Genomic DNA, 72,089 nt, shown 5'->3' on the forward strand with positions numbered 1-72,089 from the left:
CAGCGTTGCACTTGTCGGTATTTTTGACATGTAGCCTTAAATACGAGTGATTTTTATCCTAGTTAAAATAAGATCGGACAATAATATTTAGGAATATATACGTATTATATTTCGTTTATTGCTCGGTTCAACATTACAATACTAAATTATTCTAATTTCAACAAAAGCCCCTATTACATATTATTTCTACTACTTGTTGTTAGCATTACGTTATTAACGAAAAAATATAGCAAGTACAATCAATATGACAGACTAAATTAATCGTTTGATAAACCTACTACCAGTGCTATCACAAAAACAGTTATGACTTAAACGTTGCATTATTCACGCAATTAATTAATAATCGTCATAAGAAATTATTACATATATCTGCCGTATCATCAATTACGCATAGCTCGTGTAATCTACACAGCATGCACGTTGTCACAATGACGCGTTCATGTCATCAATTTCACGAAATTGGACGTTGTGTTGGTCACGTGTTTTCTCCAAACAACCCTGACAGCGCGACACTCGTCGCCCTCCCGAGACCACGACAGTTAATTAGTCGGGTCCCATACCGCCCAAACACAGACAATAATTCAGCTCATTATTACAAATCAAAATGTCAAAGGTTTTGAGCCCGATACTCCAAGTTTGTCTGTTGACTTTATAACGCGTGTCAAGAACGGTCCCCTATCAGTTGTTATGGAGCCGCGTTCTTTTTAAACGGAACATATTTCATCTTCACGTTTCGTTCCGATTGCATCGAACGTTATTGACGAAGAGCAAGCCAGATCCTTCATTTTAAGGTTGATTTTTGTGTTCTATATTCACTGTAATATTATAAATGTTATACGTACATACAGTGTTATTATACTAAGCATTCAAATAAAAGAAAATTCTCTAAAATTTTGTAGTTTTAAGACACAATCGAACCTCGCTGATTTGAAAAATTTAGTTTTTAAAACTAATTCTGGAATATATGTTTTTTTCGTATTGCTGTTTAAATTTGCCAGTCACTAAATATAACCGTCCGGAAAGCGAGAGTTTTTGGAACATCGGGGGCCGCTTTAAGTATTCAGTAAGAGAATATAAGAACTCAATGGCTCAGTTTTAAATACTGTAGTTATTATGTAAACTACGCTTTTATCTACTACGGGAATAAAGCATACACGAAACACAATATGTAACACTCAAGCTTTTTCAGCAAGAGACGAATATTAAAGTATCAAAGAGGGATGGATCATTCAATGTAGTGCGTGTTTCTTGTATAAATTTACAAATATTCCAATATTTACGTAAACTTTGGGGGTCTCTGGAACTCGCCTTCTTTATACATATAATAGGAGTTTATGCAAAAATCATGGCAGATAAGACCCCTCCACACACGTGTGCACCCATTATCATCCACGATCGCATGCAAATTAAAAGTACGTTTGCCATCTTTGCTAAATTATTTAAAATGAGAAAAAAGACCGGAATGTTTGATCACATTACCCTTAATGAAATATTTATAAACAATAACATTTGTTATCTTTTACATGTAAGTACAAATTTCCGGTCCATCAATCAGGAAGAAAATATAATCACATAATGGATGGGAAAATATGAAAACAATATGCCCTGAAATGAACCAGACAGTTCGCACTCTTGACATGTTGTTTTAAACAGCGTTAATTTTGAAAAATAGTTTTGTTTTAATATTTTATGATTCACCCTGGAATTCTGTTACTGCTTTATACAGTATATATAAGGCGACAGAAAAGGGCAATTAAACTCCAAGGGTGGAACAATTCACGGTTAACATTCATTATTGACATATACACTGAAGTTCTGACGACAAATATTACGCTGCGAGGTTCAGGCGCGAAACTGTAATAAAATATTAAAATGGAAACGCCGCCACAGAAGTTCCGGAACAGTACGGTTAAATGAGAGCTGTAGATTGATATCAAAGTATTCTAATGAATAATGGATACCGCGAATGAATGGTTGATGAAGGATAGCCGTGAATTACAATTCTATCCATGGAGGAAAGCGAACAAGTGCAGCGCACTGTCGTGTGTTTACGAAACATTACACAAACATTATAGGCCGTATATATATGTACGTACACTGTAGTGTTAAATATGTTCACCGCGAAGTATCGTACAATATACGGCTGGAGATGTTTTTCTTAATGAAGCCGGGCTCTGTTAATCCGGAAATCTTATTCTTGAAAACCCCCCAACAAAGCCAGATTATGATGAAAATAAATAAATAAAAAAAGTGATAATTCCTGTTTTGGTAGTAACGAAATCTCAAAATGTTTTCGGAAACAGGAGCGTCAGGACCAGCTATCTACTTCAAACTCGCCAACAATTCTCTTTCATCCTTTCATTTTCAGTGTACTCTTCAAATTCAGATGTTCTGAATAAAATTTAGTAATCGAAAAATAGATGTTCGTAATGGAAGTCTTCTGATTCGTGCGCTATCCATAACTTTTAATTATGCATAGCAACTTTCGATAGGGCAAAAAAACGTGTAAGTAGGCCCTTTCCCGTTACTATCCGTAAACGATCGTGCTTGATATAAAAGCAACCGGATTCACGATACTCCTTTACTGATGTTTCGGTTATTGACGGGTCTAGTCTCTGTGAAGTTCGTAAATGGTGTCATGCGTGTGTGCTTCGTGATGAGGCCAACGACAGCGAAATGGGGCTAACCAAATGAAGAAGTAGCGTTCCAGTCAGCCTTTAATCTGAAGTCTTGTCTTGAGGGGATCAAGCAGACTGACCAATTAGACCGGCACGTGCACGGACACGGTGATCGGTCAGGACATACGTAGACAAGTCGCGTCAATGCATCGTCTATCATCCAATTGCAGTAATGCCGCAAATCTAAATCCGCATGTTGGTCCAATACTTATCATGCCTCTATCGTAACTTTGACACTAGCAAGAAACATGGTCATTCAGGGTCGATAACGCCCTTCCTGACAGCACGAGTCCTAGACAGTCGAACAAGATATCGGCATGTCAGTGGACTGGTTACAGATCCGGAAAAAACGGTCCGGTTATCAGAAGGTGATTAGTATAACCCGCGAGCCCTGTCGGTTTCTGACCTGACAGGGCGGTATGAGGCTCGAAAATCGATTTAATTAGGAAAGTACCACTGGTTTAGTGATAGCGAGAGTCCAGTTTCCCATTTTCAGTATTGGTCTCAATATTTTGATTATTTCAGTAGTTTATGTCCTCATTCGTTCTGTCAGCGTGTTGAGTGACCTGGACTGAACAAACCTTTACACGTGATATATATATATATATAAATTGTGTAAACATGACCCTTTATGATTCAATATCCTGTTAATTCAATTAGATATCTATCAAAACCGACCCTGTGTAAGAGGTAAACCCTGTCTAATCCAAATGATATGTTTTATACAATTATGGACCTCAGGTGAGGAGTATCCACGAACCGCAGTGAAAATCGGAATTCACTCCAGGTTTGTAAATCATGGATATACCCAAACTAGGCTCCACAATTGAATTATTACAGCATTTGTCATTTTACATTTAAACTACTCATTACTCGTTACGTTTGAATCACTCTAAATAAAAAAATGACATATTTCATTTTAGTCTGTAACAACACATATTTCTAATCGCTGTAAGAGATTTGTATAGACTTATCACATGACAGCTCTCCGCCAATCAGATGTGTGAATTTATAGCAGGCATCACCTGTTCTTACAATAACCTGTAAACAATTTAGAAACTTTGTAAGTAGAAACACCCTAACTTATTTTTATTAACAGTCTATAATAATTTTGTATATTACAGTATATTAGAATGGGATCTGTAACTTAACTTTCCCAAAGAAATATAGATATCGTATATAAATATTAGATTCTTTTACTTCTAGATTTTTTTTTTATCGAAGTCAGTAAAAAACAAAACTTCGGAGAAGTATGTCGTATTATTTTCGTTTTGTCAAATTAAAAAGTGAGTGAATTAGAAATAGGAATTGATGTGAAGTTTTTTGGATAACCGTCGGTGTATGGAACGTGAATTTTCCGAATAGGTCTTAATAAAAAAAAAAGGGGCCAAATTAGTGAACTGTATCATTCTTAATACAAACGCAGCGCTTTCAAAACCGAGTACAAAAACTTCTGTACATTTCTGGATCTCCCCACCCCCCCCTCAAATTTAGTAAAAACGATTTGAAAAGCGTTGATATACAAATATTGCTTTCCATCAAACCGGAAGTGTTTATAAGATAACAAAACCGGATTTGAAATCCGGATGTTGCCCCTTTATTTATCATATTCTTCACAGTGCAATGCATCAATTGAAGTATAACAATCGTTTGAATTTCATTGAAAACTATATTTTATTTAAAAATTTACGAGTAACAGCGATGGCAAGATAAAGTATACCACTATAAACTCAGACTGGTCAAAGGTGCAAAAAACATCCTTATTCAGAAAATTGGAATAGAAGAGGTATTCATTACCTCACGTATATCAGAAATAGATGAGTAAATGTGAATGTACAGTATCCACATATCTGCCAGTGACTCCGCCTACGACAGTTACAATAACTATATCGAGGGCCACTATATCGTACTGTTACATACTCTACCTCGCCTTTGGCCTTAGTGTACTTTGAACGAACGAAGGGACCCCGCAAATGACACTGGTATACATTTCATCAAAATACAATAAGAACGTTGATAAATTCCGTCCGCACCACTAAGTTTTAGAATCATGTTATTTTTCATCATGTCGGAACGACACTAATTATTACGCGAATTTCTATGAAAAATATAACTTTCAGTAATAAATATGCTTCCAGCAACTATTACTGAATTTATATTTCATAAGATTGTCTTCAGAATACGTTATGATATGGAATCTTTTCTTCTCAGAAACATATGATTGTAAATTTGTATCCTGATGTTGTGTGATGAAGGGTTGTTTACGTTGATTCCATGTTCATTTTTTTTTATAAAACAAACCGGTATTTCGATAATGAGCTCCTTTGAGAATTTTACTTTCATATTTATATATTAACATTCCCGCTGTAAGTTCTTTTATAAATACTACAAGAAAAAATGTGTCCATAGGGCTTTGAACGAAATCTGATCAGTATCATTTTGAAGCTTTTCTCCCTGTCTCGAAAAACGTGAGAACATCGTAAGAAGCAAGCATTTAGGTGACGTTAGGCTGTTCCTGGAATATCGTTTGCACTTATGATACAGACATCTCAATACCGCTTGAATGAGCAGAATTATATAATTAGATCACTGATAACTACATGTATAAAATTAAAATGTTATTACATATATAAGTATTAAACACAAAACGAATTAACCTTCATGCCGGTATTTTGCAAATCGGTTACGTCCATATTAACATATAATATCACAGTAAATGACGATGTGCAATGCTTTGCCGATGATATTCCTGTCTCATATTCACGAAACTGTTCTCGTGCTCAAGCATGGACCCTGTGCTCAAACACACTTTGTTGAAACTGGATTAAAATCATGTGACCCGGTCAAAACGTCAAGTTTAAACATCATAAATTCAAAATTCTTCCAGATCATTCACAAAATGTGAGTTTTCATTAATATATCACTGGAATAAAAAAAAAATGGGTTTGAGCACAAAATCTGAGTTTGAGCATGAGAACGGTTTCTTGAATACAGGCCCCGGTTTTGGGAAATACAGAAAGCTTCATTATTGACCGCCGTCCATTTTGTCTGAGAGTAAGTTTATTTCTTTTGTCAACAGATTGTTAATCACAAAAAAGGTTCACAGACAAAGGGTTTACTCTGTACAAGGTGATTTTCTTTTTCCTTTTCTTTTTGTTTTTGTTTTGAATCTTATGACTGTTTTGAGCTCATCGGCCTTTAGGAGTATTTTCACTGTGAAAATGCTAGATGAGCAACAATAGAAAAAAACGAACGAATTTGTACTGCTCTGGGGCATTCCCCTGTATCAAACTGTGATGTATTCATCGTTGCGTCAGGCATTGACCTAGACATTACGACGTAAGTACAAGTAAGATAAATGTTGTACATATGTAGTAATTACACATGATAAACACGTACACGAGTATTACAGCACATATGACAATGATACACATGTGTTACCACACTCCCGCCAAAATTAGACGAACATTACGGTATGTCGGACAAATAAGTATGCATGTTGTAAATATAGTACAAGTGATGTATGATATCAATTTCACCTGAATGCGAAGGACAGAGTGTCTTTTCGAACACGCCCGACGGCCATTTGTAAGTCATAAACAACACATCCCAATTATTACCGTAATCGCTTGTCACTGCGCATGCGTCACTGAATTATGACGATCACGACCGGTCAAGCAGACATGTTATAGGTCCATCAACACCCTCGTGACATAACACACGTGTTACTCCGGACATTTACTGGACATTACCTCATTCTCACTTGACCAGGGAAGGTCTTACCTGTCCAGCTAGAAAAATTATACCTCCCCGATAAAAGAGTTCTAACACATTGTAAAATAGCCATAGTCTAGCTTTGTGCTTGTTCCCATGGAAGGGAAATCTCGCCTGGAATCGGAGTGTCTGCAATGGGTGGACAGGACAATGTTCAGAATATATGTCCAAAATCGTTATCGTGGTCGGTCGAGTCGAAAGATATAATCTTAATGCTCTGAATTTAAAATCTATTGAATCAATCGAAAATTAGAAAGATAACATTCCTATGAAATATCCAACCAATTAATGAAAATAATATCATTTCCCTAGATCGTTTTAAAAAGAAATTAAATGATATACCTATATAAACATACAGGTGATATTACTGTTAGAACTGTGTGCATTGATAATCTTTCAATGGAAAAGACCGTGACAAAATACAGAATTATTGAAGCATCCTACATAGCTACGAAATGTTATAACAAAAGGTTAGATGTTTATTTAATTGTTCTCTGTCGGCGTTTCGTTCTGTAAGGTCGGGCCTAAACTTTCCACTCTCAGATTTATAGTCCCAAATTTTTATGTTCATAAAAAACAATCACTGATGGCAGACAACCGATTCTGATTTTCAAAAATGATAACGAATGCGTGAAGATAAACATTTAAAATTCTATGTGTAAATTTACGTTTTGATACTGGGCATGAGAAATATTAAATACTTAATCAATCCAGAAAATACTAAAGATTAAATATTAATAACTTTGGTGAACGTCTGGATTAAAGAAACGCGTTTTAACTCTGAGGCGGCAGCTGTGGTATGGAGACGTTAGGAATAAAGCGTGATACTCATCAGTAATTTTAATAGAAACTGCCATGGGAATTGAAGGTATAAGAATTTGATAACCCGGCTATGAAAGGACGAAATTTAGCTTAACAATAAGTATTTATTTGATAAAAGAGCGAGAATGCATTAAAACATTCCGGGAAATTAATGTAAAGAATTTGAAACATTGTCTTATGTTGTTTCTAAACAAACGTGAGACTATTTGGTAGACGTTGCAGTAATGTTAATTAAGTAGAATGTTGTTACACTTCAGTCCAGACTCTAGATTGAAAAAAATACATATCCAGGCGAACAAGGTCCCATTGTACACTCACACGATAGTGTTAAAACAAAGGAAATCAACGGTTTAGAGAAACGGACTCTTTAATCGTTCTGTTCATGTTTCTGTTGAAGTTTTAAAAAATCGAAAATCAAACCAAACTAAACTGTAACAATTTGTTTTAGTTTTAATACAGTAACGAAATGTAGGTGTGTACACCCTTGCAATGTAATAACTCTGGGGGAAATGGTGTTTCTATTCCAGATTTTTTACTATCATGACTGTTACAGAACCGTTTACAAATCTCAATGTTCCCTCTATAAGAATGGCGATGACCTTCGTGACCAACAAATCTGCCGAAATAGTGCCATGCGAGGTTACACGGAGAAGAGTGGTCTTTCCACAAGAAAAATCGGCGCGCCCGCCGTGTCTCCTCTGGTAGGAACGTACACGGTCGTTATATCAAGATAAATACCATAGCCCGAGAAGTCATTTATAGTGTAGAAGGTTGCAGACATTTCCTATGTTAGGGCTTTTGAGCTCCATGTTCCCCTAGCTGCCATTTCGTGAGAGACTAGTATTAACAGCACCACTCTGAGTGACGTCTCAGACAGTCGCGATTGGAACTGGAAGCCAGCGTTATACATGGAGACTCGCCTTCCATAGCGAGGCGGAACCGGTACATTTAGTTCCTGATCACTCCAGCTGGTAACATTCATCTAAGTTAAAGTTAGTTTCCATTACAGGAGCCGATAGAGCTCATCTGCAATGGACTCAAAAATTAAGTCATAGTACTATTTATAATATAAAATTTAAGTTCATTGCTAATTACATTTGCTCGACATTTATAATAAAGTTTTTCATTCTGCCAAATTTTGTCTATTCTGTTCTTAAAAGTGTTGATACTTGGAGCGGATACAACGTTCTCCGGAAGATTGTTCCATGTTTTAACTGTACGAAATATAAAATATAGTTTCACATTCGATGCAGAGATTGTTTTAACGTTCTTAAAATGTTTATGAATTTTGAGTTTCTAATTCAGGTGAGAAATCAATGCGTTTTGATCGAGTTTTGTATGAATGAAACAAGACATATTATTAAAAAGGACAGTCAACACTGTTTTATCTTTGGTGAAATTAATTAAATTTCGTCTTAATATTGTGCTGTGGTAAAAGTTATGCCGTATTCCGATGAAACTAAATGATTCCAAATATATTTTATGACAGGCTTCAGTAAATATCTTGTTCAATTTTCTTTCATGCTCGATCCGTCTGAAGCATATTTAGTCACGTATATAGATATATATTACAACTGATTTTTTTGACCAATCAGAATAGTACATCGATTCTATGCTTCCCTTGACGATGACGATGCAAAAAGCAAGGAATAAATGACTAAACCGTTCCACAAATATTTTAAGTGGAAAAGGCATTTATTTTCACATTCCTTCAACCTCATTTTCATCGTTTTACGCGTGTGTTATTCAGGAACATGAAATATGTGTTGTCAAGGAAACGTGTGGCTGATTTAAAAGCAGTTGTCACAATAGCTTCGCCTCTCTATTGGTTGGCTCGCTGCTGTTGTTCCATCCTTTATGGAGTCTGCAGTTGAAATCAGGTGCCTTGTCGACCTAGACAAATCATTGTATCGATTGATCGATCTGAGAGATGAATCAATCTTTACAGAGGAAATAATTAATAGTAAACAGAATTTCAAAGTTAATATTTGAATTGAACGTACGAGTTTTTTTGGTCTAGCGATCTGCTATATACTGGCCGTGCTCGTTTTGAGTACCTTTCCGTCCTACAGACATTGATATTGGCGGTACATATAAAGATGAAATAGATATAATTGGAAGTAAATGAAATGACAATATTAGACTTCATGTCTCGAGTAGGAAAGCATACAAAAAGATGTATTAATAACTATTTTTTTTTTAAATACCTTGTAGTTTAGTTTTAAAGGTTGAAACTGTGTAGAAATTGCGTGCTTTTCCGGACAATCAAAACCATAATTTATCATAATCTATAAAAAGCCATGTTCCAAAAACTGGGTTCCGGGTACAGGTACAGTGTACAAAATACGGTTAAAACATCTCCCCTTTAATTGGAATAACAAAACCGGACTGTTTTTGTTTTTAATCAGAACGTGGGTCTGTTTAAGGTGTATGGGATCAATTTCGACAAAAGTTTGGAACAAATGAATATAGATGTGTGATATACAATTGATGTAGCTAATGATCGAAACATGGCGATATATGATCTTTCATAAATAGTTATTAATTGGTAAACAATTAATTACAAATAACGTTTTACAAAGAAGCTATCCGGAGCATCCTCCTCCAACGAATTTGTACTCAAGTAAGTGACTAAACAGTTTTACGTTCAACCATGTACATTCAAGTTTCCATGAAATCGGCTTAACGAAAATAAGGTATCACCTATATATGACATTTAGAGGTTAATCGTAATCCTGTTTCTTATTAAATACACTTCCAGATTGCTTTACGGGCGAAACAGACTTCAGAATCGTATCACCGAACACGTAGAACTGGGATCTGTCATCGACAAGCGCACGTGCGGGCCATGTCGAATTAGCACACTTTCAAATTTACGCATTCGCACCGTTAATTCGCAAGATAGAGGTTATCAAATAAGCCACCATGTTTTGTGTTTCGCTAACGGCGTCAATCCGGAAGCTGCCCAACGAGAGTTCTCGTCAAGTCTCGCAGCTCGCGCTCTGGATCGCCTCATTGTCAATCTTATCACCATGGTGATGGCATGACGGAAAGCACGTGCGCACAGCGTGAGCTTCGAGCTATGATAATAACTAACCTTGATTTCAAACGTTCCGCTCTCTCCTCACACCCACCTACACTTTATGACGGATTCTAGGACAGAGGGTTGGAACAATTAGTGAGAATCTTCAGCAAGACATCTGGGAGACGTTGTGTTGTATTCTATTGTAAGGCCAAATCGGGGACAATGCCATTAATCTAACTATATTTACACACTATAGGTTAAAAACTGTGCAATTAAGACTCGCAGTTCAATATTAAGTCTCTTAGGATCAATATGAGTAGATGTTTTGTATTTATCATTTTGTACCGTTGGTAGAAGCACAACGTACGAAAGAAGACACTTTTGAGCCGTACCCTACTTTGGCCTCGAACTAACGATCTGCAGCACTTAATCAACTTACTACGCCCAGTTGCAATGTTGCAATTTTTGGTAAACCCTGAGCATGGGAAATATAAAAATAACAGCTGCTTTTGCATGTTTGCATGTATGCTTGTATGTTTTTTCTTTATTAAATTGATAATGAAATACACATGATTGTGTATTTATTATTCTGTATATTTTATTGGTTTGTCTTTTATTGGGACAGGTGCGCAAATTACATCGATTTGATGACGTCTCGTTCACGTCATATCAATCAAGATCGTGGTTAAAGGCACCATATTATAATACCAATAGTGAAATGGTTCATGGTAGAAAGTTCATTGCTTTCAACAGGGCATTAACGCAGCAAGCTAAGATGAGCAGTCAATTTCGAAACCTATTTTGAGCTGTTTGAACCACACTAACTTAAAGATTGAATTGCTTTCCAGTATTTTTTAAATATTATTTTATTGATTGTCTTGTCATATGAATTTTAAAAACATACAAACAGTACTTCCATGCAATTTTATTCCATTTTGTTACTCTTCAAAATGAAATTCAATGTACGAGGTCCATACAGTTTCTTTGTGTAGATTAAATACGCTGTATGGATCGTGTGACATGTAATTTATATCAGCAAATAAAACACACGTATTGTCTTTATTAATTACTGCTATTTAATTAATAAATAATCCAAAGACAATCTTCATGTAATTAAGTCTACGTGAAATTCAAAATTTATATCTTACCTGGACATAAATCAGAAGCTTTGTTCGTATTTCTGACGTTCATAAGGGTTTAAATAGATAGAAATATACAGCACAAATAATTACAAGCAAACATTAATATGGCAATATAATTGATAACAACATATGTCGGTGCCATTACATTTCTGATAGGTTTTACATAATTTGTAGTTTATTTTAATTTGCTAAATTAGAGAAGAATTAATATGTTCATTTTCAGAAGTCTTGATTATATTCATCTATTAATTTTGACATCGATGACGCTAGAAGTAATCTGGAACATCGCCATGTAGGGTTGTTAATGTCTAAACGAGGTGCCTATAGCCCGCGTCAATAAGTGCCTCAGTCTGGGTAATTATTAATTATCAACGGTTATTTAATTGAAATAATTACAGATGAACACGGCTTAATAAAATAATAACAGTAATTAAGAATTAAATAAATGGCATATTTCATATATTGCAAACTATTTGTCGGAGCGAAATTGTGTAATACATAATGGAAAAATAAATTTTATTAGAAATTATCAAATCACATAGATACAGGAACCCGCATGGACTGTCAAGGGTAATATGTGTTTATGTTACCTTCGCATTCGTTTTAAAGTTAATTACATGCGGAAACTTTAGTTAAATTATACATTAATGGTAATGTCGGAATTCCTGGTATACATACTAAAATAGGTTCCGACAAAGATCCGGATTGTTTTTTCTTTCACCAGACATATAGTTGGGACGCGTACAATGATTTGAACTCTTGCCATGTATTTACCATGCATTGTATTTTTATAATGACAATAATAAATATTTTATGATGTTGTATGTTTGCCATCTTTAAATATAATAAAATGTTTTAGATTCATTTGTTAATGGTTTTGCGTATTTACAAAAGTCAGGGTCATATGACGACAGTGTCCAAGGTTTATGGGTTCAATGAAAGGCCATTTTATAGTGTCATCTCAAAGAACTACGTAATCTGGACACGACAACATGACACCCTTTTTTCGTACAACGGGTTGTTCCCAGAAACGTACGCGTTTTTGCATGAAGCGAATGACACTATCCCCCTAGGAGAGTTTTGTTGTTGTTGTTGCAGTGCAGTCTCTGATCATGCGCAAGGCATATATGCATACGACTCAGTCTTGGTTTTTTTTTACATTACTCACCAAATACACTCGCTAGTTGGCTACCGGAAGCAGGTGGTTGACAATAATAAGCTATTCCTGTAGTATTTGTCCTTTTGATGGTCAGACCAAGCCAAATACAAATATGAAATGTTGAAATCTACAAATATGGCGACGTCAAACGTGGCTAGATGACAGATCATGATATCGTCCTTTTCATCAGCACTATCATCGGATGACATTTCATTAACACGATATCGTTAATCGTTGTGTCTATTATACCTCCCATTGTTTTAAAACGACATTGAGAACTGATCCACGGTGATGGACACAACCCTTAATTATCGACTTAAGGCTTCCGATAACAGTGTTTTAGCGTGTTTGGAAACTTTGAAGTCTTTGTGAGGTTTGCTTTGCATGTTTGAAAACCTATAAATATTCTTGTCTTCAATCGTCCCAACAATGAAATAGAGCGAGAACAAATTATAACGATAGAACATCGTTGTTTTTGTCGCTGTTTTGACTTCTACACCGTAAAAAATCCTATACAGAAACTCATAAACCTGGATTGTAATGGAAGAATCTGGTTTCTTCTAAATTCAAAGACAAGCGTACCTGATATACGGAACTGAAATTAATTTGCCATGCGCACAACTACAGTACACGTCTTTAATACGTTGCATACTTAAAACAGCGGCGATCGTCTCATGGTCTTTCATCTGTCCCCAGATCTAGCTAATCTTTGATTAATCTCAATTCGATACGCTTCTGGGAACTCCGTATCTCTTTGTAGTTAAAAGGATTTTACTGTTTTGTCCGCTTTGCCGTTGTTTCTTGACCAAATTGAATTTATTAAGATTTTTTCCTTTTTTCATATTTTGTCAACGACACTTAGTCTACAGCAAGTACAATTCAATTTGTGTCAAATATATTGGTCCATGTGAGAACGCTACTGTTTGTCCTTAAATGTTTATTCTTTATACTTTAGTTGTTTCATCTAATTTCTACGTTTTCTACGTATATGGTTTTGTATTGATGTTTAAGTAAAATGTGGTGATATCGATTAAATACCATTATCAAAAATCTGGGTGTTGGAAAGACGAATGAGCCGTTACCTCTTTTGTTCCGACACTAACTAATTCCGAATACTCTTTTCCGGACAAAGTAGCCGGACTAACCATATTTCACCGTATACAGAGAAACAAAACCGAATAGGAAAATACCCTATCGATCCAAAGACAGAGTAAACGTCTGAGATGTGTCACGATCTTGTATTGAATTTGATCCCTGGTAGTTGCAATTTAGTTTCATGACCTAAAACTCGTTATTGTCCGGAATACAATGGTTCTGATACAGATTGAGCCACTTTGAAATCTAAATCTTAATAGAATTCAAAGAGAAATGAATTGAAGCTGTACACAAATTTGTGCTGTTTATAAGAGTCGAAGTATCTATAATCTGATTCGGTTAGTTTTCCTCTCCCACGTTTGTATATATACTAATGTCAAATTTCTATATCTGTTCATAAAATACATATCTTGCAGTCGTTGTGACTGCATATTATTTACGAATGGTAGGACCTATTTGGATTGTGTTTTATGATTGATCTTACATGTTAAATAGAAAATCTAAAACCGTGTGTTTAACTTCTTAGGCTAAGATTAAAATACGCTCAGATTATTCAGTGTGAATAATTTGTGTCAATAATTCCTGTACGAAATCTTTGCGTTTTTTATCGATACTTGATATTTTCATTCATCATGAATTCTTATATGGTATATATTTTCGTTCGACTGAAGTTCTCCTGAGGTTTAATAATGAGAGATTATAACGCAATATAATAGCAAATCTTTCTTTATTATTTTACTGTTCACATGCCAAACGCTTCAGGCGGAACCTGTCGTGTTGGTTCTGTATGTTATAGTCTACAATGGCGGACCGTTTGGTCTAAACACCTGTGTTTCTTTAAGGAATCAGTTTCCTTAAATCGTACCGTCAGACACTATTGTCGAGTATCTCTACCAGCGAACAAAAAGACTCAGCGAGGCTTAATCCGAAACTCGCACAAATTCCAATGGTTGTAAGGTCTTACACGGCTTTGTATTGAATAAGATCTTGTACGGACATTTGTCCCTTTTTAAATAGAACAGAAAATAAAACAAACTGGAGGAAAATCATCTGTACTTCACTTTCAACATATAGGCCAACATGAAGAATACTTCAGTTTGAAGAAGTGACTACTTCGATTGAATTTTGGCTCGAAGCCATAATCACATAATCAGACTTGATTTCTGTCGCAATACTAGTAGTTTCGATACTTATGATATTATTCATGTGATACACTCAACGAAAATGAAAAAAAATGAACATTGAAAAAGTAGAATTTATTAAATAAAACAAAGAAGCGTACTTGGATAGATCAAGACATCCAGTTGCAAATAATTGTTACAATAAAACTTTCACAAAATTCAGTCTTGCAGGTATAGGTTTTATCCTTACAACGAAGGTATTTCAAGGTCATTATTATGACTTGATTTCTCAGCTTTTACCAAGATGAAGGAATTTGTTTACTATATCTAAGAGCGGTGGTGACCCACTCATCATGATGGATGCCACAACAGGTGCAGACAATGCTTACACTTCCGGTGACCTTCTTCTTTGGTTTATGGTGCTTTCCCTTTGCTTTTGGTGTTACTTCATTTTCTTTTATTGTCATCCACCATCATTCGAGTTTGGATTTTGCCATTGTGTTTTGACCATGTGTTACATTTTACTGTACAGCCACGTTTTGATCAAAACAAAATTATCATTTTTACATTCAACGTCTTGTTTCTTTTTAACAAAATAATATAATTATTCATTTAAATGATAATACAAAGCAGACATACTATAAGCTGTTGAACATAATGAATACAGGAAAGATAACATCTTTGCATTACGTAAAATAAATGCTTAATCAATTGTATTTTTATATGTTATATATGGCTAAACGTCGTCTATAAAATCTATAAAAAATAATATAGTGTCGATGACCTTTATGGAAACAAATCTATTTCAGTCCTACATTGAATTTACTGTCCAATTCCATTATAACCTCTCAGGTTAAGTCAAATGTCAGTGCCATAAGACCTGCTGGAATGTCATGTTACCGTGCCCAGCCGATGATAATTCACCAAGGTCTCACTTTAAAGTGACTGATGTTTGACTCAATCATCTATACACCCCGTTTACACGTGACCTTAGGCTACTGCGAGGGTGCAATACCATGACAAACAAACGGAAGAAGGTCTAGTAAGTGTACAGAACGTGTGCCGAATCCCTCCGATTGTTATTAAGCAAACAAACAAAACTCTCACAGGTTTTGGGAAAGAATAATTTAGTCCATTGTATCACTAGAAGCAAATAATGGTGGTTCGTCTGCAGGCTCTTTGCTGTGTCCTCTTCTTTGTTGACATCGGGAAGACAAAGGTTGATCTGTTTAAATGTGCTTCAATATAACGATCGAGCGATACATGCAATTCGCAAAACGATGGAAACAAATGTCTTTTTGATGTTCGAATGTTTTTGTATACACAATCGGGAGATATTAGAATCTTTGCATTTCCTTTCCTTTGGTAAACAACTAGATTTCAAAACAGACAGCTGAGTGGTTCGCGGTATATGATTTTTTGACGTATCTAATCTCCTGTTCACTATATAGTTCGTTTGAGCAAATTGTCAAAATGAAGACCCTGTGATTGAACTCAAATCGGGTAAAATAGTCCCTCGGATAAACTCAAAAATGTTGGTTAGCCTGTGTCTCAATTCGGGTAAAATAGTTCTTCGGATAACCTCAAAAATGTTGGTTAGCCTGTGTCTCAATTCGGGTAGAATTGTCCCTAATAAATGTATTAAAAAATTAACAAAATATTGGAATTATATTCACAAGAACGAAATCAGCATCATTTGCATACAAAAAATAGAATATCTACATATATTATACATGTGCTTTGAAATGGCATCTGCGTCTTGAGAGACGTTGAATAATTACACTAAGGGACACCGCCTGCAGTGTGTCAAACAAGGCAGACAATATTAGCATGTAATTGATATTCTGTTTATTGCACAATATGGATATCTTTATTTTGTCTTGATTCTCTCATAAAATATTTGTATATGTATTGTTTTGTGTCACGTTTGCGACTGTTTTCGTTATCGAAATCTAAAGCAATGTCCTGATAACCATCACATTGAGCAAAGTTATTAGCAATAACGTCGATGATTGACATGTGTCAAGAGTATCTGTGAATGCAGGCTCCGTATAACATCTAGACTTGTGCTATTTGCAAGTATTTTATGATTGCTATATTTACATATCATGTTCAAAAATCTAGTAAAACCGCCTTCTCGTAATGGAACGACAAGTGAAGAATAGAAAAAGATATGTAGATAGAGCGTCAAAAAGATACAGATTATATCTTTATGATGAATCTTGCTCCAGGTCGTTAAGATGCTTGAAATTGATAAGGTCATTGCAAGGAACAACACATCTTCCCTAAGAATTTGTCCGAATCAAATACAGTGTATTTCTATTTTTCACCCTTATTTTACCCCGAAGGCAAAATTATTGTAATAAATATTTGCAATAAATTTCCCTTATAGGTTTTTCACATAAAAGACCTAGATGTTGATAAAAAGAAGTAGTTACTTTTTTCGGGTTGAAATGATCACAACTTTATGGGGTGTTTATGGATAGGTGCTTGAGATGTTAGACAAAGCGTAACAGTAGTGATAATGAATTACTTCAGAATGGGATCGTCGCCCTGCCTGCTACCGCTAAAGGGAGAACAAAGATGTACGATATCAAAACACATGCCACCGAAGTGTCAGGTCACAGAAACGACGGGAACGAAATCAAAATGGCGACAGGTAGACGTAACACGTTTGGATGTTTCTTGACACCTGCAGATAAAATAAAACACTTTCCTGTTTTGGATTCTCGTCGATTTCTGTAGAATTTAATTAGAATCGTTTTGATTCCTCGATATAATTTACACGTTAAAGAGTAGACAGGAAACATCAATGTGTATTTGTACATGGGTAGAGCATTTTGCTAAGACATGAGAACAGCGGTAGCCTTCCGAATTTACGGCCTTAACGGCTCCTTATTAATTTTATTTCATATATAAACATATGACTCCGAATCTGACGCGGACAATAGACATTTCACCGAGTGCTTTCCTAAATAAACGAACAGTGTATGTATACCGGGGATGGAACCCGCGCTTACAACTGCACGTGGTTCAAATGCAGCTATTAACGTGACGGCAGACCGGGGTTTATAATGTGTAGTGTTTATTATGTGCTAGTTATGAAGGATGCATTTGCTCAGGAAATGTACAATATGTAAATAGATAAACAAACAAATAAAGGTTTCACGCTTTGATTATGGGAACTTCACTTTGTTCTCGAGATGCATATTTGTTCATATTTGTTATGTTAATTTGCGAGGAAGCGCCATCGCGAACTTAACGACATATGTTACCTTTTTATTTTTGAAAATACAAATCATCCCGAAATCTCGCGCGGACCACAGTTCGCTTAAAATAATAATAAACACATTTTGTATGAATTAACGTTGACATACACTATAAAACCCGTTTTCTTGCGCTTTGACCTCGGATAAGTCGCCTTCGAGATAACAATGTCCTTCTGTATGTTACCTCAAAACAGATGTTTGAAGAAGACATTGCTTTAAGACATATTTCAAGGTTTGCAGCTCTTCATATTCTTTTCTGATCCTTTTCTCAAAAAAAGAAAAAAGAAAAAAAAAAAAGAAATTGTAACAAAAGGGTTGGAATAAAGACAATTTACAAGTTGTAAAAACAATGTCATATCAATTTCTAACAACGACAACTAAGCATCTTCTAGCACTCTCAGATAACCATGCTAGAATTTTCTTTATACAGTCGGAGAAGGAAATTAGACACTTGTTTAGTTCACGACTGTCTATTTGTATATCTATGCAGCGTCATCTATAAAGATTTAACAATATTAAAGCACGGATATGATCTATATCTAGATACCTAGTCAACGGCTGACTAGAATAGTTACATACCTCTGTAGGGGGTCTACATCGGTATATACTATGTAAGTATAGAGATAAGTGTGTCACCATCTTACTCATAAGCTCCAGCCTAACTCGTACGTAAAACGGATCTATCCAAATCACTTCGGAAAGTTATAATAACGAACTATTATTAGCTATGGGAGGGATACAGTTGTTTTTATTAAGAATGGAAATAATTTCGTCAATATCTTAGTTCTTAATCAATATTTTATGATTTACAGGACAATCGTGACTTAATTTATACCAATGTCAACTTCAGTTATGAAGACGTACTAGCCCGTCTTGAATTAGAGAAATAATCTATACATTAGACCGCAAACAAATATATATATACCCTGTGCTAACATCACCATAAAAAACATTTAATGCACTGGTCTCAACTAACAAGGAAAAGAGGCGACTCCAAACCAAAAGGAAATACATCGTACAGTATTCACAGCTCCTGGGCATCTTTAGGAGGGACAGTGCAGCATGGAGCCCAAGATTTCTCGTGGCATCAATAATTTAAATCGATATAATTAAATAATGCTTAATCCAAACATTTAAAAATCGCACATTTCTGCTGTTTTCCCATATATTCGCTGCATTGTTATGGTGAATTGATCAATCAGTACGAAAATTAGAAAATGAGAGCACTTATCGACACTAAAAACCTAGAAGTTTAGAAATCGCAAATTTAGTACTGCCCGAATTACTAATAGCAGGATTTACATCAGAACCATAATTCATGTATCACTGCGTAAGAACCAAAACTATAATTGAATATGAAATGCTTCAAAATGTGATTTGAGAACAATGAGAAGTTATCCCTGCAAATGGGGAACGTTTGTACCTCTTGGAATTTCGATAATGATATTTAAACATTACAAAACACCTTTCAGAAATCATCTAATAAACGTACTTCAACACTCTTGTGTTGATACTCTGGTAGATGTTATACAGTGCAAACCTGTACTTAATTTATTAATAGAAGATTAATATTCCATTCTCTTTAACAGGCAAACATTCTTAAAAGGAACGATTCAGGTCTAATTTCTTTTTAGGTATACCACATGGATCAAATGGGTCTTTGTAATGCTAATGCGTGAAGATATAATGATATGAAACGATTTTCTGCAGCATTATTAAGATGTATTCGATTTCCACAATTTTCAACACAAAAAGTTGAACGGCTGGATATAAAATATGCTTCGTGCATTTCTCTCCATCAAGTTTTTACTTTAACATCTAAACTCAAATTCATTTACTAGAGTTATCTCAGGAGTAGTAATACTTTTGTATAAATGTGGCTATACATAGTTTTGTATAAATGTGGTAGAAAAGTTTCATATCAATGTGGTTTAAATAGTTTCATATAAATATGGTTGAAATAATTTAATATAAAAGTGCATGCTTGAAATAGTTTCAAATAAATGAAGTAGATATTTATTTCATAAATGTTTTAGTATTAGTTTCATATAAATGTATTGATGAGAATGGGTTGTCTGTGATCTTTCATTTAAGAGGCATTCTTTTCTGATAGAAATATTCTTAAAGTTTAAAACACTTGGGAGTTTAGTTTCATGTGATCGATTGTTCATTTTAGTACGACTTCTCTACGCAGTCACTGGACAGTATTACATAATTTCAAATCGAAAGTAAACATTGAAATCAAACCAATCGATTGTAAACTGATGGAATTATGCAGAGCAAAAAAGCAAACATTTGAATTATTTTAATCGATGATATATATCATGTAATTGATATTTATGTGGTCGTGTAATGCACGTGTTTAAACAGAACTCTCTTTGTTCTGATGTATGGCGCGGGTCCGTACTTCTTACTTGATGTATGCTTGAGGTAAGTCAATGTTTAAAATGTCAGAATTTGTTCCGTAAACTTTTTCAGGTGTGTCTATATAATTGACACATTTTAATCAATATTGGCTCAATCGCATTTGTACAGGACTATGTACACAAGATTTCGCCAAACTGAGATCTGTGTGCAAATTTTCATGTCAACATTTGCTAGCAGAAGTCGAAGATCTAGCCATGTCGGTCTGTCGATAGCCTTGGATTATTTCCAACTGGTCCGCGGTATGTGTACACAGGTACAGGTACCGTATCGTCCATGACGTCTACAGCTTCATAACGCCACATCTAGTGTATAACATGAAGCAGAACATTTGCAATATACATATATCGTTCTAGAACTAGTGACTAATAATAATTTAATGTAGTTGATCTTTTTTACAATTTTTTTGAAACGATCTTTTGGAGAAACTGAGGATGTTTTTTTTTTTACAAAATAGTCATAATTTCTCCCTAGTACATTATTTCATGTTTGGCATCAACATTTGGAGACTTCGAATTCGAATAGCTAAATCGATATGATGATAAAATGAGACACATACTTATATATTTAGCTCTTTTATCCTTTGAATAGACATCTGCATGTAAGAAATTAAAATCATTAATTGTTTAATTTCATACAACTATATCAATGCAAATCACAAATTAATGTTTCTACCAATGAGATATGAACTCTGACCGAGATAAAATTTGATCACACGATTTCCTGGAAATTAATACCCGCTGTAGTCACTACTCAAACAAACAGTCCATGTTGATGTCAAATATGGGACACTCCTACTCGGGTATATTTTGAAATTCGATAATTGTGTTATTGTTGACAAAAACTGCTCAAAAGAATTCCTTAGATCAAATTAAAGGACTTATTACATAAAGAGTTTGGACAATAAAACCCGACGTGGTTCTCCTCCCACGCTTTATGATAATATATCTATATCTAATCTTTAGTTACGGATCATTCTGATCTTATGTCTGCATCGTTACTATTTTGACTCCGTTTCTACTGTCAAATGTGACGTCACGCAATTGTCTTCATTTTGTCGCCACAATAAGAAACACTACATGAAGTAGTATTGTAAATCACTTAGATTAATGAGATATTCATTTTTACCTCTACACTAAAGCCTATTAGATCATGAATTTAAATAAATTTTGAATAACTCTTCTGAAAAATAGAGTATTTGCATTTTTTGGATCACTTTGCGAATTAAGATTTAAGCGCATGAGACTTTTGAATTATGGATGTGAAATTGAGTAAAGTACAATAAGAAAATATTAACAGTACCCAAACTATGAGACGGGTTAAAGGCTTAGTCCTTTGATCAATTAGAATGCGCCGTAAATACACTCATGTTAAAGAGACGTTACAGTTTGTATAAGTTCCTTGTGATTATCATGAAACCTGTAAAATCTTAAACTTGTTTACTCAAGATTTACACTGACTATATATCTTCACAAACATTTTCCTTAACTATGAATCCTGCAAATTTAATCTGTCGAAAGCGATAAGAACGAACCGTAACATATTTTTGAGAGTTATATTATAAATCAGTTTGTATAGAAAGAATTTCCTACATGTCTTATTTAAATTGTTGTCGAACTATTCAGTGTCCGGTTAAGACAGGTTTTTTTCTGAGTATATAAGACCGGAACACCGACATGTCGATACATCGATTACAGATTGACACTTTTACTGTCAGTCCGTTGTTAAAATTACCATTGTTCTGATACCACCTGTATTCTATATAAGTATTTACTTCGTTTTGGCACGTATAGAATTGAGTCGTTTCCTTACACTTCCGGAACCACACACTCGTTTTCAAAGCACTTCCGGTTGTTGACACTATTGTGTGCTCAAGTTAGGGGTTAACGAGTTGAAATGGTTCTCTCCCTTTTCAAGCCTCTTTTGTCTCGAGGTAGAAATCGATGGACGTAGGAGAGCAGACATTGCCATATCTGAGATGCCTTCTGTGTTAGGAATAAAATTCAATACCGTAACAATGATGAAATCTCATTTGTACAAACAGTCAATTATTAAGTTATTGAATGATTGATTTTTCCCTTTGACAGAAGATTCCATACAAACTGACCTGTCAATACCGCGTCACAGTTCTGTTATTAAACACATAGTAGCTCAGCTTCAATCATTGCTGTAACTCTTTGTTAAGTGAAAACTATACAGAACTTTTAAGCATTATATTGACTCCTCAACTGTCAAAACCTCGATCGGGGATACAAGTCGAATACATCCTTTTTGGTATGTGAACACAGCTTATGATGACGTCATTTTTCTATTACGTCCTTGATTAAGTCTAACACTATATTAACATGAATATAATATAGTGAGGACCTCGTCATCAACATGGAAGATTGTTGCAAAGTATGTGTTATATGTAAACCAATTTCAAAACATAAAAGGGATAGTATATACTGTTATGTTAAGCCATTTAATTTTTACAAATTTGAAATTTTCGCGATTGTTTGTGACAATATTTGTGTGGGTTAAAATTTGCAAAAGCAACGATGAAGGCTTTACGCATTCATCTTTAACAAGTATGTAATAACATAGGTGATGTTTTTGGTTTTCAATAGCTGAAAATGAATATTTCAAAAATGAAATAATTGACAGTTTACATCTATAACAATGGCTCATAGTTTCAATACTTGATAAAATATCGAAAAAGGAAAAGTCTCGTCTTATATATGATCGACATTATTAAATGAAGAACAAAAAAATCATGGTTAGATATATATAGAACAGAACCTTGTTACTTGTTATTATTTTCTTTTTCCCTTCCTTTATATCCATCTCCTATATATTGATATTTCAAACGAACAGGTGTTGCAGTAACCACATACCCCCTTGTACGTGTAAGAGAAGGTGCGATCACAGAATTCACCACTTCCTTAAATCATACTTAAACGCACATTGTGTGACCTTGACAACTTACAACAAACACGCTGATAATCTATTCCAGTAAGAGTAACTCTGACCTCGACCAAATAACCGTCGCATTAGGCATTTAATCATAATCATATAACGTGTGTGTTTGTCGTTTTTGTTAAATTCCAAATGTTCTGTGTAGCTATAACGGGAGTAAGTGGGTGCCTTTCTTTTTTTCTGATGTCATATTGTGCTTCAAAAGAGTTTATTCTTAAGAGCTTATGCTTGGTTATGTTTTCCCCTATTTTACAGTCAAACCTGTCTTAAACAACCTTTAAAGGGCCACAGGAACAAAAGGGCCACATAAGGACAAATGATTGTCAACAATATTATTCTTCAAAGAAACTTCACATACATTAAGAATTACTTTATATAAAACATATTTACTATTAATAAAAAATGTAAAGTTATATATTCGAATGTCAAAAGACAAGGACTGTCTGAGCACCATGTGTCTTAATTTTACATAGAGCGAACGAATTCCACATGTCCTCCGAGGTTCGTTGTAAAGTATTTTACTGTAGAGAGATTTTTTTCCTACTAGGGTTCGCAATATTGTGTCTCAGAGTAAAATTTCTCAGGTGCACTTGGGTTCGTTACAACACATTTTACAGTAGAGAGAAAATATATTCAGGCCCTTTGAATTCGTGTTATTAGATGAGAAAAATTACCCAGTAGTCTGGAGTTTCTTATATTTTTTTTTGCTATTGAGAGGAAAATCGTGGTCCACAAGGGTACGTTATATTGTGTTTTACAGCAGAGAGAAAAATGTTCAGGTCTTCTAGGTTTCGCTTTAAATTGTCTTTTTTTTTGTGAGGAGAAATATATCCTATGTCCTCTGGGTTTATCATAACATGTATTTTACTGCACCGTTATCAAGATTAAAAGTCCAGAATGTTTTAATCGAATCAAGTAGAGACTCAATAGGAGAGTTGTACAAATGTAATTTATCCTTGTATGCATTTTTACGTTACTGAACGTGTTTAATCTGAGTGCAAACATATTTATCCGAATGTTGTTCAGATAAGATTTTAAAGGACATAATTTGATCGTTGTAATGATATCATCGGAATCATGATGAACACTGCGTCAAATTATAATACACGTGTACGGTTCAGCATATACTGGCACCTTGGGGTGCTGTTGTAAGCATTTATGTTTAATCTTTCTACATTGCAGATATCTTTACGTAATGCAGTAACTAAATCTTTATTTATGGAAATCTGTAATATATAAATATATTTATATAAGAATGCATTTGATGGTTTGAGTCAGCGCGAAGACCTAGCACCGGAAACTAGCACAGCTATTGGCCTGCTGTTATCGATTTGACAGAGACTCACGCCAAGCGCTGCATATATGTATGAAGCTTATGTTAGGCCAATGGTAGTATGTACATACAGGCTTTCGATATACATTGAGTGGATGTCTGGTAGCAAAAGCAAATAACTTATGTTAAATTGCCAAAAGCAATCTATTAATATTCAATGGTAACTATAATATCTCATTTTGTGTGTGATAAGTGTATGTATTATATATTTATATATGTCATTTTCTAGTGATGAGAATATTCTGTTACCAAGATTTCCCCGTTCCAAATTCAGTCAGTCTGAAATTTAACATTATTTACTGGTAGGTTGTTGTAGTGTGACTTTGACTGTGCAGTGGATTTTAATCAGCAGGGTTTGCTATTGGTGTAATGGGCTATACATTTCAAAGTGTATCTAAAGAGTTTACTCATTAAAAATAAAATGATTTTTCGATGATAATTTCCATCATATCAATTGAATATCAATGAAGGTATGCTATATGATCGTACCACCATGGCTGTGTTTGTGTTGCGGTTTCTGGTCTCTTCAATCATAGATTCAACAGGACCATCGAACCACATATTAGGCCTATGTGTAGTAAGTATTTACCATCAGGATGTGATTGACCGCCCCGCGACTTACGTTTAACCTAGAACTTAACGCTGGTTGTCTACAAAATATCTGGCTGTCATAAATATAAACAGTAGTCAAATATCCAAAAATGGTAATTATATTTTATTCTATACGTATATTGGTTCGATATGATATTTGGGAGAGAAACGAGGAACATTTGTACACTCAGATTATACAGTTAAAATATTTATTTCATTGGACAACTGGGAGATACACTGACATAAACACCTGAACCAAAATAATCCAGGTATGAATGACAGCGATCAAGGTAAATATATTTAAAGAATAAATACAAAAATATAGATTTTTTCTTGGAATAATAAATGTTTCAAGTTATTTGTTTGAAAAAAAAAGTATTTGCTTCATACTTTGTCAAGCTGTAACGTTCTTTTCTGAATTTGTTTTCAAGAGTGAATTAAATTTATTTTGTGTAATGGTAATACACTTTGTGGGAGAAAATAAATGACACTATTGTGCATTAAATGTCAAGATTAAAGATTTACATATTAACGCTTTAAATGATATTGACAGTTAAGCTGACCATGCTTTTTACACGAGATACACGAGATGTCTGATAATCGTCGGCTATTTCCGGCATGGAATGACACCAATGTATGACATGGCCTGGACATTCTGTTTCTTTATTTTTTATTAGGTGGAACATTTAATTCTTACTTACAGCAATCTACAAAAAAAGAATATGTCGTTGTATGGTGGGTTATATTTCTGTCCATGTTATCATTTGCTGTCAAGCAAAGCTGCAATACTACTTCGCAATGTCTTCAGAGGTAGTGTGGGTTAATTTACTATATGCATGAGTAAGTCCGTTTGTTTACCTTCATGAATTTTGTAGCAACGTCGGCCTTGCTCTGCTTTATTTGCCATTGAAAGAATTTATTGTTGAAGGAATATATCAGTCAAAATATAGTTTGTACATTTCCTATCCGTCTGTATGTGTTATAACATCATGTTTGTCATTTTGTAACACAATCACATCTTAAACAATATACACAAATAAGCTATACATATAATCAAAAAGGTTTCAGTTCCAAAAATGAGATTGGAACTGTAATTCATGTTTCACCCATTTCGGATTCGTCATCTTGAAATTAATAATAAAAAGGGTAAATGAATAAAATGTATTTCGCAGAATTGATTAAGTGACAGTGAACCTAAATCATCAGAATTATCGATTTTCATATTTGTACCTAGCTTGGCAAATACTATGGTCAGTTTTTAAAGGACTATCGGAGAGCAAAGTTATCTCCTTCAAAGTCACCATTTAGTAATCTTTGCATGATGCATGCCGACTTCCACGCCATTAGATGTAGGATCTGCTTCAGGAAACAAATCATATTATCCTAGTTAAACAGTGTATTTCAATACCAAGTGGGTCAAAGCATTTAGATATCTATAAAAGTTATGAGATCAACTATATATATCAAACAGTTGCACTAAGTAATAGCATCGTCAGGATAACGATTTTTCAGTATTGATTACAGTTGTGTTGTTCAGTATTGATTACAGTTGTTCTGTTCAGTGCACACTCTTCATGAAATAGTATTGTATGGAGAAGAATGATTGAAGAATACGTCCTTATAATTAGTTAAACAGAGTCGGTTATGGAATCATAAAGTACAAATGTACCAAGTGTCAATTGCTGTTATTTACCTAATTTAACCGTTAGCGTTACGATTTTGATCGAACAAGTTTATATATTTAATTGGTATGATTAATTGTTGTAGGTGCTTGATAATATGTTAGCCTTATGTTCGTTTGTGTACATTTAAGGCTATATGTCTTAAAACAAATCGATTCCAATTAACAATGTCAACACAATGTCCTTCTCAAATTGTCTGAGTATATGATTGTACACGTCTTCAAATGTTACGTAATGTTTTATTTGAATATCATAAAACATTTTAAACTCTGTGGCATGTGTACTTCATTCATTATATAATTAATTATCGTTCTCTTCGTATCAATTAATTTCTAGAAAGTCGATGAAGTAGAAACACACATGAAGGTTATAGCTCTAGCAAAGGTATTGCCATCGTGGTACGAAATATATGATTATTGTCATTCAGTTTGAATGAATAGAAATGATCTTTTCTACCAAAATAAAACAAAGCTAGGATGATGATTTCCGTATGACGTATGATATCATGGAGAATTGATATACTTTTTTGTAGAATGTTGTTAAACTTCTGAATCAAACTGTATGAAGGCTTGTTATTAATGACATTTTCAATTTAATTTCTTCGTGTCATTGTAGTTGGTGATTATTTTGAAAATTCCATGACGTTCAATTGTTTTCAGTTTCATATTTAAGATTCAAGTGTTTCCTTAAAGTGCTACATTCAACTGAACCATGAACATAATTTTTGAGAACAAAGCGAAATGCGATATAGCAAATCAATAAAACTTCCTATATAAAGGTCAGTACAATTGCAGTTCTGTCTTGGATAACTCATAAAACTGTACAAACGTGTTTTAGTAAAATTTCTGATTTATAGATATATTATGATTAATTGTTTTCTGATAGGTGTTTCTTTTATATCTGCAGACACGTGTGACACAGACCCAGGCGTACATCTTATTAAATCACTGTGCATGAAAACTACATCGAAAGGTACTTTTGACTTATTGATTCCGCGAGTTCAGTCCTCTTTGTGACTGACTCGATAAAGGTTGTGGTATCACGAAAGAACTTCATAGGGCATATAGCGTCTGTCTAGGGCGTCCTGAATAATCGTTTTATATAATGATAAAATATATGTGTATTTATATCCGCTGTATAACAGTGCAAGACATCTTCATTGATGATCTTAAGTATCTCGAAGAATGCACTGAAGGATGTTATCACTTATTTCATTTCGTGATGATTATTGTATATACAATTTCTACGTTACAGTGTACACTACGGTATGCGATATTACAATGATATAACTATGATATACGTGATTACGATGGTTTAAGTGATAACAATGGTTTAAGTGATAAATATGATAGACGTGATAACAATAATATAAGTGATAAATATGATATAGTTGATAAATATGATATAAGTGATAACTATGGTAGACGTGATAAATATGATTTACGTGAAAACTTTGGTATACGTGATATCTATAATATAAGTGATAACTATGATAGACGTGATTACTATGGTATACGTGATAAGTATGGTATAAGTGATAACTATGATATAAGTGACAACTCTGATATAAGTGATAACTTTGGTATACGTGATTACTATGGTATACGTGATAAATATGACTTACGTGATAACTATGGTAGACGTGATTACTATGATATAAGTAAGAACTATGAGTGATAATTATGGTATACGTGATCGCTATGGTACACGCTATAACTGTAGTTTATAAGATTACTAATACACAGGATAACTACCGTATACTTGTATAACCATTGTACTCACGATAACTGGCCTACAAATATACCTGATAAATCAGTTATCATTGATAACGAAACTTCAAGAGATTAATTCAAGAGAAATTAAGACGTCATTTTAAAAATTAAATGATATTGTTGTAGTTCAGCAAAAGAAATAATGAGAACATTTTGAGCACATGGATAAAGATAGCAGCACAAAATTAGCATATTAGTGTTTGTATATATTTACATAATTAACGCTTCATGAATAACGATCTTGAGAAATTCTAAATATCTTTTCTTTGAGTTGATTTATTGGTATTCACAGGAGGCTTTTGAATAATTAGAATATATTGTCCATTTAAGGTGTTTTTATAATGATATCTTTTTTTATTATATAGCAGTTTTAATACAACCAATTTCGACTGTTTTTTGCTTGATGACTTGGCTCATTCTCTGCCTGATATACAGTTGAAGGACATCAAATAGATAAACAAAAAGACACGTATTTGTTTCACATTTACGTTTTATTAATAAATAATAATAAATAGATTTAAATCCTTTTAATATATAGTAAATTTGCGATTCACGAAAAAAATCCGTGATGTATATTACATAAGTTCTCAAACAACAGATGAGAACAAAATTCTGTTTGAAAGATTTCACCACTAAAATTCCTGTGTGTAAAATGTTACCACACATAATTCAGTGTGTGTATCTCACGAAATTACGTTTGCGAGAATATACTACACATAATCCTGTGTATAAGACATTGCATTACACAAAACTCAGTGATGTATTACTACTAAAAACTCGTAAAAGTTTCTACTTGGCTTTAACCGATACATTCGGAAACCTCTATCACTGTGATTCGGAAGCACTTCCCACCGTCTGTCTGGAAGAAAGCATTGGCTAATTTCTAAATATTTTGTGGATATAAAAATTACTCCGTTCGAAGGTAAAAATCGTCTCACAAATGAAAGTTGCAACGAATACATTTTCAACCACAGTGACAATATATTTTTTTTCCGCAGAAGTACCGGTCATGTTCTGTTTAACAAAGTATTTTTTTTCTAAAATGGTAAGGTGTGCTGTGCATAAAGAGAAAATAAATAATCCTATATTGAAAAGTCAACTAAACATTCCATGAATACATAAAACGTTGAAATGGACGTAAATAAGATGAATTTGATTCAAATGTTTCTGTATAATCCCACAGGGTCCGATCTTTATGGATCTTATTATATGCAATAATATCTCAATTGTATACAATTAGCATATTATATACATTCTGTTCAGATTTCACACCCACATGTCATCAATTTGTGAGGAAAACTCTTTGTAAATTATCCTTGTGTCTTCTATACGTCCTGTAAACTGTTGGCTTTCCTAGAAAAAGTGTTGTGTCTTTCCCTATCATCGGGACTTTTTCCACGAAAGAAAATTAAATTTGTAGAATGTCTCTGAACCTGACACACCGATCATTATGTATGTACAGCATTCATTCATGTGAAATTCAGCTATAGACAAAACGACAGTAAATTTCACAGTCACGTGACAATCACAACATTTACATATAAACCAGGATCATTTCTGCGTTTGTAAAAACACAAAGTATAACCATGAGAGATCAAGCGTTTATTTGAGTGTCTTTTCTCTCTCTCGTAATCAAAGTTCAATACATACCATTCACATACAATTTGGTCCAAATAAACCACCATTTGAAATATTAGTCCCTGATTTGAGAATCGAACCTCCCAAGTTTGAATTAAAGTTCCAAAATGTTTCCCGCATCGAAGAAAGAGGAACACATCCTGTGCTATTGGCTTAGTGGGCTAGACATTTCCGACGGTGTCTCAGGGAATTCAGAATCGGAGTACTGATCAATGTGATCCATATGGTCAGGTAGCTGGTCGTGGTGAATCCACTCGTTTCCATAGCCTTCGTGATACGTATGATTATCCTCCATGTCAAAGGAATTCATCTGAAATAGGAGAAACTTAATGTTAATTTATTTTGTTTTAAATTGGAATTAACTGAATCCAACTTACTGCAGAAATATGTATTTTTGTAGAAACCGATTAAAAATATGCAAAAAAAAAGTGTTTTGAGGATAAAAATACACTGTACAAAGAACACAGATATCATAATACATGTAATGAATGTAACAGTATTGACTATGTATATGTTTGGTGTTAAATGGGAACCGAATCCTAAGTCAATATCGTCCTTGAATCTGTTTCAAAATTATCAAGATCATATTTTGTTCTCTATTTTTTAAGAAGCACCCGTTGCCGTCAACACATTTTTTTTTATAAGACCTTATCACTTTTAAAACTTTTCAACACTTAAATAGTTAGGACAATCTATATCACTGTCTTGCGCATTTATCATATAGTTGTTATATTTGTAATGTTGTTCCCTTAAGATCAAAATGCACGTGTGTCTTTATTCCCTATTACACACGTTGTAAGGATCTTAGTTAAAACAAAACAAAATAATTTAAAGTTCAGATGGAATCAACGTGGTAGTTCATATACTGCTTTCGTTGATCGAACATTTTCCTCTAGGTTTTCTTTTGATTTGTTAATAATTTACCAAACACTTGATATAGAAAACGTTTCTATAATTATTAGTTTATCTTAAAATTCATTTATATAATATTAACTATGGCAATATAACATACGTGTTTTGATATTATCAAGGAATATTGCATAACGCAAGCTGGCGTTGTATCAAGGAATATTGCATAACGCAAGCTGGCGTTGTATTGCAGTTGTTGTCGTTCATTTTATTTTGAAATGCCGTTTGCTCCGCTTAATAAATTATTCGACTATTTATATAAACAACTATAACCGAGACGAACCGTAGCATTACATATTGATACGGCTGGATGGTGTGCATAACGTATACGTAACTCTTAAATATTAAACGAAATTAAATATACATATATAATTATTGCACCTTACTGCAATAAAAATATGAGCTTGACGATATCTTTGTAAACATATATGAGCTTGACTATATCTTTGTAAACATATATGAATGTTGATGAGGTCTGGTAACATGGAGTTGATTGAGGAGTGAAACTTTCTTCGAGGAGAAATAAACAGTTCTGACATTGATATGTTTACACTATTAAATCTTTGTTTACAATTTATGATATAGGGAGATACAGCACCAGACAAAATATCTAACAGTTCAAACCTTATGATATTTCATCGTGATCAAAGTATTAAATTTGTATATACCACGCGCTGAATTTGATAAAACGAATGCTTGAATATTGTAACGATGGTGCAGTCATACAAGTGTTAATTTTGTTCTATAAGTGTTTTACGTAGAAACAAGAAATGGAAGAAATTGTTTGCCAGATGATGTCTGTTTAGTGGTTTAGGGTGACGTCACAGTTCGGGTGGATTGATTAGGTTCACTCAGATGTTGTAACAGTTACGTATTGAAGATTTTTGTTGACTGGTTTGAACAATTTTGAATTGACTCTTTGAGATAGTCATGTTTATGCCGACTTATACTCTTTTCTCTCCTTTGGAAATCATTGCAACATTGAAGCAAATCGAAAGGGAAACATACAGATCCTCCCTCCCATCGTGTTGTAAAAATAAGTAAAGTTAAAAGTAAGATTCTTGTATATTTTAAGCAGTGTTGCTTGATTGCTCTTACGAATGAGATTAATTGAAGACAAAATATCAAAGAAAACCGGCGACATTCTTTGCTGAGCTTGCGAATGAAGTCATAACGAATACAATATCAACTGTGTCAATACCACATTGCACCTTCGGCTCACTATTGCTATAACATGGTAGAAGATTAGTATATGATTTGTCCGTATTGAATATTATAAGTAAAATCAATATAAAGGTGTCATATCGAAAGTATGCCAATATTGACGGCCTGAATAAACAGGAATCTGTGACAGTTTTGTTTCTGATTTTGTAACCCTAGGTTGTATTGGTTCTTGTGTATAACGGTCAGGGGTCCTATTTATACAGCGGTATCAATATTGTACCTACTCAAAGATTATTTACCAAGCATCAGGGAAATATGTATCGGTGAATATGCCAAATTCAGGCCAAAAGTAGTCTGACACAATAATAAATTGTTAATCAATGTGTTTTTAAACCACAGATTAACGTTTATACTAGTAACAATTCACCATGTGTTTAAACCACAGATTAACGTTTATACTAGTTACAATTCACCATGTGTTTAAACCACAGATTAACGTTTATATTAGTTACAATTTACCATGTGTTTAAACCACAGATTAACGTTTATACTAGTAACAATTCACCATGTGTTAAACCACAGACTTTTATACTAGTAACAATTCACTAACAAAGAAGAAGTCCATATTTTAAGAATGGTTGGTGATATACATGATGCTTATATTTTACAATTGTGGTTCTCACCAGAAGTCTTTCAATAATTTGTACTGTTTTTAAATTCTTTGAAAGAGCGTCAAAAATAATTTGCTTGAATCTTGACCACACCATTTAAGTATGATACAGCCTAGGCGGTCAAACAATTGGCATTCATTCAATTTAAGCGCGAAAACAATCTGGTACGAATCAGAAATGCAATGAGTTTTGAAAGTATTTTAAGCTTATGGAAGTTGGGAAAGAACAACGAAAATATATTTTCAAATAAAAGTCTTTTTGGAGAAATAGAAGTGCCTTGATATGTAGATGTTCTATGTTTTATAATGAGGTGAGATGACCACGTGAATTTCTCGTGGAAATGTATCTTGCCATATCATAGCTTTATCTGACCTAGCCTCGATGCGCGTACTGGATTATATCGATAGATAACTGCAGAATGCCGCTAAAGGAGATTATGTATTATTCATAAAATGCATTAACAACATCTGATAAATACTGGACACTTTTGAATATATGGCGGTTGATGAAATAGAGCTTGCGTGTTTTTCACTTTTTTTCCTTTTTTTTTCTAACCAAAATTAGGGATACATTATTAAGTAAACTACTCCTTGTGTAAATGTTCGCGTAAGTAAATTAGGGTATGTGTATTAGGGTATGTAAATATGCATTGGTATTCATCGTTGTGTATTAACAATTTACATTGTTGTATTGAGGTTGTTCTGAGTTAGCACACAAATTGCCACATTCAACATTTATCCAACATATTCTTCAAGTTAAATACTGAAAATATACATCCACGGAGAGTGACACTTCGTCATTACAGACAACCAGCTAGAGGATAGTGTTAGTGACGATGTTATTTTACAGAACATATTTTCCATATCATGAAACATTTATCCTTCACAAATTTACATTCGCGATTTTATTTTCTTGAAATCGTTGTTTACTAATTTCACTGTAATATGTTCGTTTAATTTTCATAATGTAAGATACACCGGTCAAATTTGACAAATGTAGTCATTGCGAAATCTGTCACAAGAAATACAAATAGTGCATTGTAACTCATCTATACTTCGCAAAATCTTTTTTTCTTCGATTTTTTCAATAATCAGAAAGAAGAAAGAGGTTTTCGTGAATTGAAATATCAATGGAAAACATTAAGACTATGCAGTATGTTGAAATACTAGAAGTGCATTGTAACTCATCTATACTTCGCAAATTATTATTTTAATTGAAATATCAATGGAAAACATTTAGACACAAAGTGAATATTATTGAAAATTTCCAGAATTCAAATCATCGAGAATACGTTGTTGAAATAGCGAAAATAGATATTTGCGAAAATTAAATGACTTACAATATTCAACAATATCAATGAAATCAAAACTCATGCTGAAACTAAAATTCAAAAATCATATGATCTAATACTGAACATATTACTCACTACTAGGCAGAAATAAAACAATCATGCAAAGCTTTTTAATTTCAACTCTTACAAACTTGCTATGCAGTTCCGTTATATATCAACAGCTTTCCTTTTCACTTATCATTTTTTTTTCTCATAGATGTTATATTTTTGTTGAGTTTTTCCCAAATCATTCATGAATATTATAGTGCAACTGTATTGTACTTGGTTTATTTGGTCAAAATGCAACAAAAATGGCTATACACATTCAAAGAAATTTAAAAATCATATAACAGAGGCGGTAACAACAAACTATAGCTACATAAGCAGAGTGAGGATCACGCATGTGGGGAAGGCGCTTTTACTGTCATGGCTTATGACTGGTTAAATTAGTATTTATATCCGTAATTCCGCAGATGACTGCCAAGAATTATTTTCTTATTGTCAAAATTTTCGATTAAAGGCATTTTCTGATTTTCCCCCCGTTTTTTCTTGATTTTGTTCTTCATCTTTGCCAATTTCGTGATTTATAAATAAAAAAAAATACTGAGTAAGAATCTGAAACATTTGGTTTTATATTTTACACAAACAGCTGATATATGTGTGTATATATATACATGCGTTGTTTCCATTGGTCTAATAATGATAACAGAAACTGCATAGCATGAGGGCAGGAGTAAAATTAAATAGCGTTTACCGTAAGTACTCTGCCGAGAGTGATGTAATTCCGGTCAGCACTGATCATAGCACACGACATGATCATCGTCATCGTCATCGTGTGTGACGTCACAAACAAACGTGCTCACCAGTTGTTGGAATGGCGGATGTTCAAGTTCGCTTTGCATGGCAAAATCACTGAGAGCCTTCCATGGTGGTTGGTAACTTTGCACTTCGACCGCATTAGCTTGCATGGGACTCTCGTGTCGAACGGGACTTGAAGCGACCATCGGAACTCCTTGGAGTGGGCCGTGCAACCGTCCGCCATTCTGAAATTAAAAAAATAATCAAGTGTTGAAATATTTTGTTTTATATAAGCATTTGTATTGAATAATCATGGTTATAATTTGCTGAAAAAAAATCAATATCTGTTAAAATATCGAAACACAAACTTAACACTAATAAATAACCCAGTTTGGGAATGTGTTTAGCCTTTTATCAAGACACTTTTGTTGTTTATAGCCGAGCGTTGTATAAAACGATTTCTTAGCAACTCTTCCGCAGCATCAGATAGTGAATACTGTTTATTTTTAACTGCCAAGTATCTCCTGTACACATGTACACATGTATTCAGTGCATTTCGAAAAATTGTAAAACAAATGACTACTTCTTTATCAAAGATTTTGATATTTTTAAAAGGCAGATTTTTATCCAAATTCTAATGTTGTTTCCTTTCAATTTATCTACCAAGGAAGGATTACATAACGGGGGAAAACGACTATGCACCACTATATACGATAGTTATATTGGCGGACTTGGATCAATTAATAGCAACGTTTGGAGTCTTTTTCATCGAGATACAATGAAGCGTACATACGTTACGTTCAGTTGACTTGCCTGTTTGCTGTCTGGCATGATATCGACAGAAAGATGACAGTGTTCTACCCGGAATCAATATCATAATGAGAAAAATCTCTTTCCCTTTTATTCTAAAATAGCTCGTTTGAAACTTTCCGTCGATAATAAAACACCAAACACATTGGCCATCAGGTCAGAAATCGTTAGATACGGGCTTTAGAATGGCTGGCGTTGTATAAATAATATAATTCTATCATCCCTCACATAATTCCATATTAGAATTTTACAACGTAAATTTCCGAATGTGTAAACGGTTGAACAAATACAAAGTAAAGAATGGGTATCACATTGAATAATTCCGCCTGTACTCTACGTGTTGTATTGAATTTAATGAAAAGGATAAAACTCCGATCGAATCATAGCATAACAGTTTTCATAGCAGCCTGTGCCCTCCCCTCATCACGATCTCTGAGGAAATCTATCACCATAATCATTTAATGTCAACCAAATACATGTTTGGTGGGAAATAGAAGAGTTTAAAATTTTAAAATTTTAAAATTATATAAAAGCAATTTAAACAATACTATTTCGATTTCATATCAATAACTCGGTACCCGTTCTTTGTTCAACCGAATTTATTAGCAATCGATTAGTGTTAACTCTTTGTAATGAGAATGAATACAATTTTGTTGGTATCTAATTATCCGTTAAAAGTGCTCGCCCTAGATTAAAACCGTATTAATATTTTATTTATATATTTATTTTACTGTATCGTTATGTAATTACTCATCGCGGATCACTTGTCCCAATGTTTTGATTAGCATTAAATATGACACCCAAAAAAATGTCCATATCATTTTTCTTTTGGTTGGATGGATTGTTTGTTTCGGTAAAATGGATAATGAAATTATTATTATTGCACTATCGGGACTCTAGAAGGCATGTAATACTATATGAAAATGATCGAACGCTCATAATGTGTAGCACGATCATTACAATAGATTAAATCAATCGAATAAAAACAGAATAAATATCGTATGTCTGGAGGTTTTAATCATTATTTTGGGCTGGAAAACTGTCCAATTAATCAGCATATTATATTTTATAGAATATCATAAATATTACCGATCAGTGTTTATTGCTTAAAAACCAACGAAAGTATTAAGAGTTCATTAAATATTTATTTTCTGGAGATGTAAATTCTGTTTATAGTCTGGCAGTAGAACGGTGTGTGGAGTTTTTCGAGATGCTGTACACAGTCAGAACAGATGCCCTCTGATTATCAACACAAGCATGCTTTTAATTAGCTTTACAATCAACAGACCTTCTGCTAAGCGCTATGTTTGCACAATATAATGTAATCCTATATCACGCAAACCCCGAAGTCCTGGTTCTGTTCAGGACTTTTTCTCCTATAGTTTACTCCCAGTAAGCCCACTACATCACGTGAGGTGGTGCTGACTGGTGGCGCAGGGATAGGTTTTGGCGAGAAACTCTTCTCACTCTCACAGTGTCGGGGTTCAAATCAGGATAGACGACCAGCACGTTTAATGTGTAGGGTGTGAGATTTATTGTAATAAATATATACTTAACATTTCATTCTCGATTTCATTTATTCATGTATGTCACTTTACGTCAGGATACCAGTGTGCCGATGATACACAGTACCACGGTGTGAAAAAGTATAACATGCTAGAAACATATTTTCAGCACACAGGCGAAAAAACATGTAAATGCTATTTCTGTGCTATGTAAGGCATGTGGCCACAATCGGAAGTGCAAAATGCATTCTTTTGGAATAACGTTAGCTAGATTTGTAATACCCACATATCACTCATACTGCTATTTTTGTATTTTCATATTTAATCTTTACAAAGACCTACAAAACACGTAGAGGCTAAAAACGCTACAGGTCACAAAAGCAACGGGAAAACATATTCCATCACTCCATCACGGAGGCTGTTTACCCCCTAACTAGGGGGTACAAACAATGCGATTTGATCATAATAATCGCGTGGAAAAGGTATAATCTAATTGCGGAATTTCTTAATTTCCGGAGGGACCGGAATAAGTAGAAATTCATATTATAAAAAGCTGTTTGAATTGGAGGAAATTAAATGACTGCATGCGCTAATCATCAGAGAAATTTACACGAAATTAGCTCTGTGTGAAAGCGCGACCTCTCTGAGAAGAGCCGAGAGGCTATTATTAAATTCTAATATCACTTGTGTATGCCAGTGCATACGGCTTATACGGAATTTCCAATAACCAGATGATGACCAACTAGGGGTAACAAATAAATAGACAATGATTACAGTGAAAATTGCCTCTCCCCTTCATCGTTGTATAATCATTGCTAAATCACTTTTAGCTGCCAGGCGGACATCGACATTCCTGGAAAGGTTTGCAAGTTCTGTAGGCAACGGATAAGGAAAAAATATGGACGGGCCATCACCACAAAAAAATATATACTATTAGCACACAACATTTTGTCGGTGTGGTAACTATTTAGTCAAAAAATGTCTATGCACTTCATAGAAATATGAAGTTGTATTAATCATTTGAACTCCGGGCCATGATTCTATTTGACATAAAAATACCAAAATTTCAGTGAGTCAAATAATTTATTTTTCTATGTTGATTTACTTATCTACATATTCAGAAGATTAAAATAGCTCTTCTCAAAGGCATATTTTCTTTTCCAAATATCTGTCCTCGTAAAACTATTTTAAGCGTTCTTAATGAAAATTGTATTACTGAAGTAATCATACATAAAATAATCATTCAAATACATGTTTACTGTTTTAATGAATAGCAAGATGTATTTGATAAAACCACCAGCTTGACTTTCAGCTTTGGATCTGTAGTTTTTTATTGTAACTGTTATAATAACATAATTGCCTAATCAATAAGTGTAACAGCTCCATGTAAGACTATGTTTTTTTTGTAAGAGCAGCTGTAACAGTACAAACTGAGTACTGCTACCAACAAGAAAAATTGTGAGTAAATAAGTAGCACTATCGCCTCGATGAGGACTATACATAGCCATTGGCTGTCGATCTAGAGTAAAAACGTACAGTAACGATTGTCAGTGTTATCTGTTTTAGTTAATTCCTACATCTAGAGCAGTGACTCCATCACTCGCTATTTCAAAGATCACATTTATCGGTTATTTTAGTGATTGTTATCATCAGCTAGAGCAGTGACTCCATCACTCGCTATTTCAAAGATCACATTTATCGGTTATTTCAGAGAGTGTTATCATCAGCTATAGCAGTGAACAGTATCATCAGTGATAAAGCTAGTTATAGCAGAGTGTACTATTGGTACCTACTAGTCCATCCCCTATACTTGTACAGCAGTGAGTACCACCATCATAATTATATAGCAATGAGTACAGAACTGGCTCTTTTATAAAGCAGTGCCATAAATGTATAATCACTTTTTATAGTTATATAGCGGTAACAATCACCTTCATAACTATTTAGTGCTTTATTAACTATTTTAGTGATGAATCTCTCCGTTATAGCATTTTCACCTATCAGCTAAAGCAAGCGTCGCCATTATATAGAGTAGTGAGCACAATAGTGGTTAGGTTCGTTATACCACTACTTGTCTGTCTCAGTAACCAAACATGCACTAAAAGACCTTGAAAAAATATCATCAATTGTTATCTCCAGTTCATCTTCGTCGGCTCTCGTAATGTCGAAACCATATACTTCGCAAGGTATTGAAGAGAGGCTGACTGTCGCAGCCTAGCCACCCTGCGGTTTTAAGTCTCCATTCAACAAAAGAGATACTTTCTGACAAAAATAAATCAATGAATTAGTATACCGACTTATGTCAGATCGTTAATATTTGTCCTTTGTAAGTTATTAAAATATTTATCCCTTTTCCGTTATTTTCAGTTGTGTTATCTTTTTGTCTCATCATTACACGGCTTGCCTGTTCATGTAGAGGCTTTGTTGGTACCGTTTGTGGATACCTCAATCAAGTATGGATTTAAACCCCGATATGTAAACGACAACAGAATGGAGATAACAGTGAACGGGTGAAGAAAGACAAAAGACTGTTTCAGAAAATAATGACAATGCAGAGTAAAATGTGGTTATGGAATAAACCACTGAAAACGAAACTCATCTCAGCTTTAAACTAAGAACGTTGAATAGTTACACTGAAACCTACACCGACATTAAATGGGATTGGATTTTTTTGACGGATATGACAGTTTGTCGATTTAACCAGTGTTCAAAATAGAGAAACCCATTTTTTAACCATACAATTGTTATCACAGGAGGGTAATCCTTGATGTCACTTTTCACTGCACTCACTTTGTGGTATCAGCATGTACGACTTTTGATAGTGTTATTTTAGACAGGGCTATGATTTGATAACTGACATGGATTTACAAATATTATAAATTTTTGACCTACTTAAAAATTATGATCCAGACATTACATGTTTAGTGGTAACATCTCGCATTCAGGACGTAGAATAAACTTATTACTAAAATAATGTAGTTAGTTACAAATTCAATAACTCCACCTGGTATTCAGGGTAAACCATTATGATTTTGGTTTCAGGATGACATATTTTGTTATAGAAATAAGGAAAAAAATATTCTCTACAACGATTAAGATTTGACCGACTGGTCTTTGTCCAAGCGTGTCTGTAGAGAATGTGCCGTTCAGGTCCGGTCCTAGTTAGCTTAGTTGTAGGTAATCCAGTTTAGATTTCTACACGATTTGCTACGCCGCGGGAACCTTGTCAGCATAATCATTGTCAAACAAATGCCCTCGAATTTTGCTCCTTTTCTCCTGTGATTTTTCAAATTAAGTTAGCATAATGCTTGAAGGGGAAATAATGGTGAAAATAAGAGGAAAGCGGTAGGGGGTGTCCACAGCGCCTCCGGTTCTCTCAATTATTGCCTGGCTTCCGTGAGGGATGCTGCAGTATTGTCATGGGGGTTATTACAACCACAGCAAAGTAAATTTTCTTTGGTTTACAAATAATGTTCTTGAATTATCTGCAAGAAAAGGTGTTGTTTATAGTTATCAGCGCCCATATTCAGGCGTTAAATACCCCGTGGGATTCAATAAGAGACTTAATTCAATGTATTTCCAATTAGGCACCACGGCATTTACTTCTGCACGCGACTAGCCTCCTTGGTTCTCTCAAATACACATCGTTCAAGAAATGGTACAGACGAAACATGTAAAATTGCCAATGCAGTACAATTTAGAACTTTCAATAGAATATATTCTTCCTTTTGCTATTTTGAAAAAAAATTCATTTAATTCATTATGCATTTAGGTTTGTGTCTGCTGATTATTAATAGTTTGCCTCAAATATGGAGCGTTTTACAGAAAATCTTTCGAGGTCTGCTGCTGCGCCATTGATGCTGAGGCCGTAAAATCATATAATTGTCTATAATTAGGGGGAATTAAAAGATAATTTCTAGTCATGCAAAGTCGCAAATACAACAAGACAAGTGATCGGGAGACAACTTGGTCGTCTCCACGTCAAGTGTGGAGGTCTAATTTACAACTGTACTCCTGCCACCGTCAATACTTAGTCCCGTTCAGGAAATTGAAACTGCAAATAATTTGCTTTCTGATGAATCGGGGGAAAAAAGTTTTTTTTATCGAAAAGCACGCTAATTGAATCAAATCAGGATATTAGAATTTCCACTTGACATTGTAGGTATAATAATAAAATTACAATTAGACAACTTTACTTGGAATTATATTGATTGCGCGCTCTAATATCTTAATCGCTTTCTACTGAATTATTCATGCTCGGAAACAGAGACAAAGTATCACACGCTATCATGTTGTTGCTAAAACACCTTATCTTAAATTTAATTTGACAAAATGTTCATTGTACCAGCTGTGTACCAGTATGTTATTATGTACAACAGAGATGGTGTTTAAATGCTGGTCTTACTTTTATGAGTGCAACATGTGTGCACCGAAACCCGATGGCACATATGTATTCATGTCTTTAATGCAATATCCTATACAGTTTTATTTTATTAACATATCAGAAACAGTATTCTGTAATAATACAGATCACTTTCACTTTATATAATACAATAAAATATTTTAATACTGCACTGATATTTTATCACCTTTATTATAGAGTTGGTAGTAAAATTGTTACATTATTTATGATTTGTTATATTTTATTTGTTTTGTTTCATATATAAACAGTTTAGAATACCCATTAATTCTTTGTCGATCCAATGTAATAAACGTTTTGTCGATACGGATTGCTGTCATGACAATACTTTACAACTGATGTCCTAACACCCGTGATATAACCCAGAAATCAAACATGAGTACAAATCTTAGATTTTCGCTGAAAATTATCAACCCGACAGTTTCGGTATGATTTTAAAATATGCACAGAGGTATATGACCAAGATCGCTCCTGTTACATAGTTTAACATACGGTTAATCGTCTCCATTTTCTCTGCATATTTTTATCTATCTCAGTGTCTTCCTAAACAGTGAAATCCGGCTAGACGATTTTTGTGTGTCTTGGCAGTGGTAGCTAAGCCGTTCTGTCCATGTTGTAAAGAGAACTGCAAATATTAGAATCCCTTAGATAAACACAAATGTGAACTCGATGGGTTGGGTCGATCCTTGGAATATGCCTATGTTTGTCAAGTTCAAACCGTTTTTGTCGAGAGCGATTTGTCCTCAAGAACGTCCACTATTGGTACGAGGGTCGATTTTTTATGAATGAAATTTTATTTTCCAATTCAAACTAAAAAGTATGATTTACATGGTATTTGAGCTCGCATCAAAATTCGGTTTGTTTACGTTCGGGTTATCGTTGATCTTAGATAGTTATATTATTTATCTTCTACAATGCTGCTCTACAGCATTTTTTTTATATTTTCCCCAGATTAGATTTGAATAAATCTCAAACAACATTATGAAGAACAAAGTATGACAACTTGAAAGTATAATCAGAAATATTTGTGTAAGCTCGAACCTATGGCGGCAAGACATTTACCTTCAGAAAAAAATTCAGAGATGTTTTTTATACTTTTTTTTTTCTTATATTTGCACACGTTCCCTTTAACTAATCAAAATATCCCTATGATTAAAATATCTTTTTTGTATGACACTAAATAAATATACGGAAAACTTATATATACATAAAATAATGTACAACATTTTGGTTCATATGAATAACTCAAAAATATCCCTATTGTATAAAATAAATACTATATCGCATACAGAACATTTATATATACACACAACATGATACAGCCCTGATTTAACTTAACGATCAACAGATTGTATTGTAGTTCATATCAGTGCTACACACAGCAATTCAGGTACAAATATATTCCGCAAAGATGTTTATTCTGTAGTATTTTGCGGTAACTTCCATACACGTAAACAAACAGAGCGACAATTAACTTCGACTAAAGAGTCATATAGCAAAGCTTTTACCAATATCTGAATATTTCAATATTCCTGAAATACCACTAGTGAAATTAATTACTCACAATCCATAAACGATCAACATAAACCGTGTTAATTGCATAAAAAATAAAAGAAAATGTGTAATAAATTATTTATATGTATTCATGATTTTTGCTTAAGTTTATTGCGATATCAAATACTTACCACTTAAACAGCTATATATGTATATATGTTTTAAAAGGTTTAAAAAAAGGTTCACTTACTATGAATTTACTCACTTTTTCTTGCTGTTGGTGCTGTAATTGTTTCATCAGTATACTCCTCTTTTTGTCTTTACAGCGTTTGTTTTGAAACCACACCCGGATCACTCGAGGACTCAGGTTTGTCATTTCGGTAAGTTGTTCTTTCATTAAAGCGTCCGGTCTCGGATTTGCATTATAACACGTTCTCAGAGTATGTAGTTGTTTTTCGTTGAGCACTGTCCTTATTCTAGTAGGCTTTTGTTCTGACTTGTGAACATGTGATCTTGTACCATTCGTCTTTGTATTTGACACTTGTTCCGCCCGGCCAGCTGAAATGAAATTGAAAAAAATACAGTCATAAAGTTTTTACTAGCTTAATGATGTTTTTGACTTATTATTTGTATCATAGTTTAATACAATGTAAACAATATAATATCAAGCTAACTCTAATTTTGTTTAACGTTTATTTTTTAAACGAAATAGTTTGCTTTTGCCAAAAAGAATTTATTAACTACATGTGAAATCATTGATAAAGTGTATACAACACATTCAATTTTATTTCAAATACATTTGAGATCCTTCAAATTTTTACATGAAATGAAATTACGAACTTTCACAATTAAAATTATGAACATGTCTTACTCATAATAAATGATAATAGTTGCAGCAATATTTGAATTGTTTTATATCAAATAATGTTCTGAAATTTCAATTAACAAATGATAAATACTGGAGTGGTTAAAAAACAACCAGACGAATATCTACAATTGAGTGGATATCAATGTAGAAAAATATCGAAAATTGACCATGATTAAAGCAAGAAAATACTAATATTGAAATACAAAAAACAAGTTGACTTGCACAGCATTCCATTTGTATAGGAAATTCATTATCGATGAATCAGTGCAAGCGGTGTATATATTGCTATATATATATAAATAATCATGTATATCTACCTACATATTACTATAAAACTCTACAATCACAAACTCAATCATCTCTTTATTATATATATAGCATGAAGGCAAACCAGCTGCTATATTATTTATTACAGAAAAGAAAACAAAGCTCTGATGGACCCGCATTGGTCTACTGACGGCGCCTCGTCAACACAGGTGAATAATTTACAATGCATGTTTGCCGGTCGACAGGTATGCTGGAATTATCGGCAGTTCCACGACAGCTACAATTACTACCGTTTTAGTCCCTACTATCACACAACTCCTGGTGTAATCATTTTCAATTACAGTTGTTACCAATAGCAAGGACATGTGTTGTTTTCTATTTTTAACGGTATTACCATTAAGAGAATTATTAATGAGTGTACACATTTTTTCTCATTGTTTACCTGTCGCATTATGCCTTTGTTAATGTCAATATTAAATATCATAAATAATAAACATATTCATTTACTTGTATCTATCAACTTGTCTCAATGGAGGAAAATAATACCTATATGTCATATTAAAGCGATCAAAATATACATTATCAAATTTCCACCGCAATTGTTATCATGTATTATCTACAACAATAATTCGTTCAACAAAATAAACAATAACAGTTTCCATAGTGTGTATTAGTCAATATTGTGTCAGACATATCGCTGCACTTAACCCTGATTTAAAAATACAACACTATAGTGTTTAATATACAAGTAAATGTTGACGTGCTATTACAAATGTATTAATGAACGAACTAAGAAGGCTATAATAAAACCAATACAAGACATTGAAATAAATGAAAAAAATCGACTTCGAATAAAGTGTAAAACCTCGACACTCTCATAAAAATTCCTGTCCTTCAAAAATAGCATCGTATATGATAAATAGGCCATACCTCAAAGTGAAATGGTATACATAATCTTGTATGTGATTTGTTTACGTATGTCGATTTCACTGATAACATATAATTTGAAAAAGAACCGCAAGGGAGGCGTTTGAAAGTGAACAATTTACCTCTAAGCTGCAAAACAATGGTAATACCATGCGTTTGTCAGGCGCAAAGATGACTTTATCTACAAAGGACCGCGAGCAATAACGGAACTCGAGGCTTATCGGCGTGGAATTTACGTTTCGGTTTGTTCCTTCGGCTATATTATGCATATTGTAAGGATATTTTACCCCGGCTATCTATCGCTAGTTTGAAGGTTATGAATAAATAATTGATAATTGATTCGGCCATATTTAGATGAATTATTTAGCAATGAGATCCTGATACAATATTTACCTCGTTTGGCTGATAACGACCTATTGTATCTAATCTTGCTGTAATGAACACAGAAATTCGGTGTTTGAATGTTCCGATTAGGAAGAATTATAGCTATTATTTTCCTGCTTTTGACGAGGCTTATCAGGCGAGGTACAAAGTCAGGTAGCAAACTGAATGAACTTATCAAGTAATTAGTATCGAAGTTGTCACACTTAGAGAAGAACCGCCTCCCCCGTTGTCGTGTTGCTGTAGGTGACTAACCGAACTATGGTTTAGGAATTAAGAAACTCGACGATTGAAACAAATTATTATTATAATATTTCAATTCTCTACTTTCAAATCAGCTAGACAATTCCACAATGTTTACAATTTGATTATATTTTTGCGTGTTTTCTCAACACGTTAAAATATTTTCATAGCAAAATCTAAAAATACATTCGGCTATGGATATTTCAACAGTGTCACAAATGTCGCTTGCACGCTCATTATGTTGACTATATATATATATTTCTGTCATAATTAGCCTTGGAACTTCTGTACCTTTTGTTCGATTTATGTCTTATGAAGAGAACAGGTATCTCGTTCAAGGTTTTAAACCTAACCAATATTAGCAGTATAAAATATTAATACGACAGTGTCAGGAAGCGTCTGCGGGGAATCCGTGTTCACTAAGCAAGAAACTGTATTAGTAGTTGTTAGTGTATTTTTCGCGTTGTGGGGTCTAATTGATAACCATTTGGTACAGGTATTCACTCCAAGACAATACGTATTTCCACGTTTAATTCATGCACAATTTCAAATACAACACTTATTTAACTGACACAATAAGCGGGGTGTGTTCGTTTTGATTGTGGCTCGATCGCTAGTAAATCTCACTCATTATGGGGCGACTACAAGCACCCTTACAACGACACTGCTCTCACAGACAACATTATGCGAGCAAGTCTTTGACAAAAACGTTTATGTTGACAACTGGTATCAATTATACCGCTATAGGGGCGGTAAAATCTGTCAGTGTACAGGCTGAGGTAGATATTTAGAACTTAATTCGGTAAATTGTTAAATAAATCAATTCCGTTCAGCGTTAATATTAGGGGGCGTTCTACAACAGGTGATTTGTGCGACCCTACAGCTCTATCTAAATGTTACCCAAGTACCGTACAGGCTAGTAAGGGTCTACTCCTAACCTTGTAAAGGGCAGAGCACTTGTACTATAGCTATACCGACGGTGAGAAAACTGACATGTTCATTTCTAAAGGACAAAGTAAAAATGTCATTACCCCCAGGTATGCTTCATTTATAATAGTTCACGCTCACGTAGGCAAATCTGCCACTGTTTTAAAACAGTTTCAGTGTTAAAGGATAACAGGCTTAAAATAGATCAACCGTGTTTTCTTTAAACATACTACACTTTGGTAAATAGTAAATATAAAATAATACGAATGTAGCTTTTATCTATATTGTGTGATATTGTGACATATATTCAAGCCTGTAACCTCTCTATCATTTCTTACTTTAACGTTATTTACTTAAATGAAAAAAATATACATTAAATTAAATGACGATGAAATACAAAACGGGTTTCATTTCTTTTTTACAATAATTAAAAGCATTCTATATCTGTTTCCCATATTGTTATAATTTAACAGGTTCTTAATAAAGCGCCAGTTTTAGGTGGATGTCTCCCTCCATTGAAACGTTACCGGGCTATCCTCTGAAGGAAGAAAAGGTTACGCTGACATTTGGTCCGGTTCATATTTCATATTTACACCGATAAACGATCATTGGGACGACACACTCGGTAATAAAGCTCATAATAAGCCCGTCGTCCATAAGATGACCAATAAATAAACTGTCGTCTATGCGCGAGACACAGATTACATCCCGTTCCAGACGAGACTTGGAAGATGTATATCGGGATCATAATTGTTGTCATTTCCCATGCAGTTGTCAGTTTCTTCCGTGTTCATTTCGGGGTCAAAGGACACCGCTGAATACTCGCCGACATTTCATGAGTGACACAGCCGGATGTAGTAATAAAGCTATGTGTTTCTTTAATTTTCCCTGTGCACGGTACGAAAAGTTTCGCCCGCGTTGTAATAAACTCAATATTTATTTGTATTTTCCTACCAATTTCGACATCGGAAGGTAGTTATGTGGGTTTTATACGTTATTTAGGTACTGTTAGTGTTGTTTGATGTGCAGTTTATATAGAGTTTAATTGTTTATCTACTTTTCTAACACAACAACCGTTCTTGTCGGTAAATTGAACAACTCTTGAAGCGTACAAAGGAGTGGAATATTGTTCTCTCGTTTGACCGCATGCCTCCCTAACCATGCGTGCCATCAACTGTTACTGTGTTGTTGGTATTTTATAATTATGTACAAGTTTTTTTGGTGGTTTCACCTAGCATACGTACTTGTTGTATTTGTTTACAACCGACACCTACTATTTGTACACTCGATTTTTAGAACTGGATTGTCAAGTCATGTGTATCTTTGAGCACATTAAACATGCGAGAAATAAGTTGATATTGATATTGAAGTTCGGGCTAATTACCTAATATTGACATTACGTTCAAATAAAGTCAATGTACAATTGTTTTTATTTGATTCGTAAACATGTTCAAATGTACATAAACCGTAAGGTGTGGGAGTAATACATAAGTGTATATTTCAGAGAAATTGTATGAATGAGTGAATATTGTATGTTTGTTTTTTATGTATTTTTGGGATATGTTAAAAAAATAAAACATATTTAAACCGATCGATTATAAATATATACTGTATGTGTGTACTAGGTTCTTCAATAGAAAACGACGACACAGGAAAATGCATATTCATGATGTCAATTTCTCGACAGAGGTTTGTTGACATTCGTGTGAAGAAGAGAAAAACTCGAGAAGATTTCGAGGTTCGTGGGAGTGAGTTAAGGGGTCAGGTTGTCTGGGGAAAATTGTCTAAATCCCTAGTCCAACAGTGACATGGTGGGGACGTAGGTGAGAGTGTAATTCTCTAATCTAGTATCGTAAATACTCCGGCCCACCACGTACAAACAAGAATATCTACTGATAAGTGAATTATAATCCAAATTAACACGTGTGATAGGGGAGATATCACAGTGGCACTAGATCTAGGAGTTGACCCTGACACGTATCGGATGGTCCCCCCTACAGCGAGGCACGACGGGACCCTCCCGGCCGTGTAAACTAAGTCGCTGGTCCCGACACAGCCTTCTGATATACCAAAAGCACGTTCGTACGCACGTGCGAAAGGGTAGTATTTTAGCGGCCATAGTAAGTCGACTCCGAATACACAAACCATATGAATGGACGGTACACATGAAATGAGATTTGTTTTATATGACTGATAACATATGTAATAAAGTTTGTCATTAAGACTGATTCATAATGATACTGTCATCTTAGCGACCACGAACAGATACACGTGTAAATGTAGGTGGTCTAAAAACGGTATAGCCGAACAATCATCATGTACATTTTCTTGTGTAACGGTATGATATAGCTTTGTGCTGCCTTGATGAGAAATTGGACGGAAAATACAATTCAGGTTTTATTTTTTTTGTCCTAGATATGAAAAAAATGGTCATATCAACTACTGTTTAAGAATAGATCTAACTTAGGATTTATAGGAAATCACATTTCCATGAGCCAAAATATAGACTTAGTGTTGTTTAATTGTTAATTTCTTTCTCACGTAACAGACATTGTGAAAGATCGCCTGTACTTGTTTACGAATCTAAGCTATAAATGACTAAATTAACGAGGGTTGTAATGTTTTACAGCCAAAGCATGACAGCAAAATATATTAGCATTATAATTCTAACGGAATAACAAAACGGGTCAGGATAAATACAGGAAACCAATTTGTAGAATAAATAAAACAGGTCATGGTAAAGCGAGGAATATATTCTCGAGAAACAAAATCGGAGAGTTGAGGGATCACAGCAAATTTGGAATGTATATCAGATTAGTTAATTGTCTAAACAAAACAACCTAATATGCATTAAGCTATGTAAACAAAAAGGGTCATACTAAAAACAGGAATACCTACCGACGAGAGAGAGTCCCTTTTCATTGTTGTTGTTGTCGTCGTTATTTTTATTTGCACGTTTCGTCACAATATTATTATTGTTGTTAATCCGAGGACTTCCGTCTTCACTTCCGTTTTCCTTCGAAGATGCCCTCTCCACAACTTCGTGATCCGCCTTACAAAATAGTCCGTCGTCCCTGAGGGCGAATTCGTCCCCCGGGATTAGTTGCCTACTGCAGGCCACACAACGGAAACAATCTATATGGTACACGTTGTTCTTGGCCCTCATTACAAAGTCACTCTTCCCGAAGGTTTGATTACATTTGTTACACTTCGCCCCGAATATTCTGAAAAAAATAAAATATCAAAATTAAGTAACAATATCTCATTTATGAAGAGATTATTTCTAAGAAAAGAAGGAATTATTAAGTATTTACGTTATTATGCTATAAGAGAAGAAATGTTAAAATTGAATGTATCAGTATTACAGAAGTATTAATCACAAAAGTGTGAAATCAATATCAAATTATTATTGTTGATACTTTGGAAAAGTTATCACGTATGTATTGATTTGTGATATTCCCCCTAAAATTATACAGATAACATAGGATAACTTTGATACATCATTGGTTATATTTATTTATAATAATACATTATAATGTAAATGCATCTAGTTGTGTTTGATATTGTGTTATTCTTTCCGCTAAAATCTATGATTCAATTTTTTTTAACACAGACAGTAAGAAACAGTAATGATAACATTAGTAACGATATATAATCACATATCTGTAAAATCTAGTTTTAAATATGAATTATTGGTTATTATATAAGAGGAGCCTACTACAGTACATAAGTGTTTGTGATAAACTTTCTTTGTTATGAAATAAATGCTTAAGACTTTCTTATGATGTAGATATATTAACAAAAGTCAAATATAAGTATACTACAAAGTACAAGAGTCAAGTATATATTAAAATATGAAGCCGGAATAAATACAATACAAGAAATCAGTATACGATATGTGTTTGCACGAACTATCAGAAGGTTTGAAGGTATATTATATAAGAATAAATGAACCAGGTATTTTATTTATATAAAGTATCGTGTGTTTCGTTGATTAGAGTTTAGTAGGTAAAGGTAGGTTTTAAATCCTGAAACTTCATTTCCAATGTTTGGCATCATATACAATGCGGATAGCATATATACAAAAATAAATATGAATATAAAAAGTAATAATGTTGTGTGTAATCACTGGATATGAGTGTACAGTACATTAGCGCTGATATAACGGTATGAGTTTAGATAGGTCTGTCGGGTCTATTATTTGAAGACTCAGCATACCACCTCAGCTCTGTTTCAACAACTCTTTAACGTTAAACAACATGTGTTTGGTAGGTTGAATCTAGAAGTTGATGATAATTCCACGTTTTAACATTTATTTTGCCTGTGACCTCTTTTCAAAACTAAACAGAAGTCGAATAAAGATTATTTTCCCCATATGACTGTGGGTCTCCTAGCGTAATTCAAAATTATACACAGCAGGATATTGAGATAAACCTCTCCCTCCCCTTACACCTCCTCCTCCTCCTCCTCCCCCCGATCCCCGTCACAGCGACCACGGGTGTTCGGTTATGTATTTTATACACATTCGTTTATAAAGTTTAACTTAATAAAATCGTTTAATAATGAAGTGAATGTTAGTGACACGAGCCTACTCATTAACTACGCTATTCAATACCTGTACTAGTTATATGATGCGCCAGGTGTACATTACAATAAAGGTTATCGATCAATAAACAGGTGAATTACAGTTATTCTGTGTAATTATGTAGTGCAATTATAACTGTTTTGTCTGTAATTACTGTAAATATAAACAAAAGTAAAGACAGGCTCCGTAAATACGCCTTCACAGCCATGATCAATCAATCTAAACGCATCACCTCGACATTAATATTGTAAAATGACATACACATCGCAACGTATACCATTTACATTCAATTTTTACCTACAAAAATTGTCAACCGAATCGTAAAAAAAATCTTTAATAAACCACGAATTAATCACCTCGTTGTAAATAACGAGTAAATGTCTGTAGCTAGGTAGTTTGATGAGGGTCGCCGGCACGTCAGGTCGACTTTTGTAATTATGCGATCTTACCTCACATAGTCCCGTCTGCAGTACGTTTTCCCATCCCTAACGAAACAGGTGTGACTCTCATCCAGATACTGACTGCATTCGGCACATTTCAAACACGAAGCGTGCCATTCTAAGTCCGGAGCCACTTTTAATATAAACTGATCGTGAATTTGAGATCCGCATCCAACACAAACGGAAACCCGCCGCTTTTCTGCAAAAAATAAGATATATTTTCATCAATTTTTATTATTACTAATAAGTAGTATTTGAATGAATGTATTGCTATATACATCATAGCATGTCAGTGTCTAATAAGTGGTTTTAACACTTAATTTAACAACAATAACAAACCTGCCTGAATCGTCATAATCCTTGTATTCACGATGATAACTTCAGAAAAGTTACCGATATATTTTTTGTAGTTACTTACTTTTTGGTTGTGGCGGAGGCTGTGTGTCAGCCGTCATGTCTTCGGCTTTTGAAGGTGGAATTTTGACAAAATGTTATTAAACACACAAGACACGAGTTATTATTTAACCCTATACTAATAGTAGTGCTCCGTGCTCGTATGCTCTGAACACGATCATGTGTGTACACTCATCTATTCGTACTCCTCTATACATTCCTACTGCAGTAAGCCGTGCTCTGATTGGCTAAGCCGTTCAATTAGACGGGCCACACGTGATTCGGCTGTGTTCATCCTCGAATGGGCGTACACCATCTGGTGAAACCAGGAGTCTAAAATATTGATATTTGAATGAATCTGTGGAGAAACAGTGTGTTGTATAGCACAGCGAAGGACGGACAGCGAAACCCTGGACTAAAACAGAGAGATAACCGTCACGGTTTGACAGAATGAACTCTCCGATACTTAAAACCCTCGTTGTTATACGCTACCTGAGCGCTCATTGCCATAGGCCCAGTTGTTTTTATAGCGTCTACCTGTATACGGTGACTTAATTATCTTACCTGTTTCTTATACCTGACATAGGTAGTCCTAGTTGTCAATTTCTGGAATACGTATATTGATTATTAAAACAAGGCTGAGTTTGAAATTTGATGAATAAATAAATGAGTAAATGTCATGTTACTTATCAATTACAATCACGTTATTTTATGCTGTTTTTGTTTCGTTATATCTTTTGTTTATATACGTCATGTAATGTAAAATTTAAGAAAAAGAATATTTATCAAAATATATAAAACTGATGATATTCATTGTAAAATTTGTACAGTTGTATGTGTAATAAAATTACTGAACAAAAAATATTGAAGTAAATAATGCAATAATACATGATACATCAACACAATTATTTTTATCAGACAAAATAACGACAATTATACTGAAACTACGTATTATGATGAATAAGAACACTTTGAGATATACTTTAATTACTTCATACTGTGATTTCATTTCTTACGTCACAGATCTGACTGGGATGAGGAGTAAACCACACGAAGTAAAACATTCAATCTTTGTATGAAAAACAGAACACACTTCTTATTTTTAGAGATTATCCCAAATGAACGTAATTAAATAAATGTATCGATTGTTTTAGTATGTATATTACGTTAATGAGCGTGTGTGTTTCTATAAATAATATTTTGTGAAATAGCCCTATCAATTCACTATGTTAATTGAATATTATGTAAATGAAATTTAACAAAAGCATTGAAATAAAAGTTAAAACATATTTCATTCATCAATATTTATGCTTCGTGTATACAGATAAATGTTTTTATAAGTAAAAAAAAGTATTTGGTAATTAAGCGACGTTGTATTGATCGATGCAAATCTTACACAAAATCATATCTATTTTTGTAAACAGAAAATAAACCAATCACTTATACTGTATCACATGAAGTGTAAAAATGTGAAACGTAGGATTGTTTAATCTGATTTACATTTGTAAACAAAGTAGGCCGTTTATTGTCAATTTGCACAGTAATTCAGAACCGAGTAATAGTTTAAAATGTCCGTTTTTCTCTTCTTCGTAATATGGAACACGAGTTTTGATATGAAAGTCCGGTGGTGATAACTCCTCAGGTCGTTTGTGTGGCCAGCTATAAACAAGCCGGCGTTTGACTATTGTTTATTTAGCAAAATAAACTTAAGGCCTCCAGACTCTACCTTTGTAGAAACACCTTTGTTTGGCCGAGGGAGATTAAATGTGTTTATTTGTCAGTTGAATCTCAGCTTTACCAGGTACATAAAACTTCCGTTGAAAACAATAGCCCTCCCCCAACCCCCACCCCGTCGTCTCGTCCTTACCGTTATCAAAACTCAGTCAGTTCTGTGTATCTCATTAGTGAACGATTCGTATAGATTAAATAATTATTCAATCTAGCAAAGCTTACAGATTGTTAGACATGTTTATTTTTTGTGTGTGCTGACATTTAATTAGTATAAAGAGGCGGATTTGATATGTGTGTGAGGATGTGTTTTGAAGCGACATCAGGCAAACACCAGTCTCGGGTAATATTTCTTGTCGCAACAAGTCCTGTTTCTCCGCTTCCTTCTCCCTTTCTTTTGTACACAATCTCCTATAAGATTCCATATGCCAACTGTCTTAACATATTTTATCATTCGTTCTATTTTCTTGACCATTAATTTCATATAGAAGTTCTATTTCCCAAACACGTTCGTTCGTTCCTTCATTCATTTCTTCCCTCCTTCCCTCCCTTAATCCACTCACTCACTCTTAACCAATCGCTAACGATCTTAGCTATTTCGCACTCTTTATTTCCTTTGCTTCAATAACGTTACCCATTCTTCTCCCCCTCTTCCGTCTGCTTTAACAAGTTAAGATACTTTTCACCCGTTCTTCTGTAGTTTTTCTATATAGCAGTTATAGCAACGAGTTTCTAAACTAGCATCACGTGCTACGTTAAACGGTATATGTGTACAAGTGTTTGTTAACATTTTCTCCGTTTTGTTTCAGCTGTTTATTTCATGTTTGAAATACATGTCATATTATTGTACCGAGGTGTACAGACATACCCGTAAGCTTACATATCGAACAGAACACGGACCATATGTGGTGACAACTACATATTGTTATTGTGGTATCGCGGCGATCAATTAAAAATCAACACCAAAAATAACAGTAAAGGTGTCTACCCGTGACACCAGCTTATTTCTGTGTAACGAAATCGCAACCAAAACGCAAACATTGACACAGTACTGTGAGAAAAATGAGTTGACGGCCGAACTGGCATTCTGGGTGTTTGTACCCGGGATGACAATATTTACATGATAACTATGTCCGATTTCATGATTCTCCTTCGATAGCTTCGATCCGGACGGTGTCAACACACAGTGTCAGATGGTTCAGCTCTGACATTATCTCCGCCTTTATCTGCCACCGTGTCCGCATCGATTTTTTTTAAGTCTCAGCCTGATTGTGCTGCACCAATCTATGTCACGTGATCGGTTTGGCACGCGTACTGAACGATCGAGTACGTCCCGGGGGATTCATTTCCCCCTCGAAAGTACTCTCGTTTTTACTTTATAAATAAAAAAATAAAAATAACAAACAACTCCCATCCTCGGATCAGAAAGTTCAGACGTTTTTCTATCAGGTCCGTTGACTTTTACACATACTCTCGTATATAACTCCCTCAATATCGACAGATCGTCAAAAAGAACGCAAGAAAGTTTGAAAGAATGATTAGAATGTTACCTGCACAAAAAATGTTAGAACTTCAATAATTCAGTAAGTAGAAGCTTTTCACCAGCGATGCATCTTATAAGCGAACACGTGCTTATTTTGCTTTTATTTTTTTATTTCAACGTTTTAGCAAATTAAATGCAAGATATTCTCGGAAGTATTGGTCAATTTCTGTATCTTGTAGCAAGTACAAGCATGAGGACAGAGCAAGGAAAGCGTAAATAAATTTGAGAAATTATGATAAAAATGATGCAAATTCAAACAAAGAAAGAACTGCATATTTGTCGTTAAAAGTGACATTATCAGATCAAACTACAGTGCAACTTACCGTACATTAACATAACAATATTTGGATTCGAAAGTGTAATGATTTCCCTTGGGAAATTATTCCTGTCGGGGTGTGCGACAATAGATCTTGTTGATGATGCAATATACGAATCGACCTTACCGTATATACAAATTATTAGTGTACTTCTCGGTACGCGTACACGCTGCTTTTTGACATGAGGAAGTTATAAAAATGATTATCAACAACATTCTTTCTGTAATCGTATAGGGAATTTATATTAATGTGTCGTGCACACGTATACCCTACTATCCTTTACATAGATTAGTATATTTGCGTAGTGTATAATATCAAGAAAAAGATCCACTGCGATAAAATTAATGCGATTACGTTTATATATATACATTGTATTAAATGATTTGTTAATTAATTAGTAATGGTTTATGAATATATCTTACGATCTCAATCAAAAATTAATTCAATATGCACTTTTAGCTGAGTATGAAAATATGGAATATAACACTTGTAATAAAAAAACACAAAATAAACAAACAAAATGATGATTTTAAACACTTATCGGTAGTGCAATTATTCCCTAATACGTTCACTATTAGAGGAAGATTAGTTAACTTAAGAACGCTAATTAGTATGACGTCATTTATTTATTCTATTATCACGATTTCCTCACAATTTGGATGGACTATATACAAAGTTATACTAATTTGTTGATTACAATATTTCTTTACAAATTCATATTGGAAACATACACAATACCAGTTAAAATATACATAAAGACATTTCAAAAGAAATACCCAAAGAAGAGCTACACTGGAGATAATTGTAAAATATATGTTTAGATTCATCTGGTCACAGGCGTATCAGCGATTCTTCAACTGATACACATTGAAAGGGAAAAGGTACCGCTATGACCAATATCGCATAGTACGTGAATTATAGCGGCCCTCTTATGATACAGAGGTTGGCCAAATCTCGCATCACTCACAAGGACACACTAAAACAGGATAAGATGCCATCCAAACGGTTTCTAAATTATTATGACAAGTTATGTCTTTCATATTTATGATCAACATCTTTTTGTTGATAATTTTGGATTTCTTATGATAAGTATATTTTAACGATTTTCTGCCCACAGTTCGTTTGATATTAACGATTTCATTATCAATACTATTTCGCGATTTCATATTTGTGATAAGCAATTATGAATCTCGTAATAAATTTCTCGTTTATGATAATCATGATTTTGAATATTTTAGAATATTTATGATTATCATAATTTCACAATTTCATGTTGAATGTTAATCGTTTTATTGAAAATTGATAGTGTTTACCAGTTTATGATTTCATGTTAATGATCAGCATGATTTCAATGATTTCAAGTAGGATTTTTATGATTATTTGAAATGATTATAAAAACAGATCCCTCACCAGCATGGCAATCCACTAAGGTAGTAAATATAGGCGCCTCTGTTTCTGACTCTAAGCCATCCATAGCGAATATTTCCAGTTTTCCACCAGAACAACTTCTCTTTGACCTTTTCCCCGTACCGATAGATCCGGTGCGATTTGGACAACTCGATGTGAACATTGACTCTAAGATGGTACAATATGTAACTGGTAGTTTTAGAATGGGAAGTTAGATGTCAAAACTTGATAAGATTCTACGACCTTTAAATGGAACTTGTAGTTGTATCAGATAAATACGAATGACTTATACATATTCAGATCTGTTTAAAAGTGTGGTATATATCTTAGCCAGAGCTCTAAGTAAAGCCCCCTGGTCATTCTGACAAGTTTCACAAACGTGTACATGTAGCCAGCAATTTTTATGAATTTAAAATTGAATAATTGAATTTACAACAGATAACATTGACCAGCGTAATTGACATTTCGTCGATAACTATACACGGGTCCGCTTGTACCAAAGGCAAATTGCCAAGTGTCAATTTAGCGATGATATAAGCGACATTGGTTTACATGACAACGCTATGCAAGCTGGTATAGTTCATGATTTGTCACAACCAGCCCAGGCAGATAGAACAACAGACATTAGCGGTATCTTACAGACATTAATGGGAAGTTTCATGACGTGTTCTTGGGTTAAGTTGACAATGTACATTATTTGTAAAGGTCATAATTAGTCAAAACGCAGTGCGATAAAACCTCTGTATAAATATGAAAAAATACATTATTTTTGAAAAAAATACAAATCACTTTCTCGGGGTGTCAAAGAAAACCATTGTTTTTTTCCACGAATGAAGAGCGGAGCGCTTTAGAAGTTGTCGTAAGCTCTTGATCATCACACGATTAACGAAGAGCTTTTTATGTTACCTTGCGATAACAGTACGGTTATACGGGTATCTGGGGTTTGACCACAGGAAGTATTTAGACAGATACAGTTAAACATTCTCGGAAAATCTTCATATTAAGATTTTTTTCGTGCTATCCGTTTAAAGAAATATTTAACCGTCACCGAGCGATGACCTCTCGCCAAATTTACACCATTACATAAACGTATTTAGCGCTGTGACAAACGTGACAATGGACATCAATTTGTTGGCGATCAAAAAGAAGCTGTACCGCTATGAACGATACGCTGTACAAAAGGCTTAATTAAAACGATCTATTTATGGAATTGAGATTGACAAAATTTTCTAACGATCGGACATCACAACGCAAAAGGCATACTTCATTTGTTAAAATCTGTAACATTTTTGAGAAGATGTCAATTTAAACAACCCCTTCTTGATAACTCATTAATAAGCCTTCTAAAAGTGTTACCATTGTGATCTATTTGAAGTAATATTTTTCGATACTATGCAATGACATTAATTAATTAAGCACCTGAAATTTAGGCCGACGAGAACTGATAATTAATCACTTGAAATTTAGGCCGACGAGAACTGATAATTAAGCACTTGAAATTTCGGCCGACGAGAACTGATAATTAAGCACTTAAAATTTAGGCCGACGAGAACTGATAATTAATCACTTGAAATTTAGGCCGACGAGAACTGATAATTAGGAATTGAAATTTCGGCCGACGAGAACTGATAATTAAGCACTTCAAACTTCGGCCGACGAGAACTGATAATTAAGCACTTGAAATTTCGGCCGACGATAACTGATAATTAAACACTTGAAATTTCGGCCGACGAGGACTGATAATTAAGCACTTGAAATTTCGGCAGACGAGAACTGATAATTAAGCACTTGAAATTTAGGCCGACGAGAACTGAAAAACTAACCTCGGATATGGTGTCTAGTTAGATATCATTCATACGGTAATTTGCTTTAGAGGTGAACGCAATTCTTTTAAACACATTTTTTATTGAAAAGTTATTATATATTATCTTGTAATCTTAAAAGCAGTATAAATGAAATGAATTTACTGACACAAATGATGTGACAGGCTTCGATCATGGTTAAGTTACGTACCGCGTACCGTTTCATTTTAATTTAAAATACTCCATATGAAATGATCTATGAAGGTAGTGCTTTCTAAAGACATGACAACGTTCAATAAATATAATAATGAACGATGTCAGATCTCTGTTTATCAAATACATTGCTTAATTCTTATCTAAAATGATACTATCGTGGGATGCTGAAGAGAATTAAGGAGTTTGGAAACTCAGACAGTCAAAACTAAATGAGTTCTGTAAACAAACATTATGAGTTACCAACTTCCAGTATGTAGGATGGGATAGTTAGGTGATAGAACCTTCACCACGATACAGTTCTCAGATTCGTAGACCCAGAATGCCTGTACTACACATTGCGCTATTTGTAACGTAACAATAATCTTCTTAGAACAATAATTGCTAGTTATATAAAAGATAGGATTTTGAGATAGTTGGCATTAATTGTTAATTCCAGATGAAATGTTTAAAACAAACTGCCAGAAAATAAAAAATGAAAAATTATAAAATAGAGAGAGAAATGAAAACTGACACTGACAAAATGAATATGTGTACGATTTTTTGGCTGCCACGCCAATGTTTCAAGTGATACAGATTAAAACCGGAAGTCATTGCTTTAAACAATACTGCAAAAAATAAGGGTTTGGAGTCGTTCGAATTAAATACTCTAGAAAAGTATCAAGCAAGTAGCTGTCAGAGAATAAAATACAAACAATAAAAAAGCACGAAAAATGAATTTCTAGATTAGCGCTGACAAAATATACACCATCGCTCATAGCTACTAAAAAATGAAAAATGAAAGTAAGAAAGAGCCATGACACCTAGGTAGGTTTTAGTTTCCCAGCGGGGAGATGGCGGGGAGGCGAGCTGGTCTCTGTGTGTTGAGATATTGTCTCGTGCTAGGGACTTGGGGCTGATAACACATGCCAGGAGACAGTCAGGCGACCGTCCACGGCGCAAACTTTCCCCCGTCCTCTCGACCTTCAGGGGCTCAGATCTGGGAATATCTGTGTCCCTCGCGACCACTAGGGACTCAGCTATGTCGACCATAACCCCTAAACAGGGCCCTGCCTATTAAAAGCAAATTATGATATCTGAAATGACGAATTTACGAGATATCATCCCGATAAAGTCCTCTTTCCCCTTTATCACAGCACACGTATGTGGTACAGGTACACTTGGCTCGGATCAACGTGGTGCTCGATCGACAACTCGTCTCACACATTTTTCGTGAATATACATCGCCTCTGTTTGTATTATCACTGATTTTGTAAATCATTTTTTCGACTTGATGGACAAATCGGATTTTGATTTGTCAGCTCCTTGTGAATAAATACTTACAAAGATATATTCACACTGGGTGAAACAGTCATACCTTGATTTTTTTATCTGTATGACAAAAATACCAAGCAAATGCGATCATGTTGTTTGTAAAAGATATACCTCTTGCGTTAATCTTTATATGAACAGAAGTGACGTCTGGACTGTTATTTGCTGATATGATCTTATGAACAAGTAGGCGTACTTAAAAAGTAAATAATTACCGCAAGTTTGCGGAGCTTTTAAAAACCGAATCTTGTCTAATCCAAAGATAACATCGAAAACGATTTTCATTCATCAACCGGAAAATCCAACAGGAATTAAAAAAAGAGAACCTCCCCCCTCGAAACAAATGTCTAGTTTATCTTTAAAAAAATCTGGATACAAAGGGTCCGGTTTTGAGTATACACCGTTAAAGAGAGGTATTTTAATCACCGGTATAAAGGGGTTAGTTAGTGTTTGGCTCGCTATGTGTTGGTCTCCTTTGCAAAATATCTATTTGCAATAATTTTTTATTGTACAATAAAACATGTTTACAACAAATATATCAATGGAATGAAACTATTCGTTTCGGAATGATATTTAGATTTTTGTAATAAACTGGTATTATTGACTTATTAATTTGAATGCTGGTTTGAACATGAATATTTAGGGTCTGGTTAACAGGTTAAATTGGGATATACTGCTTGATTAGAAAATGGTACCAATGTATCAGCACCCTCCCCTCAACAATGATACAGCAATGTGATAGCTACAATTGCATCAATGAGGAAAATGAGCACCCCCTCCACTTTAGAATTATTTTAGAAAATCTTTTACAAAGGAATATTGATTGTTTATATACTTAGAAATAATTGAAAATATATGAAGATTAATAACTTGGAGGATCAGAAAGGGAATGGATTCTTTTTTTATGTTTAGATAAAGAGTCGTGAATTGGCGATCCTGTTGGTATTCAGACATACGTACAAACCTATATAGCATTCATACATACGGTACAGTCGGACCCCTTGGGGTATTGTATATTTAGACACGGTATCGGACCCAAATTCCGTAACAAGCTGCTTATTTGTATTAAAGGTACTGACACGAGCTGGTTTATTGTTATAAAAGGGGATGATCATCGATAACCGCCACCAGGGGGCATGGCACACGTGACCTTTTGGTAGGAACTTGCTCTCGATTGTTGACCTTGGCCGGTAGTTACACTCGATTTTTTGTTTAATTTGGAGTTTTGAAATAAAATATGTTTTAGCCATGTACAAAATAAGTATTCTTGTTGTGTCTTTGTTCAAAAGTGACAGACGCTTAACTGGCTGAGGAATCTAGTAAGTGTCTGGCGCACATTGTCTCATAAAGTTCACCTCCGCAGTCTCTTAAAGATTTCCGTTTGGTCAATCCGAAGTCCCGTAAGATTCCCACCCGAAGTCTCTCAAGATGCGCCATTCTCAAATCACTCGAGAAGTCATTGATTTTTTCTGATTTTTAAAGTTTCAGTTATGAAAATATCGCTGGTGCAAATATATAACACATCAAATACTAATACTGCTGTCACAGCATGTACGCTTAGCATTGGATTGCATTTCTGTTGGAATATATATAAATCATTATCTGACGAGTTTTATATACTTTAAAAAAAACCAACAATTTGAACATTTCACCGTCCTATCTTAACAGTTCTCTCACATAAATAAATACGTAGTTTACAATGTGATCTATTGTATGTTGCCACCTGCCTATGAACGTCAACAGCTTTGAAGTAACAAGAGCGCTGGTGATACAGATCTAAATACACCAAGTTAGCACTAATTCATATTTAATTAATACATAGTACTGTTGACTCGGAACGGAGAAAGTCAGTCAACAGGAACGGCAAGACAAAAAGAAGTCCCAGTACGATGCTGTCACGCTTGAGTTGTCAGCTATCAAGATAATGTGTGCATAACTTATATATATATATAACCAAAACATAAAGAAATAAAACATTTTTTCTCTGTTTTGAAAATTTAAGAAAATTTAATGCAACAACATCTCCTTAATCTGCTGATAGCAACAAGTACTAAACAACATTTACTAATTTTCTGATGTTTAAGATGTAAAAAATGGCACAGAAGCTTTACGCTTACTTTTCTCTTCGCAAAAGGAATACACACTTTAAACTGTTGACATAAACAATGTAAAGAACTGGTGGTACGTGGCGCTTTGAACACGTTGACAAATTAAAATGGCTTACGCGTTGAAAAGGCGAACGTGTTAGAACTGCGATATGTGCATATAGATATAAGAAAGCGATACGTCCTAGTTTACACATTACCGAAACTTCTTTGATAGATTCCGATAGCCATCAGAAACAACGGTATACAAGGTTTATCGCATGATGCGTTCGGCTGATAAAGCTAAACCCATATCGAACGCACTGGATACTGCCGCGGGGGTCGGGTTCGATACGAAGCAATAGTGATGGGCGCGTTCGAGGCGAAAACCCATGATTAGGACAGAGTAGGTTTGATTGAATTAAAATCTTTCGATAGCGGTAACGTGATTGACCCGGGGATATTGACCTTGGCCATAGCGGTTGACCTTTGATTAATAGAAGTTGGAGTTAAATCTTTGGAGAAAGTTGTGATCGCTTTGTAAACATCGCTAATGAGACGTGAAATTGTAACAGAGATATAATATATGATAGATCACCACAGTCCAGTTCAGAAAGCGACTTTGTTTGATCTGTACTTAGTCAAAGACACGTGTCCTGAGTCGTTTACGTAATAATGGTGTGATGGTATGGAATACACGTACACTGTCGGCGTCACAATGTACGTGGTTTACACGTCATCAGGTTCAAGATGCTTTAGTATCTATACTGACGGACTTTACTCAGCTATGATCCCCCAATCAACGCCATTCAACGACTCTGAAATTTGGCTTCTAGATGATTTCAACGACACAAATACTAGATCGAAATAAAAAAAATATGAGTTATGCTAATTTGAACTCCCCAAACACCGAATTATGAATATATAATAATAAAATTACATTATAAATATATGATAAACATTTACATATTGCTTCGAATATCCTCTGAGATGGAGGAAAAACAAAGTTTCAATTGATTTGTAAAAAGCATTAGGATTTATTTACGCTGGCCCAGTTTTGACTAAATAATTAAAAATCATCGCGTAGGTTTACATGTATATATTGTCTTTCTAAACACATCGCTATTTATACTTTGAAACATATTTTGATTGACACGTAAAATCTATATTGATTGACACATAAAACATACATCGCCTACATGAAACCTACATTTATTGTCGTGTATTATAATGTATACAAATTCTTACCAGAAACATGCAAACATTTCATAACACCACGATAACAATCTACCTATACTGTTCCTTTGCTTTAATCGTCGGCTTAATCAATCATTACACCAAAACACAAGCTAAGCAAGAAACATTTTTCTAAACCAAAAAAATGTATCTGGAATTAATCATCTGACGTGAAAAGCAGATATTTTAACAAAAGTGTATTGCTTAGTTCTCATATTTTTCTATACACTCATACAATAAGCACCAACAGTTCAACCGCCTGTATCTATATTTGGGCTGCACCTTCTAAGGTCACGTGACACTCCTGAAACATTAATATCACTGCATTCCTTATAAGGGCCGAGTGCTATTTATTTTTTATCTATGTGTTGTTGTTGTTGGCTGAATGTCTGAATTGACGAGAGAGCATTTTCCTTTTTATGTGTCTTGGGAATTTATAAGCTGTGTTTTTTACAGACTAGGCAGGTAATTATCGAAAATACCTGCGTCTCGAAGGTAATTGTCTTCATTCTTATTGTCCCTTAGGTGGAACCAGTAAAGGTGACACTCGCACAGTTCATCAATTAACCAACGAACTGATTGGGTTGACACGAAAAACATGTTTCTAAATTTGAAGTAGCTTTTGTGTTTAAAATACCAATAAATCATCTAAGGACACTATTGTTATTAATTATTTAGAATTGAAGGCGTGACACAAAACACCATACACGTTTGTCATTATATTACCCTTTGCTACAAATGAAGTGCATGTCATTAATTTTCATAGTTTTAAAGTATGCTTTCACAAATCATATTACTACACTGCAAACGACTTGTGTACCAATGCGATGTCTGTACCTACACAGTGTTACATTCTGGCTGTGTTAGTATCATCTTTTGTTTGTTTGATCGCATCACACTTTACATTGCTAAAGATGAGGTTTCGAGATAGGAAGATTTCAATGTTACTGATATAATTATAAGTCAACATCGTGCTCATTTTGCGGATTCATACATTAAAGTGAAAGCCACTAAATGGCACATCGAAAAAAAACTTTATTTCTTTATGTGACTATATACCATCTCTGGCTTTTTGAAGTATAATCATATTTCGGTATGTTTTTATTAAGTCAGAATCGGTTTTATATGATCAAACTAATTATCTGCTCAACCATTTTTTTTGACATCTAATGTCAATTAGTTTAATTTGAATACAAATGGAATTCGTTACTCTGATTGGTAACGAGAACCAACATGATTCGTTTTTATGAGTATGAATTTATGTACAGGCTAATGTATTTAAGAAATGAAATAAGGTATTTGTCCGGAAATTTACATTTTAACCAATTTATGATACACTTTGTCACACAAAAATCAAGCTTCAATGAGATCTGTCTGTATTTCATCTATTCTTACCTTTAGCGCATTTTGACGTTTACCTACTGTATTACAGTACAGGAATTGTCACCACAATACTACATTACAAAAGCATAACAACTGTAATTTCATTATTATTAACTTTCCTTTCCTTAGTAGTAACATGCCTTATTCCCTGCTTACATATGTATGGATGTTACATGTCATAGATCTTTCGTTCCTCTATCATTTTTCTAATAATAAGGTTAATTATTAGCTTTTTCCAATGAAAATTTGCAATTAACGTTTAAGAAACATTCTTGTGGTCATAATTATTTGATTTCAGACAAATGAACCTGTTTGCCCGGCCACGTGGGTTTTCTCGGGGTACTCATGTTTCCTCCCACATTTAGACCCTCTGAGCGCTACCATCCGGGTCAATAAGAGTGATGAATATATGATTGAAAAATATTGATTCATAATTGTTATAAAATACAGTGTAAATAAAGATGATATACTATTATTTATTACTAATCACGATTACAGCTTTATTTAATGTGTCTAGATAGTTCTATAACGAATCTGAGGCAAAACATCAAGACGAGTGCCACTGTTGCAGAACACGATTATGTTTGGTGCATGGTGTTTTCCCTTTTGTTTTGGTGTCTCCTCAGTTTCTGTTGTTTATATAATCGTTTCGTATCCATATTAAGTTCAGAATGTGATTTTTTCCCCTGATTTACTTGAATAAAACTTTATAACCAAACACAATCAAAACATTTTGATCGAGTGAAATCCATATAAGGCAAAAAGGTCATTACGACAAAGGGAGGTAGCCCAGTCTCAAGATTTTTGTTTACATGTAACACCTCGGTTTCACAAATGAGTTTTAATATGTCATGGGTATTTTTATTTAACATCGTTTTACGATGAAAAGAGTACGTGGACATGTTTATGCATAACCAGGTAGGATTAAGATGCCGTTATTGATTTACAAATAATGATTCTTGACAGAATCAGGAACAATAGCAATGTAGAATTTGTAAATACACCAAACACACATATTTCAAATAACCATAAAGTTAATGACAGGTTTTCATGGAAATGTGTTTGATAGGGAGATTCCATCGTCTTTTTATCGCTTTATCTCTTTATTTTTTTCTTATCGACGCTGAATAATCTTGAAATCAGCCAATCTTCGATCGATATGGTCGGATGTGCAGGATGACAACACATTTTCTTACGTCGTTCTACACGGCATCGACTTCCGGTTTATCGGTCGAATGGATCATTCGCGTGACCTCTGCGCCAGTCACGAGCGCATGTGACGTTGTATTCCGGAAGTTGAAAACGAATCGACGGAAAATTACGACAGTGGTATTGTTTTGATGTTAAGATAGGGATGTTTTGAGATACGTCTGGAAATGAGACTTGTAAGGCGTACTCGTGAATATAATGAGGGAGTCGGCTTATAACAAAGTTCCGGAACTGGTCCGCGAGAAGTGACTGAAGTTTATTGATGCATGCATGAATCATATCGGGGTACCGTCCCTCCTACCGCGCCAGGAGTCTGTAAGACAATATTCGCAGACGACAAATTACAGATATATCACGTTACCAGGGAGTTGGTTCAATAGCGCGTGCGTTAGAAAGGTGGTCTAGGCGCGGGCCTGGGAAGCCACGCGCACAGCTCACGCCGGATGTGCACATGTCAAGACCTGTCAACATCCCGTTTGATAGTGATTAGTAAAGTGGAAAGTTGTCGATTTACAATATATATAAAATTGAAGTAGATTGAAAGGAATTGTTGTTGAAAAAAAATATCAACAGCAGAAAAATAGTAAGTAGCAAGTATCGCATGGAAAAAGAAATAAAGGACCTTCAGACTGAATCCCCCAAATCTACACTCGACCATTCAACCTTCGTTTACCAACGTGAATCCTCCGATCACAAGTATTTAGATCAGCTGCTCCTCTAGGCTTCAGTTCAGATGATTAGTCTCTGGTCTGCTGTGGAATACGTTCAACCGTAAATAGGTTTAAACAACATTTTTGCTTGGATTGACATAGCAAGTGTAGTATAAACAATTAATTCTTTACATAGTAGTCAGATTATAAACTATTTTTAGACAAAGACGCTAGGGTAGATATCTCTTTTTAGTAACGGCTAATACAGACGGTACTGCTGTTTTTAGACATCACAGCTAGATGCGTTATTACTCAGAATACATATTTTAGACGCAACAGCTAGAGTAGATCCTAGAATTCAAACACTCTCATTATGCCTACATATTGAAACAAACTTTGTTGTATCATGCAGTTTTTTTTTTATTTTGATGAATGCTACCACAGCCTCACAAAGGGAAATATTAGTAGGAACTATAAAAGCAACAGTTATTTCTAGCGAAACGAAACTTGATTAAATTCGGAAATTGAAATATAGAGACCGACTCGACAATTAACACGACACCCAAAAGTTGCGGCGACTAAACAAACCGATGGTTATTGACAATTCGTGGACGGACATATCTTTTAACGCTACAGCTCATCTTTTCCAATCTACTATCTCCAGCTACTGCCTTTCGAGCAGAGATCTCTTGATGGAATTCGTGACAATTCGTTACAACAAATAATATTTGTCATATTCTGTATTTGTACAATATTTGAATCAAATCGCATTTAATTTCGCTGTTTCCTTTATTCGTTAATTACTTGTTTCACTCGCCAATGACAAAATGCCGTGGAACGTGAAGACTTTATTGACATTAGGAAACAGACATCAATCGGAATTGTACACGCGGAAATTAATTTTCTAATCATTGTCCAGTTCGCATGCTTCTTCACGCCATCTTGTTTGATGTTCCATGGGATGCCTCGTACAGGTGAGAGGTCACACAGAGAAATCTGTTCCCGCCATTAAACATGTCGTCTGCTGAAGCTAGTCGCGATCGTGGGAATCATAATAAACAAGACATAAAATTGCAGACAGACTTTCATTTGGAGAGAAATTTATCCTAATGTATTGGTCCTTTGGATGGATGAAATTTTATCATAATAACTTTTCTTTGGATGGAATGCTAACACGAGGTAGCTACTGATATATTCTTTCTTCTGGACAGAGGGTTTCAAACAATGGCCGACCCGTCCTGCCCCAGAAGGGTTGTTTCAAACCAGCTATGCGGGTACCCATAACACTGATGAGCTGATTTGATTCCACGGAACAGTATTTACCGCTCTTAGTCAACACACGGTTGACTTTTGTTTACAATAGCCATGATTCCTGACAATAGAGGTAATATTGGCAAACTGTGTTTTTTCCAGAAATATGCGGGCAGTTCTATGTCTAAATAATTACATAGCTTTTTATGAAATAGGCAGTTTTTATACTTTGCATAATATTGTCTATTTTCATGATCCTTACAGTGACATACTTAATAACGTTTAATGGTTGGCAATTAGCTATCTAATGCATATACTCAATATGATTTTTTTTTTTTTTTTTTTTTTTTTTTTTTTTTTTTTTTTATATAAACAGAGAAATTGTACCCTTCGTCAATTTGGACACTTTTTTACAGACTTTTTATTCCAGAATATCGAAACAATACCAATAAAAAAGAAGCTTGATCCACGGATGAGAGCTCTAACGTAAAGGTAAGTATACGTTTTCTGAAGTCGAACAACTACACTACTTTGTGTCAACGTTCAATGCATGTCAACACTTCCCTTTAGCGTTACCAAATGCAATAATCAAAAGTGATTTAAATACGACCTGTAAACTATGTCTAATGACCACATATTTTCGACATCAATAATTCTTTTCATCCTTCAAGCGTTGCATATAAACCACAACCAGGACCGACTAGGTCCAGCCCCATTTATCCAATACTTTTAAGCGATTATCTTTCATGTATTTATTCTTTAGGGACAACAAGATATATCGGTCAGCGACCATGATGGTTGTATTTTTTTGTATGATCTTTTCTGTGTTTTGAAATATATACCAACCTCAAAACTATTTGAATTGTCAGTATAGATGTTTTCCAAACACATGGGACCACAGTTAAACTGCTGTTGATAAGATGGTTTACATTTTCAAACCGAACAAAATTGAAAACACGAATTTTGACATACTGTGGAAATTGATTTTCGTTGGGCCCAAATTTCGTGGTTCCTTGACAAAACACCGTTTCGTGGGTACTTGAATTCGTTGATTACGAGTACCCACTCAAACGGACAGAATAGCTTTAAATCAAACTCGTAATTACTTCGTGGACCTATGAAATACTAAAAACTATATTTTGCTGCCTTCTGTTGTAAAATATATCCTTGCTACGCCCAAGGTAACAATAACGAGTATATAATTTATCCTTTCAGCCTTATCCTACAAACGGTTTCCTTTATTGTACCTTTCATTGTCTACAGTTGAAATTCTGGGAACATTTGCCTTGGACATTACTTAATTAAAAACTTTTGACCTCCAATGTTCAACCAATCCGCCTTTTCTACTTCGGATTTAGAGAGCATTAGTCGAAAATTGTCCATACTTATCTAAGACATCTGAGTAGTCGCCTTAAAAAGTCAGATTTTTCTGTCGATATTTATGTGAGAAAGCTTTCATTGTTTTGTGTGCCAACGAGTATCGATACAATGTTTGTCGCGTTAGAAGTTTGTATGTCTGTAATAGTGAATTAATTTAAAATCTACGTTGTGGTTCGCTGTCACTACCCCTGTTCTCGCTATTAGGGCCTGACATTATTTGGATTTGACCTAGATTTATATGGTGGGGGTCGTACATGAAGCAGAAAATGATTACCTTTCCAGGCCACCTGGTTTTATTCCATTTGTACTTGTTCAAATGTCTCCGTTTTATATCCTCCCCATTGTTTCTAATTTTGTCTGTCCTAGTTCAAAAAGTTTCGAGTTTATTGATGGTTTTGTTTACATTTTGGTATTCTTTTCGTTTTCTTTATTGGGTATTTATCTTGTGATTTTCGATGTGTGACAGAAAAAAAACTTGATTACAAGGTGGGAGTTAACGTGTTTTATTACAAGGTGGAAGTTAACGTGTTTTATTACAAAGTGGAAGTTAACGTATTTTATTACAAGGTGGAAGTTAACGTGTTTTATTACAAGGTAGAAGTTAACGTGTTTTATTACAAGGTGGAGGTTAACGTGTTGTATTACAAGGTGGAAGTTAACGTGTTTTATTACAAGGTGGAAGTTAACGTGTTTTCTTACAAGATGGAAGTTAACGTGTTGTATTACAAGGTGGCAGTTATCGTGTTTTATTACAAGGTGGAAGTTAACGTGTTGTATTACAAGGTGGAAGTTAACGTGTTTTATTACAAGGTAGAAGTTAACGTGTTTTATTACAAGGTGGAAGTAAACGTGGTTTATTACAAGGGGGAAGTTAACGTGTTTTATTACAAGGTGGAAGTAAACGTGGTTTATTACAAGGGGGAAGTTAACGTGTTTTATTACAAGGTAGAAGTTAACGTGTTTTATTACAAGGTGGAAGTAAACGTGGTTTATTACAAGGGGGAAGTTAACGTGTTTTATTACAAGGTGGAAGTAAACGTGTTTTATTACAAGGTGGCAGTTAACGTGTTTTATTACAAGGCGGAAGTTAACGTGTTTTATTACAAGGTGGAAGTTCACGTGCTTTATTACAAGGGGGAAGTTAACGTGTTTTATTACAAGGTAGAAGTTAACGTGTTTTATTACAAGGTGGAAGTTCACGTGCTTTATTACAAGGTGGAAGTTAACGTGTTTTATACAAGGTGGAAGTTAACGTGTTTTATTACAAGGTGGGAGTTAACGTGTTTTATTACAAGGTGGAAGTTCACGTGCTTTATTACAAGGGGGAAGTTAACGTGTTTTATTACAAGGTGGAAGTAAACGTGGTTTATTACAAGGTGGAAGTTAACGTGTTTTATTACGAGGTGGCAGTTAACGTGTTTTATTACAAGGTGGAAGTTCACGTGCTTTTTTACAAGGTGGAAGTTAACGTGTTTTATTACAAGGAGGAAGTTAACGTGTTTTATTACAAGGGGGAAGTTAACGTGTTTTCTTACAAGATGGAAGTTAACGTGTTGTATTACAAGGTGGCAGTTATCGTGTTTAATTACAAGGTGGAAGTTAACGTGTTTTATTACAAGATGGAAGTTAACGTGTTGTATAACAAGGTGGCAGTTATCGTGTTTTATTACAAGGTGGAAGTTACCGTGTTTTATTACAAGGTGGAAGTTAACGTGCTTTATTACAAGGTGGAAGTTAACGTGTTGTATTACAAGGTGGCAGTTATCGTGTTTTATTACAAGGTGGAAGTTACCGTGTTTTATTACAAGGTGGCAGTTAACGTGTTTTATTACAAGGTGGAAGTTCACGTGCTGTATTACAAGGTGGAAGTTAACGTGTTTTATTACAAGGTGGAAGTTCACGTGCTTTATTACAAGGTGGAAGTTAACGTGTTTTATTACAAGGTGGAAGTTAACGTGTT

The 72,089-nt window shown here is 34.4% G+C and overlaps 1 protein-coding gene and 1 long non-coding RNA gene across 5 annotated transcripts in view; one reads left to right on the forward strand and one right to left on the reverse strand.

The window, feature by feature from the left end:
* Nucleotides 1-29,838: 29,838 nt before the first annotated feature.
* On the reverse strand, nucleotides 29,839-57,745 carry LOC110455996 (insulin gene enhancer protein isl-1-like). 4 transcript variants are annotated; one of them, XM_021506503.1, is made up of 6 exons: nucleotides 57,614-57,744; nucleotides 52,232-52,421; nucleotides 50,096-50,421; nucleotides 43,850-44,142; nucleotides 35,421-35,600; nucleotides 29,839-30,793 (listed from the first exon to the last, which is right to left on the reverse strand). In XM_021506503.1, exons 1-6 carry the CDS (start codon nucleotides 57,675-57,677, stop codon nucleotides 30,629-30,631), a joined length of 1,218 nt encoding a protein of 405 aa, XP_021362178.1. In that variant the 5' UTR covers nucleotides 57,678-57,744; the 3' UTR covers nucleotides 29,839-30,628. The 4 variants fall into 4 exon arrangements, with proteins under 4 accessions (XP_021362178.1, XP_021362176.1, XP_021362179.1 ...); XM_021506501.1 differs by having other exon boundaries at nucleotides 43,835-44,142; XM_021506504.1 differs by lacking the exon at nucleotides 57,614-57,744 and adding an exon at nucleotides 52,641-52,820 and having other exon boundaries at nucleotides 43,835-44,142.
* A 10,821-nt stretch (nucleotides 57,746-68,566) lies between these two features.
* The window catches only part of LOC110455997, a 13,756-nt gene continuing 10,233 nt past the window's right edge, over nucleotides 68,567-72,089 (forward strand). Inside the window, exons 1-2 of the long non-coding RNA XR_002463536.1 lie at nucleotides 68,567-68,882; nucleotides 69,180-69,241. This is a non-coding gene — a long non-coding RNA (uncharacterized LOC110455997). The remainder of the gene's footprint in view (nucleotides 68,883-69,179; nucleotides 69,242-72,089) is intronic.

Source organism: Mizuhopecten yessoensis, unplaced genomic scaffold, assembly GCF_002113885.1.
Source record: "Mizuhopecten yessoensis strain PY_sf001 unplaced genomic scaffold, ASM211388v2 scaffold8449, whole genome shotgun sequence".
Lineage (NCBI taxonomy): Eukaryota > Metazoa > Mollusca > Bivalvia > Pectinida > Pectinidae > Mizuhopecten > Mizuhopecten yessoensis.

Coding starts and splice junctions, on each gene's coding strand:
- LOC110455996 (XM_021506501.1), bottom strand. CDS start 57,677: ATGGATGGCTTAGAGTCAGAAACAGAGGCGCCTATATTTACTACCTTA. Junction 52,422..57,613: donor CTTAGTGGATTGCCATGCTG/GTGAGGGATCTG, acceptor TATTTTTTGCAG/AAAAGCGGCGGGTTTCCGTT. Junction 44,143..50,095: donor AAAGGGACTCTCTCTCGTCG/GTAGGTATTCCT, acceptor ATTTCATTTCAG/CTGGCCGGGCGGAACAAGTG.